Raw genomic sequence first — 60994 nt, forward strand, 5'->3', positions numbered from 1 at the left:
ATCTTCTGTAATTTAAAATTCGTCACCTTGATCGTTACTTTCGGTATAGAGCGAGTGCGCATCATTTTCTTGAAGAGTCATGTTTCCATCTTTAAAGGAAGCGTCTTCAGGGGCTTGTCTTGTAGGGGGAATATCATACTTCCTTTTCCTCGTATTGACAATATTAATGTCCGATGGTAGATGTTCCCTATCCATACTGAAAAAGCAACACGCGTTGATGTAGATGTCTGTGAGTTGTTCTAAGGACAAGTCAATGCTCGGGTCTTGATGGAAATCAACGTTAACTTGTCTTGGTCCATCAATGTCTACTGCTGCGGATAGATATGCTAAAGCGTCTGCATGTCGAACATCATTCCGAGGCCTTTGTATAATCTGGATGGTTTCAAACTGGTGAGCAAGTCTGTGAATTAGGTGTAGGTATGCTACCATTTTATCGTCTCGGGCTTCAAAAGAGCCTGAGAATTGCCCTGCCACCAACCGTGAGTCAGTGAAAATTTGTAATTTTCGAACTCCTAAGTCCAAAGCTGTGCGCATTGCGTACATGACAGCTTCATATTCTGCTACATTATTGGAGGCCTTGAACCCAAAACGGCGAAATCAATGGTTGACTTATCGGCTTGAAAAAAACATCCTAATCGAGGCGGTTGTTGTGTGAGCCATCCGTGTAAACAATCCATGAATCGGATGAAGGGTCAGTATGCTTTGGCAGGGCTTCCTCGCCCCCAACTATAGCCGTTTCACTATAGATACTGCTGTCTTGGTTGACTTCGGGGACAAAATCGTCGATAGGAAATCTGCCATTAGGGATGCAAGTGCATGACCCTTTTCTGAAATCGCGAGGTTCAAAATTGATGCTATAAGCACTTAAGTAGATGTCCCATTCAGCGAGTCTACTTGATTCACGGGCGCCGGAAAAACTTTGCGTAGAGGATATTCCGTGTACACTTTGATCAGTCTTCCTTGGAAATATGGCTTGAGGCGTCTGGCAGCATGAACCAAGGCTAGAGCAATTTTTTCAATTCTCGAATATCTGCTTTCCGCCCCCGTTAGTGTTTTACTAATGAAGAAGATTGGACGACCGTCTTCTCCATCGATGAAACGAGGCACTTTTTGCCAGATATCTGTAGCGGCCAAGTAAGCTCCAACAGGTTGCCCTGTATCTGGGCTGGCCAAGATTGGTGGTGCGACAAGGTAGTTCTTAATTGATTGAAAGGCATTTTCACAATCATCATTCCACTTTGCTGAGTCTTTTAACGTCTGAAAAAAGGATGACACCGGTCCGAAAGTATTTAGAGATGAAAGCGATTTAGTCTTTGCTAAACGCATACATTTTTGAATCTCCTTTTTTGTTTTGGAGGGGCATGGATTGAATGGATCGGATCTGTTACGGGTTAGCCGATGCCTCGGCGAGTCATCAAATACCCTAGAAATTTTCCCGATATCGGTCCGAAAGCACATTTCAAAGGATTTAGCCGCATGTTGAATTAAAATCCTGTCAAAAAAACCCGATTGTAAATTCGAGATGTGATCGCCATCAACGTGCTTGGATTTTACAACCATGTCATCAATGTAAGCTTCCATTGTCTTGCCCAACATATCTCGAATATGGTGTTGATCATCCTTTGATGCGTAGCCCTGCGTTTTTAAACCGAAAGGCATAACTTGGTAACAAAAATCCCTTTGGTCGATTGATGAATCACGGTTGCTTCTTGGTCTTTAACGACTAAGCGGGATCTGGTGGTATCGAATCGCATCCATAAATGATAAAGCGTGGGTAGCGGGGCGTGGCATCTACCAATTCGATATTAGTGGAAGAGGGTAGGGATGAATCGGGCAAGCTTTGTTAAGGTTAAATGAAATCAATGCACACTCTCATTTTACCATCTTTCTTGGAACACTTTGCAACCACGTTAGACAACCACACCGGATATGGCCGGTCATTATGAACTGAGTTGAGAGTAACCGATCAATTTCCTCTCGACTTTGAGTTTTCTATCACGGGGCCATGCGCTGGAAGCTTACGGCGGCTTGATGGTAGGATCCATGTCAAGTGTGTGGCATGCAACTTCCGGTCGATCCACGGCATCGCTTTCGACCGACCAAGCAAAGATCTTTTTGTTTTTCTCGAGGAGTGCTACCATTTCTTTTTGTTCATTTTTCGTCGGTTAAAGAAATGAAAGTTGTTTGTCGCCTAAATTCCCAATTTGAACTTCTAAGAAGGCGGTCGATAGTTGGCGGTCCTTCATTTTGTGAACTAGCGGTTATAAATCTTGTCGCGTGGCTAACTCGATTTAGACCCATGCTTAATTCTTGAAATTGTATTTCCCGCATATCCGACTGACGATATTCATCCAAGACTTTCTCGTGGCAATACGTGTGGGAAGCCATCTGGTCACCGCGCACCTTACAAATTTTGTCGAGAGATGGGAATTTTACTGCCTGGTGAAAGGTAGAGACTACTGCGCCCATGCTGTGGAGCCAGTCTCTTCCTAGGATTGCATTGTACGGGGACTTGCAATTCATCAGGAGGAATTCAATGTCAATAGACTTGTCCATGGCGTGGTAGTAGAGACTCTTCCTCTTTGGAGTTGTTCGCGGTTCCGTCAAACCCAATGATTGGAGTACTTTCTCAGAGTAATTAAATTTTTCGGCGACGGTGCATGTTCTTGTAGCAACTGCAAAAATGCCGGCGACAGAGCTTCCGATATCTATCATGATCGCGGTTGAACTTCGCCATAATCCAACGAAAGGAAATGGCGACAAACATCATAATGAGGATGATGGGCCTTGATTAGATCTCTATCACTAAAACATAGGGGACCAAGCTCGTGGTTTTACGAGCGAATTCCTTCAACAAAATCAATGTTATTGGCGTGATAAAATTCCGTAAGAAACCAAACTTTGCTCGTTGTTCACACTTTTGCCTTGTTAAATGAAACATCATTGATTTTGGCATGACCGGCTAGTATGACATTGTGGCCCGATCATTGCTACATTTTGTTTCACCGTTTTTGAAAGCACAAACTCATCTAATTGTCCCTTGTCGACTAGCCTCTGTATTTTTCCCTTGAGGGATCTGCACTCTCCTGTTTCATGGCCGAAATCATTGTGGAAGTGACACCAAAGATTTTTGTCACGTGTAGACTTAGTGTTTTCGGGCAAAGGGTAGTGGTGGAAAAAGTAAGTTCGCCCCCTTGATCTTTTCATATATCACATTGTACTTGGCATTTAATGGAGTGAGCTTCATTTCCTCCGCGGCTGTGTTAACCTTGTTGTATTCTAACTTCTGTTGTGGTCCTTCCGATATGTTTTGCTTCTGTTTGCCTTTACCTTCGTTTGAGTCTTTACTCCGGAAGTCTTTGTCTCTTGAGGCTTTTGATCTAACATCTTCCTCCACGTTAATGAACTGCGTGTTCGTGCAAACAAATCGGATTTTGATTGTGGGGGTCCGTACAAAGGGAGTTGTAAATTCGTTTTATCGAAATGGACTCCTTCCTTGAATGCATGAATGATCATTACGTCGGGGACATCGGTGACCTCTGCTTGCACTTGGCGGAAACGAATTCTGAACTTTGCTAATGCTTCATCCTTTTCTTTGCTTGGTGTTGAGCAAGATGTTGACATCCTTAGGGCGTGTCCAATTATGCTTAAACCGATCGTGAACTGGTTTGCTAATTCACGAAATGACGATAGATTGAGGGGTAAGCTGGAAAGCCAACGTAGAGCTTCTCCTTTTAACGTGAGGCGGAAAAAGTTTGCCGCGATGGGGTCATCTTTGCGCCATAGAATTACCCTGCTTTTAAACTCCATAACATGATCGTTTGGGTCTCCTCCTGCTTCGTTGAACGTAGGAAGGTCTGGTTGTTTGAATCCTTTCTGATGCTCTGCATTTTTGTATTTTTAGAAAATCTCCGGCGATATCTTCATTTCTTGCAAGGTCTTTCCATCGTGCTTCAGTGACACCCACATTAGTCATTGTTTTCTTGATGATGTCTTTGATTTGTTGTTCCGTGAATGGTGCACCTGTGGCTTCTAGACTTACGACTTGAGGAGTAACTTCACTACGTTGCATCTCACGGTGTTGTCGCCCCCACTTGTTGCTTGCTTCTATATTTGGTTTCCTTGGCTGCGAGACCTATGCCGATAAAACGGGCTAGGCTGTCGAACTGGGGACCCATTTCTTTGGTGTGGCCATATTCTGGGCTGACCGTCATTAACCTGTCTGTATCGGTTTGCTGCATTCAAGCCATGTCTAAGGTCATGTTGCAATTCGTCTCTGAGGTCTTGATCTTGGCGTTGACATTTAGCCTTATGGTGGATGTTGTCCACCTTTACGATCTGCTATGATCAACATTCAATGATCTTGTCATGTTATGACCACTTATCGCCTAGTGTTGTTGGTATTTTGAGATCCGGATCGTCTTCTTGAATGAGATGAATGTCCGTTTTGACCTTGGGTGACGATGCTTTCGGGGGACCGTTTCCAATGGGCCGGGATGTCACCGTAATTAAATTGTAGTCGGTTGGATACACTCCGATTTTCACCGGATCACGGGAGCTCTTGCGGTGTGGAAGATCACGAGATCGGCGTCATCCCTTTGTACTTGCTTCCCTTTGTCCAAAATTATTCGCAAAGTAGTTGCTATGCTCCTTCTCTTCTTACGAACCTCGGCGCGATGCTTCTAACCATGTCTTCATCTCCTATCTCCATGTTATCCGGATCTACTTCGTTTGCATTTGTAACATCTAGATCTTGAAGGTGAGTTCTTGGAGCCCGAGATGTCGGACGCCTAGATCACGGGTTGTCGCGGGCACTTGGGAGTTGAAAAGGCGATCTTGCGGATCTGTTGCGGCCGTTGTTCTATCACCTCGATTGATTAGTATTTCGGGATTTTAGATCTTGTTGTTGTTGTGTTCTTGCATTCTTGTTACTTCTGAGACCTTGTAGTTTTGCCATTAATGGTGCTTGGAAGAAGGAACGTGGAAGAGGCCCGTCGAATAAGGACCACGGACCGGCGCCAATTATGTTTGGGTGAGAACTCACGCAAAACACACTAATGATCTTGTTGGAGAGGGTTGATATGGAGTGAGAGATCAGATCACCAATGGTCGCCACGTATCCAAATTGTTCTCCGGAATCAAGTCTCAAAAATGCACGTAGTTCTTTGTTTGAAATGATTGTTGGATATTTATAGGAATCTTATTGCTAAAAATACCCTTTCCTTATTTGACGAGATATTTCCCTCTTTGTATGAAATCTTTCCTAAAGCTTCATATGGAAAAAAAATCCTTGACATATCTCCCACCTCGCTATATATAACTTGGGTGTCATATTAGTGGGCAAGTGTCATTGCTTCAATAGAGGGCATGCCCGAATGCCACATTAGTAGACAAAGCGGGTCGCCACAATGGCGGGCTAGCAAGCCCGCCTCATTAGTGGCCGGCTCTTATAGTGGTACCCAATGATTGTCGTTCGTAGGGGTACAAGTACAGTGGTACATACAAAGCCAATTCACACGTACAACTATATTATCATCTCATAGTCCTATTTTCAAGCGTTTTTATTTTTTTTGCTAAAAGGTAATTGTATATAGTCCTATTTTCAAGTGTTTTTCTTTTTTTTTTGCTAAAAGGTAATTGTATTGATAGCAAAAAGAAAATTACATATACATCATGTGAGAGCCTCGAGTGGGTTTCTCCAAAAGGTAGAGTGTGACTGTGTGAATTCTCTACCATAACAAGATTTTTGTGGCACTGGGTTTTTCTCATTAGTGACGCCAAATTGGCGCCAAAAGCCCAAAGTCAAAGGCCCAAAGTCTAATACAAAAATCCAAATTTGAAAATCTAAACTAAAACCCATAAGCCCACCCACGATTGGGCCCAAGCCCAAATCGAGATTTACTGTTCATCTTCTTCTTCCTCCAGCCACTCTCCTCCACCTCCAGCCACCACCGCCCATCTAACAAGACTCATGGTTTGACCCAAACCACACTATGAGTGGTTCGGCCCAACCTCAAACCCAACCAAGGGTCGTCTCCCTCACCAGCGCCATCAACTCTCTCCACCGATCAGCCACCACCGGATCAGCCACTCGCCAGCCCTCCCCACCTAATCGAAAATGCTCCCCTTCAAAACCCCTATAACATTAACCAAAGCAAGAACCTCAATTCTTAAATTCGAAATCCTTCAACCAAAACTAGATCTAGGAATTTCGACCTCCATTAAAGCTTGTTCAAAGCTTCAACCACACCCTCTCCAGCACCCAAACAACCACCAACAAATCAACAATCAAAGCTACAGCCTAACCTTACAACAAAACCAACAAAACAAATCATTCCAACAATCAAAAATCATGACGAATTTGGTTTGTTTGGGCGCCATTACTGCTCCTCCGGAGCTTCAACAGCCCCATCTCGCGACACCAACAAATCGCCGTCAATCAAAACAACAACAATCACAACAACAGTATTCAAGTTCAACTAATCTACAGGACGACTCTGGGCTCGCGCCTCCATTAACAAAGCTCCAGAGTTCGAACTGTTCCAACAGTTTCAATTCTCCAATTTCAGAGTTTCACAGAGTTTTTAACAACACGACGTGACGCCGAATAATAACTGGAGAAAACGCATAAATAAAACGGAAACATTGGACAGAAATAAATATCTCTGTATACACGTAAAACAACTGTAGGTTTAATAAAAACAAAATAGCTACTCACCTTAAGCGCGCTCCGACTATCAACCAGCTACCAGAAAAACCTTCATTTTCTTCTTTCAATAAAATCCCCCCTTTTTTTTTCTCTCCTCTCTATAAAACTCTCGCTTTGTTTTTTTGACCAACCCTATTCTGTTTCCTTTCTGTTTAAAAAAACAAAACCCCCGAAATAGGGAAGAAGGTTTATCCCATAAACCCACGTCTCTTATTTCCACTAACACTTATCCTATTTTATTTATCTATTATCTATTATTATTATTATTATTAGGAAAAAGAATAAAACACGGGGTGTTATAAGAAGGGAGAAGAAGAGAGGAGTTTAAGCGCATATATTTTTTCTCTCTGCGCAAAGAGTTATTGGGTGTAAAAACAAAACATCTTCTGGGCTGCTCCCAGTTCACACTATGGTGGAGGAGGTGCGGTGAAGATCTAGGAGTGTGAGCAGTAAGAGTTGAAAGGCTCCAATACTGTTTGGAGGGCAGAGTTGTCTGCTAATCAACTGAAAAACTAAGTATAATTTGTCTTTTTCTTTGGCGTTTTCTCAAGAATAAAGAATGTGACTCCAGCAGCTATGATGAAGCGCTTAAAGATAGGAAGTCATTGGTACACATATCGGTGGTTTGGGAATAACTACAAACTATTTGGCTGAATCGAAGGCTATAATCGAAGGAGTAAGAAAAGGCAATTGAACTGGCTATAAGTTCAAGATGGTTACTATTATGCTATCAAGGTCGTAATCTTATTCCCTGCCAATCTTACTAGTGGATTGACCACATGAACTCGGTCGATAATGCCCCAGAATCCCTATGCATCAGCTGTCAGTCACATACATACATCCACGTAGTCTTATTGTGGGCAGAAAGCATGGAAACATACATCCACATAGAAATTCAATTATAAGACACTCATAACTTACAAAATAACAACCAGAAGGAAGAATTGTACTTCCATTATTTCAAAGTAAAACATGTGAATTCATAACTGAGACAAAAGCTAGATTATTGAATAACACAAGACAATCTACTTTGGCACTGCAAAAGAAAACTCTCTAGGTTGACTTAACGTCTCTGCTGCTCAACAACATGGTCCCGGCCCTGCAAATTATATACAAAGTAAGGTACAATTTTGATGTGTTTGTACAAGTGAATGCTTACACGCTACCAGGTTGTAATATATAATGATTAGGAAATAAACAATAATGAAAGGAGTTGTGGGCAAGATTGGGCATCAACATCTCCGACTCATCATTGCCAAGTATATATAACCTGAGCTTCTAATGAAAGCATGTGGATTTCTATAGTTGAACAAAAACTATCCACTTTGCGCCCTTTTTTGAGGCGGTATATCATAGTTTTTCTTGATTGGTAAAGTGTATGATAGTGATGCAGGGCATGCTGGAACAACTTAAAATTTTCAATCGAATGAGTTGAACGGTCACAAATAACGTTACCTAGAACTCGATGAGCTTTCTTCGAATCAATTGAAATTCACAAAAAAATTACTTGAAAATTGAAAGGCATCCAAGACTTGTTGATTCCACTAATAGCATACCAAGATATGAGAGATAAACAAGATAAAACACTTCTCTAAACAAATTTTCATTAATCAATAAGCTAATTTTTGTGTTACTCTGAGCCATATATATAGGCTTCAAAACACTCCAAAACATAAATAGAAACATCCATAAAACCCCTAAATTGATACTACTATCTTAAAGAACTTAAAACTACTTAAAACACTTCAAAAACAACTTTGGAAACATCTAAAAACACCCTCGAATCCTAAATAATGAAAATACATAAAATAAGTAATTTCTAAAGTAAAAAAAAAAAAAATCCATATGTACTAATATTTTAAATTCCATAAATTTCATTGATCTTGACTTGCATCAGATAGTTATTGAAAGACATTTTACATTCGTTTCAATCTAACAAAGTTATTGTCTTTGGTAAAAAGACATTTTTCCCGATAATTATGCGCAATCAATCTCAAAATAAAAATTGACAATTTAAATAAATTATTTACGAGGTAAGATGATGAAAAAGGGCATTACAATATGATCCTCGTAAAGGATAGCCGCCACCGCGAAAAGGATAGCCGCCACCGCCACTACGGACACTGCCACCGCCACTGCCATTGCGAACAAGGGAACTGCCAACCGCACCACCATCGCCACTACGGACACTGCCACCGCCACCACCACCGCAGACACTGCCACCGCCACCGCCATGGCAGCATGGCATACAGATAAGTATAAAAAGTAAGAAGACACAAAACAACCAAAAATTTCGGTTGAAGAAACCCTGTCGAAAATTTGTCACATGTGAAGAAATCTTCATGGCCAAATATCAAAAAATTTAATGGCAAAATCTAAACACTCCTCAGTTATCACCACTTAAAGTTCCAAGGGACTTAAGTCAGAGGATATGGGACTTTGAAACATACCCTCTTGACACACAAGAGTGCAAAACGTGTACGCACTTCGTGAGACTTATCCGATCCTATTAAGTGCGGAAATGTGACACACTTGACTATAGAGAGCAATTGAAGCCTCAAGTACCTGTAAAACTATTGAGAACCCGACTTGTCCAATCGCTTAAATGACAAATCAGTTTAGAAATGTTGACACGCTTGACTCTAGAGAGCGGTACAGGTTCTAAAATATTAAATATTCCAAGTGGAAAGTGGAAACTAGCCAAAAAAAATTTAAGTCAATAATTTGCATCGGTCTAGGTGCGCATATAGTAGCCAATATTTCATAATTTTCAATTGTAAAATAAACCCCTCGACAACATTTTGTTTGGATCACATTCGTGTTTAATAATGTGAAATAATCATGGTTTCCAACTTTCTATGCTTTTGCATGTTTTGGTACTTAATTCATTAAATTTCAACAAAACCGATATTTTAGAATGCAAAAGAGGTCGAAATATTGTTTGTACTTAAAGACTATTTGTTATAGTCCAAGAGAAGCCCACCGAAGTTCAAAAGGTCCAAGTCAAACACTATGGTATTTTAATTGCAGTTGACCATGGAGACAACGGTCAAGATATGTTGACTTGGACGGGCGTGAAAATGTGTGTGTGTGTGTGGTGGGGTGGGGGGGGGGAGGGGAGTTTTATGTAGACTTTTAACCAGCCTCGGAGTTTTATGTAGACAAAGCAAACCCATATAGAATGAAGACTTCTGTTACTATTTGTTGATTTGACTTGGATAACAGGTTGATGTCTTGAAATAGATATATTGATACATAAGTCTCAAGTGTGTCTAGAAACATGTTAATATGTGGCTCGAAGGCCGTAAAGAGTCCCATCAAGTGTGCCTAGAAATCAACCGGGCTCCAATATGTACAAGCAAGGTTTTCGTACTATCTCTTTCAAGACCGCATTGAGGAGATAGTCAATCCAATATTCAGCCGCAAAGATGTTTAAATTCTCTAATATTTTCTTTTCAAAGCCATAGTACTCATTCTACGCTTGGCATAGGCGGGGACCATGGCCATGCCTTCACCACTCGACATTCTTTCATCCGGCTTTCTTCACCAATCATATTGGTTGTTTTGTGCATGCATGATCTTGATAAAATCAATGATGGATGGCACAAAGACAAGTCGTCATACCTTCATCCGAAAACGAAGTCCGATCGCTTTGCATTACTAGCCTTCAAGTCTCAAGTAGTTGATCCGTTGGGAGCTTTAAATTCTGGAATGACTTCGGTTCACCACTGTGATTGGAAAGGAATAACGTGCAGCCTTCAAGCCCGGATAATCTGGTTGATGCTTTGGACTGAATCTCAAAAACTTGAAGGTACTCTATCTCTTTACATAGGAAACCCCACCTTCCTTACAACACTCAATCTTAGTCATAACAACTTCCGTGGTGAAATCCCGCAAGAGATTGGTCGCTTGTCACGCCTACAATACCTCTTCCTCAATAACAATTCCTTCGATGGTGGAATCCCAAGAAATATCGGTCCAATGTTCGACTTAAAAGTCCCTCAATCTCATTGACAATAAGTTATCCGGGAACATTTCTCACGAGCTTGATCTCTATCAAAACCGAAAGGATTGGTCTTGCCTTGAATGACTTAAGTGGAAACATCCCATCATCCCTTGGCAACATATCAACTTTTATGTTTCTTTCACTTGCGGCAAACAATTTGTTGGGAAACATTCCGCATCGACCTATGCCGCAGTAGGAACTTAAGCTTCTTTCAACTTGCCAAAGAATGGTCTCAAGGTAAGGTTCCTTCATGCCTTTACAATCTCTCAAACTTGGCTCTTTTCTCGGTTGTTGAGAACCAACTAGAGGGAAGCCTTCCTCCCAATATTGGCCTTTACTCTTCCTAGCATCCAAGAGATGTACTTGGGAATAAACAAGTTCACGTGCCTTGTACCAGCTTCATTATCCAATGTTAGAATAGTTGTATGAACACAAAGAACTAAAGTAGAAACGTATGAAACAAAGAGCAATAAAGAAAACAAGGACAAAGAATGAATCGAAATAACCAAAGGCGCGGATTAGCTGTCCTTAAGGAAAGATTTCGCCCTTCCAATGGTGCGAGAAAGGCAACAAAGGGCGCTTCCTCACAGATTCAATGGTTAACAGCACGACTTTGCACTAGAACAAACTACCCTCTAGAACAAAGAATATAACTCTCTCCTCGGGCGGTCGAAGAAGAAGAGAAGAAGAAAAGGACCGGTTTGAGTTTTACGTTTCTCGAGTTGAGTTCGATCAAGTCTGTTCTCTCTATGGACTCACAGTCCTATTTATAGAGGTTAGGAGAAAGAGAGACCAACTCCTAATAGAACACTGAAACTTGCTGCTTAAGAAAAAGGCAAAACAAGTTTAGATTATTGGTCAAACCACTACCCACAACAGTAAGCCCAAGCCCAAGCCCGAACCCTACCCGATGTGGTGGATAACCAATGTAGGACTATCTACTATGCACTAAAGTGGCGAGAACACCATTTGTTCATCTCCTCCACTTTGCACACACACACTAGTATTTAGAAATACGCAAGATATTCCAACAATCCCCCACTATTTCAAAATACTAATAGTCCCCCACTATTTTGGAATAGGATATTACAAAAGAAATGGGTTAACGAAATGCCGAGAGAGAATCGAAAAAACAATGCATAAGATCTTCGGTGCTTTTTTACGGGCTTGAACCACCATATAGGGTAACATATCTTATAATACGTGAAAAAGTGGTGGATTAAAAATCTTTGAACCAACATTCCCTTGTAGTAAAATAGAGGACATGCACCCACATTGCTCTTTCATTATATGCCTTAGCGGTGTTATGCTTTTTGGCCCTTAAGCTTCTGTGTTATGTGAATGCTCTAGAGTACTTGCCTCGAATACTCATAAGAACCGACCAGTTCTACATTCACGTAGGTGGATATCCATCAAGTGTACATAGCAGTTTAAAATACACTATCTCATAAAAATAATGGACTATGGATTCCATTAAGAGTAAAATAACTCATCCTTTTTCTCATTGCTATTCAAGTTATACCAAGTATACAATAATGTTATCTAGTCATAGGGTGGGGGCGTCTCAAAAGAAAGACAATAGCATACCGGCGGCCGAGGTGACTTGTTTTTCCCTTTGAACCTAATTCATGGGATCTCTAATCACATAGGTGGGGTTGCCGTCAGTGTCGCCCTCTATCTAAGGCAAAAGTCTCATCCCCCTCGACGTATAACCACTTGCCTCCAAAGAAGTGGTGCGGTTAGACATGTGGCCAAACTAAGTCCAACCTAACATAATCTCTAGCAGTACAGCTTGATTAAGTTATATCTCAACTTACATGTATTCTTTTCCCATTGCACATAAGATAACATGTCTTAGCTATTGCAATGAGACAGGTTGCAAAGCATATACACATCGAGGTCAAGTTTAGAGCCAATGGGAAGATTTGCCAAGAGGTTGCTAACCCACTCGGCATCATCACATGCCTTTTTCTAAAAAGCGATTAGCTTGGATGATATCCAAGACACTCAATTTCCACCAAAGGTAAACACATAAACATTCTTTGGATCCAGGTTTATAACATATTACCCTTCTAACAATGATGGAAATCTACTAAATATCACCATAATCAATGGCTCTGCTATAAGTACTTGGATAATCGACAATATACATCAAAGTTCCTTATAAGGACACAATGGGTTATCACCAAGGTATGCCATTAATGTAGGCAATGTCATGTCTCACATACATTATCCATCAAGTACAATTGGCTACCAATGATATTGACTTATTTAGTATGAGAAAACACAATGAGATTATTTTTCATAAGATGGATATTTGCCACAAAAGGTGTTAACACATGCTTACTATCATAATATCCATACTTTTCAATGAAAAATATTTCTACTAAGTGCTATAACAATATAATGAGACCAACATGAGTTTTAATTCCTATATTCACCAGTCATTCAATTCTGTAGTGCCCGAAATTCTCCTATACCATCCGGCCGGTCTGGTTTAAGGTACGTTGTGGCCTTTAACCATATTCAAACGTCAACATCTTGACAACTGAATATAGCAGTTACAGAAATGAGTTTAACAACATAATAAACTATTATTTTCAATGACGGTTTATGATGTGTTTCAAATAGGAATTTCTCTGTCTCATACACATTCTCAATGCTAGCACTCATGATATTAAATCATCTAAACAAAGAGAGATTAACACATATGTCTTGCTTTGCTCTAAAGAAAGTACACATTTTTTTTATTATCAACAACGGTACTTTGACATCCATATGACACTAATATGTTGTTGAATTGCTCATGCCATTTATAGGCGCTTGAATCAACTCATACAAAGATTTAACTAAATTGTATACCTTCAGCTCATCACCTGGTACTACTTGGTATTGTAGTTCCGCACAACTACTCAACTAGAGTCTTTAGAATTCTGTAGAAGAAATTCTAGTTATATGAGCAAGGTTTCAAAATAGTATAAATCTTGTCTCTGATTGAAACCCCTTGGCTATTATTATTAGCATTGTATTTTGCAATACAACTATCACGTTTTAGTTTTCTCTTGAAGATCCAATTCAACTTATAGATCCCCCAATAAATCAAGAGTCCAATTTAGAGGAGTTGTATCCTTTAAAAAAAGACACTTCTCATAGACAGACAACTTCCTTATAGGTTAATGAATCTTCCTCAAGAAACATATAAACATCATCACCGTGAATGGTGGAAATACTCATTGATAGTCTTCCAAATTTCTTGTGCAGAAATAATGGGATTATCTTATGTAGTTCATTATGAACATTCAACCACTCTATGCCAATTTCTCAGAAAGTACAACCTCAAATAAAAATAGCATATAAGACATTCAATAATAGTGTGGTATCTACAAAATTGTTATCACTCATGACAACTGAAAACAAACATCACTATTATGAGTTTCACCAATGAATATCTACTAGATAATTCTAGGTCTCAAAAAGACTTCTTTTATATTCATTCACAATAGCCTTGGCAAGACACCCCCCACATTTTGAAACATTTTTGGATAGTCCCAAGACCTTTCCATACTTTGTAGTTCAGTGTCTTTCCAATTATCTTGTGAGATAAACTATGGTAAAACAGTGTTATGCATATGGGTCACCACCCCCCACAGTTCAATAGTTACTCAACCTAATCAAACTTACATGCAAAACACATTATACCGCTACAAACACTAAAAGAAACAACAACAATAAAATGCACTCTTATGACAAGAATATTTTTTACTCAAGTTTATGATTCTGGATCATATAAACATAGTCATATTATGTTCATGTTATCTATATGAAAGGAAATCCACAAAAGATTCTAATGAATCTTAAAGAATAGAAGAATCAGATGAAAAGGGTTTTACCCGAGATAATATCATTATCATCCTTCTTTTCATCATTCAACATTCCAACTATCATAGGGAGACAATCCACGCACTTGTACATCACCTTAGCTATTTATCCATAGTCATAGGAGGATAATGCCTAATAAGACAATCCACAAGCGTTACATCTCTTTGTCTAAAATAGTCACTGGAGGATATTGTCTAAGAAGACAATCCATAACCTTACATCTCCTTGGCTAAATTAGGTTTAGGAGGATATGATTGTTTCCCATATTGTTTCCTCTCGTGAACAAATGATACTCATTACTTAATAATATATGACATGGTTAAACTTCATGTCAATGTTAAATAATGCATTCATGCCAAACATGGTAAATATCATATCATAGGTTCAGGAAAAGTAAACTTTAATTGTACCCCTCACAACAAAAAGTATACGATATTTAAGCAAATCTAGCCACTGAATATGCAAAACAACTGAGGACTCCGCCTCCTCTTTTTACATGAGCTCAAGTAAGATAGAATACCCTATTAACAAGACCTCAAGTACTACCACAACATCTAATGGCTCAACCCATTAATGTCTTCAACTAGAAAAATTTACCAATAAACTATTATCAAGTTTAAAGTAAATCCATCCACGATGATTAATATCCAAAACTAGCATGCTACACCTGTTGACACCACGCCGATCAAAGAAACTAATGCGAGTCATGGAAGTAACTTCGCTATGAGAGATGCTTTCCTCTACTTGAATGCTCATAATTTACCTAATGTGTCAAAGATTGAATCCTTCAACGGTTCACATTTCAAGAGATGGAGAGAAAGGGTGTTCACAGCCCTAGATGTACTCAACTATGCAAAGTATCTCACTGATACAACACCCATGGAGGGTTCTAATGATTTGAAAGAAATCAAGTCGCTTTTCCTCAATGGGAATAAGGTATGTCGTCATGCTATTTTGAGTACCTTGTCGATAAGATTTTTGATATTTATTGTTCAAATAAGAATGCACATGATATATGGGAGAGTTTGAACAAGAAATACATAATAGAGGATCTTGGTACTTTCGAAATATGCTATTAGGAATTTTCTTAAGTTCCATATGAGAGAGGATAGAGATGTAACGTCTCAAATCCATGATTTTCATGTCTTTGATTAATGATTTGAAAACCGAGGGTATTAATTTACCCGAATCCTTTGTTCTTTGGATGTTTGATTGAGAAACTCCCCGAAGTCTTGGAAACACTATAAAAATAGTATGAAGCATAAAGCGTAGCGGAATGACTCTTGAGGATGTGATCATTCACATTCACATAGAGGAAAATAACAAGACTTCGGGATGAGGTGTTGTCTAAGAATTTCATTCTAAAGCCAATATCATTGAAGGTAATCCCAAAGAAATCTAACAAAACCTCTAAGAAGCGAAGTCCAACAAAAATAAGAATTTCAAGGTCAAAGGCACTTCTTTTTAAAAGGAGTGGTACTTGAATGGAAATTGTTATGTTTGTGTAAACCCGACATAGGGCTTTTCGGTCTGCAGACATAAGAAAGACACGATGATCCTCCCAATGCTAATCTAGTTGAGGGAGATGATATTGTTCTTCTTTGTTGTGTCACAAGTGTTCATAGCCAACGGGAAGAGGAACTGGGTACTAGATTCGGTGCCACCCGCCACATCTGTGGTGATGTTGAAGCCTTCTCGGACTACATACTAGTGAAAGATGAAAAGGTCTATATGGGTGACTCTAGGTCCGTTCTGTTGAGGAACAGTGAGGTTCTTCTGTTAACTTCGGGGAAAACCCTTTCACTTAGTAATGTTCTTCATGTTCCCGAGATTAAATTGAATCTGATTTCGTGTCCCTCTTGGGAAAAGTGTGGTCAAGGTGACTTTTTGAGTGACAAGTTTGTTCTCGACAAAGAATGAGGGTTTTGTTGGTAAAGGTTATTGTAATAACAGTGGGTCTTTTCATGTTGAATGTACTTGACAACATTATTATTAATAAGAATGAATCTGCTTACCTTATTTGCTTGACTCTTTTAATATATGGCATGGTAGACTAGGACATGTGAATGTTCAATATGAAAAGGATGAAAGCATGTGGTTTATTGTCTAATATTTCTGATTTTTCTAATGATAAATGTGAGATATGTCTTTGAGACTAAAGCCACGAAGAAACCTCAGAGAACCGTGTCTAGAGATAAAACCGGATTACTAACTCTTATTCATAATGGATTTGGGTGAATTCGTAGTACCATGTCTAGAGGGGAAGTTTTATTATATTACATTCATAGATGACTTCTCTAGGTACACCATGGTATATTTACTTAGACGAAGCATGAGGCAGGTGAGATGTTTCTCAAGTACAAAGTTTGTTCAAAACCCGGCTTTTTAACCTGCAAGATTAAGAGACTTCGGTCCGATAGGGGTGGAGAATATAAGTCTAACCCCTTCCGGGACTTTTGTGACAAGAGTGGCATTATTCATGAGACTACTCCACCATACTCTCACGAGTCTAATGGAGTAGCCGAACGGAAAAAAAGCAGAACACTTAAAGAGATGATGAATGCTATGCTTGTAAAGTTACGGAGCTTCCACTGAACTTGTGGGGAAGCAATCCTATCCGCTTGCCATATACGAATAGGATACCCAACAAGAAAACAGGGAATAAGACACCATATGAGTTATGGAAAGGTCATGTACCTACCCCTCGACATACTTAAAAATGTGGGGTGTCTTGCTAAGGTTCTTGTGAACGAACCTAAAAAGAGAAAAAAAATGGGACCTAGAACTGTTGATTGTATGTTCATTGGTTATGCTCATAATAGTCTTTGCATATAGATTTTTAGTAGTAAAATCTGATAATAACCTTGTCGATGCTAACACTATTATAGAGAGTAAAAATGCTGATTTCTTTGAGAATTTGTTTCCTTTGAAAATTGGCATTGAGAGGTTGGTAGCTCCTAGTGAACAACAATCAACAGATCCTGAATTTTCTGAACAAGAAATTCGGAAGAGTAAAAGAGACAGAAAATCCACCAATTTTGGTGATGACTTTTACACTTTTCTTCTTGATGATGATCCTGTGACGTATAATGAGGCAATCAGTTCTCGAGATGCACCTTTCTGGAAGGATGCTATACACTCAGAGCTAGATTCGATTATAGCTAATCACACATGGGAGATAGTTGAGCTACCTCCGGGCTTAAACCTATAATGCTACAAGTGGATCTTCAAAAAGAAATTGAAACTAGATGGTTCCATTGAGAAATACAAGGCTAGACTTGTAGTCAAGGGGTTCTCCCAGAAGAAAGGCATTGACTATTTTGATATTTATGCTCCTGTAACTAGGATTTCTTCTATAAGAGTTCTAATGGCTCTAGCTGCTATTCATAATTTATTTATTCATCAAATGGATGTAAAACTGCATTTTTGAATGGTGATCTTGATGAAGAAATATATATGATGCAGCTGACTGGTATCTGATAGTACCGGGAATGAGCATAAAGTATGCAAGTTAGTTAAGTCTTTATATGGGTTGAAACAAGCCCAAAACAATGGCATGAAAAGTTTGACAGATGTCATGATGTCTAATGGATATCACATAAATGATCTTTGATAAATGTATTTACTTCAAATCTTTTGATGTGAATTCATATGTGATTATCTGTCTATATGTGGATGACATGTTAATCATGAGTCCTAGCCTTGATGTTGTGAGAAACACCAAGATGTTTTATCCTCCCAATTTGAAATGAAGGATTTGGGAGAAGGCTGATGTGATTCTTGGAATCAAGATCATCGAGAAACAAATGATGGCTATCTGCTTTCACAAGAGCATTATGTTGAGAAGTTTTTGAAGAAGTTTAACTTTTATGATAGTAAGCCTGTGTCGACACCTTATGAGGCAAATAGTGAACTTCAGAAAAATGCTCAACATGGTGTACTTCAGTCTAGATATGCCCAAATTATTGGTAGTCTCATGTACTTGATGAATTGCACTAGACCTGACATTGCTTATGCAGTTAGCAGGCTAAGCAGATACACTCATTGTCCTAGCGAGAACATTGGAGTCGCGTTAGAGAGATTAGCCAAGTACTTGAGAGGAACAATGAATTACGGCATAAGGTTTAGACAAACTCCACCTGTGATAGAGGGTTATTGTGATGCAAACTGGATATCTGATTCTCATGATATCAAGTCCACTAGTGGTTATATTTTCACCCTAGGTGGAGGTCTTTGCTTTGGAAATCTTCTAAGCATACCTTGATAGCTCGTTCAACCATGGAGTCCGAGCTTATTGCTTTAGATAAAGCAAGTGCTGAGGCTGAGTGGCTTAGAAACCTCTTGGCAGATCTTCCTATTAGTACAAAACCACCTCCAGCTGTACCTATGCATTGTATTTGTCGGGGCCTTGATAGCAAAGGCAAAGAGCAAATTGTATAATGGGAAAAGCGGGCATATTAAATGAGACTACTGATCTATAAAGCATTTCTTTGGAATCTGGAGTTATGGCTCTAGATTATGTGAGGTCGAGTTAAATTTGGCGATCCTCGACACAAAGCCACTTAACGGGGAGACAAGTGGTTGATACGTCGAGGGGGATGGGACTTTTGCCTTAGATAGAGGGCGACACTGACGGCAACCCCACCTATGTGATTGGAGATTGTTAGAATAGTTGTATGAACACAACAACTAAAGTAGAAACGAAGGAACAAGTAGATGAAGCGGCGATGCAATGAATTGACAAGGGCGAGTAGTAACGAGAATACCATTTGTTAAGGAAAGATTTAGCCCCTTCAATGGTGCGAGAAAGGCAAAGGATGCGTCTTCCTCACGGGATTCAATGGTTAACAGACAGCCCGACTTTGCACTAGAAACAGACTACCCTCTAGAACAACAATATAACTCTCTCTCGGCCGGGGGAAGAAGAGAAGAAGAAAAGGATTTGGTTTGAGTTTTTCTGTTTCTCTCGAGTTGAGTTTCGATCAAGTCTATTTTCTCTATGGACTCACAGTCCTATTTATAGAGGTTAGGAGAAAGAGAGACCAACTCCTAATAGAACACTGAAACTTGCTGCTTAAGAAAAAGGCAAAACAAGTTTAGGCTATTGGTCAAACCACTACCCACCTGAGATGTTTCCCAAGCCCAAGCCCGAACCCTACCCGATGTGGTGGATAACCAATGTGGGACTATCTACTATGCACTAAAGTGGAGAGAACACCATTTGTTCATCTCCTCCACTTTGCACACACACACACTAGTATTTAGAAATACACAAGAGATTCCAACATCCAACGCTACAACACTGGAATCTATCGCACTTTACAAAAATGGTTTCACCGGTCCAGTTCAATGGATTTAGGAAAATTGAAAAGTCTTAGCAACCTCTATTTGTATGCGAAAATCAACTAGGAAGCGAGGGGGCAATGATTTGGAATTCATAACTTCTCTAACCAATTGTAGCAATTTAGAAGGGGTAGGATTTTCCAAAAATTGCTTAAAGGTCCATTACGAGAATCAATGTCTAATTTGTCCGAAACCTCACCAATTTTGATGTAGGAGATAATCAAATATATGGTAGTATTCCAAAGAGGGAATTGAAAACTTCTTGCTGAACATAGAAAGAATCCATCTATCGACAACTATCTTACCGGCACCATCCCTGCAGTTATAGGAAAGCTCGGCAAACTACAATATATATATCTACAAGGGAATATGTTTTCGGGCCAAATTCCGAAACTTCTCTTGGTATTTTGAGTGAATTAACAGGAACTCCAATTAGGTGATAACAATTTCGGTGGAAGCATACCACCTTCTCTTGCAATGTGTCAAAAGTTAGTCCTATTAAATCTTTCTCATAATAACCTCAATGGTACAATACCCAAAGAAGTTATTGGTCCGTCCTCCCTCACGGTTTCTTTAAATCTGGATCAAAATGCCCTTATCGGTCCTCTACCCGTGACAGTAAGTAGGTAACGACCGATCTTGAAACGGCGCAGTTTTCGAAACAGTTGTCCGGTGACCTTCCAAAATCACTGGGTAATTGTTTGACTTTGAAGAGCCTTTACATGGATGGAAATTTCTTTCAAGGAAGTGTTCGAAGTCATTAAGCTCTTTAAGAGGCCTTGAATATTTTGATCTTTCTCGTAACAATTTGTCGGGGAGATTCCTGAATTCTTAGGGGATTCCCTCTCCTCAAAACTGAATTTATCATTTAACCAGTTTGAAGGTCGTCACCGGGCAATGGGGTTTTAGAAATACAAGTTTGTTTTAAACTGATGGAAATAAAAACTTGTGTGGTGGTATTGTAGATTTGAATCTGCCTCCATGCACCCAAAAAGCCAAAGAAGAAGTCTTTTCCCATCAAAGTGGTTGTATGTGTGATTGTTGGGAGTGTATGTTTTCTTTTTATTCTTGTGTTTTGTCCTTTCCGTGTTGCCGAAGAAAAACTGTCCCAAAAGCGAAATCTCCATCAACATTGTTCAGTGAAACGGTTTAAGAGGCTCACTTATGCGAGCTCCTTAGAGCCACAAATGGATTCTCTCCTGAGAATTTGATTGGCGTTAGGAGTTATGGATCGGTGTTTAAAGGAATTCTTGAAGAACTTCGACAAAGTAGTTGCGGTGAAGGTCTTCAATCTTCAACAAAAGGAGCTTCAAATGAGTTTCCTAACGAATGCAATGCCATGAGAAATCTTAAGCCATCGAAATCTTCTTAGGATCATAACATCTTGCTCAAGTATTGATTTTCATGGAAATAACTTCAAAGCTCTTGTTTTAGACTTTATGCCTAATGGGAGTTTAGAGGAGTTGCTACACCCGTGAGCAGATAGAAAAGAGCCTAAGTTTAGAAATTTAAACTTCAATCGAAAGTGTCTAACTATAGCCATAGATGTTGCTTCGCACTTGAATATCTTCATCACAATTTCCAACCCACAATTGTTCATTGTGATCTAAAGCCAAGCAATATTTTCCTCGATGATGACATGACTGCTTTCGTGTAGCTGATTTTGGAATAGCAAAGATTTACTCGGCCACTTTGTGTAATTCGAAGATAATCTAGCCAAAGATCATTGCATTCAAAGGATCAATTGGTTATGTTGCTCCGTGTAAATGGGAACTTTAATTTTCATTGATTGATAAGCCTTGAACTATATTATCGTATCGAATTGGTTTTCTCGCAAGCTCATAACGTAATTGATGAACAAAAATAAATGAGTATTTATCGGACTTGATTTCATTGTTTATACTCACATTGATAATTAATATGCGAGTATGGTATGGGTGGTCCATCATCAACGCAGGGAGATGTGTACAAACTATGGAATATTGTTGCTAGAGATGTTTACAAGGAAAAAACCAACAGGCGACATGTTTGTAGACGGACTTAGCCTCGCACAAGTAATGCGCCCGGGCTTTTGCCTAATCAAGTTGTCGAAATTGTCGATCCAAATGTGCTTGTTGAAGAAAATGATAAATTACCCGACATTGCGAGCGATTAGTACATGTGACGGACTTCGAGGACTGTTTGATTTCAACGATAAGACTTCGAGTCACATGCTCTGCTGACTCACCTGCGAAACGCATGAACATGAAAGAAGTCATCGATGAATTGCATCGGATCCGGGATTATAATCAAGGCCGGTGTCGAGCCATTGAGTGACAAGTTGGTCGATTCTTTGTCAAATTACTTTTCCTGTTCTTGTTCATGTTGGTCGAATAGTTCCTTGTATGTGTAGCTAAATAAATTCCCATTTCTTGTTGTAGCCATGGTTTAATGCCATGAAACAAATAAAGTAATAAGCTTAATCAGCACGCTGTTGGTCTAATACTTGAACTATTGTAACAGTGAGCTGATAAGAAGCCATATCAACTAATGGGTTTGCTCTAAGTTGAATAATGTTCTAGATGTACTTATTACGTTAATTCACTCTTAGTTGAATTCATTATCTCTTGATAGTTTAAGAGTGGAACAAATCTGTACTCTAATATATTGCTTCACCATTATTTGATAGTAGGAATATTGATTTAAATAAGTGTTTGTTAGATTAGGTATTAGTGTTTATGCATTAATATTTAGTTTAGAAAATTTGTGTTTATCACCTACTTATATTATTCCAAATAAACTTTGGGGGCATCGGGGGTAAAAGTAAAGCCAATAGTATGCAAGACAGTTCAAACAATAAGCTAATAAGCTACTTAACTACTGCCATAAACGAACAAAATGTCTAGTGCATAAGCATAATGTAAATGCAGAAGTAAGTGAGCAACAAAGCTCAATAAGTATGCAAGCAACGAAGGTCAAGGTTCTTCGTGTTGGCTGGCTGCTATGATCGTTTTGTGGCTCTCATGTAACATTATAGAGGTTGAATAGCATGAGAAGGTGCAAGAATTTCTTTTCCTCGGCAGTTAAGTTGTCTCGAGGGGTGGCAGCGCCTGTTTGGCGCTTATTTTTTGGATTTTACAATATCATTACCTTGATCGATTCCAAGAGGACTTACGGGCTGCAAACAGAGTGTATAAGGTTGAGAACTTGGTCAATATGGTATTTTTACAAATGTGGCTATGGGAGCACTTCCCAATATATGCACCTGAGCTTGCCTTGTTTCCTCGAACACTAAGGAGTGGCTCGACTGGCATTGATGACCAGAAGGTAAAGAAGGCTTGTGTTGATACCTATCCTTGCTCTTTGAAATGGGTCTCAGTAAAAAAGACATTTGAGGGTAACACTGTCTATATTGATGACTTAGAATATGTTGTCTTCAAGCCATATTTGCGTTGGCGGACAGGGGTGAGAGATATAATTACTTTGAGTGAAGTGCCTGGTGAAATGGCATGCCTAGGCTCTTTAGGCAATGTGACTTTTGATGACGATGTGCACATATTGTGTGCTCTTCCTGGCTATCTCCCTACGCCAGTGAAGGATGGGTTAGAGTATTTTGCATATCTATTGAATTAAGTCAGAGAACAGGCGTGTGAATTCCCTTAGTCAATTAATCAGCCAGCAGGCGAGGAATCTAATTCCATAGGGATTGAATACTACAACAAAACAACACTTTTGTGACGGCTAGGAGGTGTCAGAATTATTTTTTGTGACGCCTACAAGGCGTCGGAATTTAGGCGTTTGTGTTGGTGTCAGAAATATTTGTGACGCCAATATGCCGTCACAATTGACATATTTACTGACACCTGTACGCCGTCACTAAATATGCATTACTAATGCCTGTACGCCGTCACTAAATGTGCATTACTAACGCCTCTACGCCGTCACTAAATTTGCATTACTGCCCAAAAACTGGCGCTATAACTTGGCGCCAAAACAAATTAACGCCTTAGTACAGTCAATAATTATAAATTTACCTTTTTTTTTTAAAAATGCTTCGCCGACGCGACAAATTATTATTTATTTTAAAAAATATTTGTTTTTGGTTTCCATCCTAATATTTATATTTTTTCATCAGTTCATCACAACAATGTCAGAAAACTCAGAACTAGTAGCCATATTTCTTCCCAAACGATCCTCAGGTAAGTGGTATTCCCACCAGCAATTTATTTAACTTAACAAACAACAGTCAAACTTGATCAAATAGAATAATCCAGAACTCTATCACACTTCTCTTCTTTCCTGCTTTTAAATATGTGTATACACAACTTTAGAAGAGAAACTAGACAGATCAGACGCATCTAATGAACTACTCACCTATTCTATCACAAAACAAGGCCAAGTTGGCTTTCCAACTCCAATGAGTTGAGAACTTAATTCACCTTGTTTTGACCCTCTTGACCACACTTCTCCTTGACCCGACTCTTCCTCGTGATTTTGCGATAGACTCCAAATCGGTTGGTGAGGCTTGAATACATACTTCCATCTTCCAATATAATTTACAAGCTGGATTCAAGATAATCAGATTCATGTCTTTTGCAGAGTGAAGTAAGCTTGCATATGTTAGGTCCCAAACTCCTACAAAGAGAGACTCGTCATCCGGACTCAATGATATCCCGAAATCTCCCCAAAGAAATCAATTTCTTGCAGCCGCTTGTAATCCAAGGTGGGGTTGTAAATATGGACAAAATCTGATGGTTCTGCCACCGCCATGAACTTCCCATCAGAGGAGAAGCGAATTGATCTAATTGCACCCAAGTTGCCCTTAAGAACTGCAACAGGTGATGCAAGATATCTAGCATCCCATACTCGGCACGTCCTGTCTCGATTTCATGTGGCAAGAATGTGGCCATTTGGATGCCATGCAGTAGCAAATGAGTAATCCAAATGACCTACTAATGAAGTGACGACCTGGGCATTAGAGGGAAAGAAACAAAGAGATCAAAGGTTATAATACGAGGTAAGATATAACAATTCACCAATTTCCCGATATAATCAGCAATATATTGGAAAGTCAGGGTCCAATCAATAGGACAACATCAACATTGTGGGCCTTGATTAAAAATAAATAAATATTAATGTACCTTTCCACTTTGTGAATCCACAAGCGCTCAGTCCAGGTGATCTCCTACAACCGCAGCAAGTCTACCATCCGGACTCATAGATGTATGTTGCCAGGTAGGTAATCAGTCAGAATGAAGTAATTACATGATACCATACAAGCATATAACCACAAAAGGAATATCACAAGCCGTAGGTACAATAGTTTAAGGATCAAAACTAAGAATTAATCCAAAACAGTTCATATCCCAATAAAAAATAAATTTTAAAAAAACAAAAACAAAAACAATAAAAAATAATAATATTGATGTATCAATGCAGCTATTATATATAAAAAAAAACATACCTCAAGCCATTAAATATGTCAATGGCATTTGTGATTGAATTATCATCGTAGGTTGTCTTGGTACAGAAGCTAACGCCTTTCCTATCCAAATTCTACAGCATTTTTAAGCGAATTATATTTTTACCTCAAATCAATATATAGAGAAGAATATTGGAAAAGACACCCAATGGCAAGCAGATCATCAGACTCACCTTACATGTAACTTCTCCTTGAAAACCTCCAAAGAACCCGACAAATTGTTTTTTTGCTAGTGTGTTGATCCGAGTTTGCGTAAAACCTTCTAACGGACTTCACGGTGTTTCTACATAAACAAAGCGTTTGACAATAAACATGCAAAAGCATTATTAAAAGGTTACGAGGATGTATATCAACTATATTATTTTCAAAGTGAAATATAACGAAGAAAGGAATAATAGCAGAGTACTATCCTAGCATCTTGCTTTCTTATACATAGATTTGTTACTAGAAATTAAAATATAAACAAAGATATTAAGGAAAAATGGCAACTATAAGAAGAATTTATGTCTAAGACAAGTGACATTATGCATTTTCCTAAAAATAAATAGCACGTCAACGTTCTCCATAAAGGTTTGAGATCAAACCTCATTAGGTGCGACATGTCCAGAAAAGTTGAGAACCTCTGACAACTTGCATGACAATGAAGACCAGTGAATAAGTGAATAGTTGGACATGAGATAGACATCATGCTTTGAAGTAGCCCAAACCAAATTCCTGAGCTGCAAACATTTAACCGAAGTTGTTATTCAAGTATCACTAGACAAATACGAGCTCATGGCATGCAGCCAAAGAGAAAATGGTGACAAAATAAAATAAGTGTAAAAGGCATAACAGTAGACTACAGCCTCGCAACATGTTCAAAATTGTCAGCATTAAAGACTACAGCCTCAAAACATGTTAAAAGTTGTCAACACTATAGATTAAAAGATAGCATAGAAACGCTTAGATTTCTGATTGGACAAGACTACTTGAGCCAGGGCCCAGAAATCACAGTTATGCAATCAATCGACGATCAATTCTAATGAGAGTTGTTATACGCTTATCCTAGCTTTGGAATAAAAGTTATGAATGGAAGTGCTCCCCTCGGATCATAGAGCATACATATCCATGTAATTCCTTGGATTTTCATTTTCTAATTTAAACAAGTCTCAAAATCCCTGTACAATTTTCAGCAATTTCTCCTTCTAGATAACTGTAGTTTTCTTAGTACATATGTTTGAAGTCATTTTTTCTTCCCTTACTTCCATATTTATAAGCAAACAACTAACTAGAGCAATGCCAAGTGTAAACAAGGAATAGAAGAAAAATAAGGTGCTGCTACAAAAACATGCTTCAAAGAAAAGCTCAAATCTGGTTCTATTAGTGAAAATTACTACAGGAAAAAGATGCAAGCGAAAACAGGGCATATAAGTATATAACCACTTTAAAAAACCAACTAACTACTAACCTGAAAGTGAAGAATAGTGGGCTTCACCAATCGTGTGTTGTGCCAAAACTCATAAACATTACCACCCTTCTCCATTTGCGTACATTCCTGAAAATGAAAATTCCATAAGAGTCAATATTATACATTACAAGCAAACACTAAAAGATGATGCAATAACAAACCTTATCAACGACTTCCCCAGACGAAGGACCATCCTCGTAATTCTTATACTGTTCAATCCTAGTTTGTCTATATTTCTCCCTCGTTATATTCAATCTCTCCCATGGAATACCCTGTATATCCTTTCCTCTCCTTGCTTGTGTAGCAGACGTATCCGTCACATTCAGTAACTGCTCAATACCCAAACATATTCAGTAAAAACAAATATATAACAAAATTTGTCCAAAAATTTAAAAATCTGAGGATAAAAACTAACACTATCCTCGTCTCCCTCTCCATTGTTGTTATTGCTGTTGTTTTCTCCTTGTCTAACATAATAATCCTCGTCCATTTCATCATCAACATTCATCATCTCACCTTCTAAATCCTAACTAACCGATCCACAAACAAATAAAAAAAGAATCTTTTTTTTTCCTGTTATCTCAATGTTTACATCAAAACAGTATTAAACAATACTAGGAAGGAATAAATTTAACAAAGAAAAAGAGAGAGAGAGAGAGAGAGAGAGAGAGAGAGAGAGAGAGAGAGAGAGAGAGAGAGAGAGAGAGAGAGAGAGAGAGAGAGAGAGAGAGAGAGAGAGAGAGAGAGAGATTGAATAACTACTTTTTCAAAAACCAAAGTACGGTGTTGTGGGTGTTGTGAACCTGAAGGAGACGACCGGGACGCGCCACAACGTTGTGAACTTGAAGCCATTATATTAAAAACAACCTAATAATTTAAGAAAATGAAGTTCATCAAAAACTAATATAGCACAAACTTGTCACATGATAAGAGATATTGGCACAACATATAATTAATCAACCAAAAACAAAAAAAAAATAATAGAAAAATAGAGGTCATGAAGTGTACATTACCAATAACAGAAAATAAAGTGCATATTACAAGTTTACAACTACTATCATTTGTGAACTTTCTGCATCAGGGGTAGCAAATTAGGTTGGTCATCAAAAATAGATTGGACTTCAGTTGGCACTTCTAGATCATCTACGTTACTACTCAATCGAGGAGGAGGATGTATGACCACCCACCAATAAGGATTTTTCAAATCATTTGAATAGAACACTTGACTAGCCTCGGAAGCAATAATGACTGGCTCATCAAGTTGATGGACACTCTTGAGCCTATTAAAGTTGACCATCACCAAATTAGAATCGGGACAAAGTTTACAACCTAGCACATCTGGAATCATTCACAGCATTACACAAAGTAGGCCAGTGGAAGAGAACATAGGAAATAATTTTTAGAAGTGACATGGTCTAACGTCTGAACTCGAACAACTAAGACTTGATACTAGCTGAATTTTTGAAATTGAACCACAAGGTAAATGTCTTAATCCATAGAATCCTACACTTTAGAGTCCAATCTTGTTTGAGCTATCACATAACTAATTAGAATAAGGTATAGAATGAAATTTTAATCCTATCACGTGTTTCTGATTTAATAGTACGTATTTCTGCTGTAACCAGATGAAGAGGCACTCTCCATGACAATTGAAACACAAAAGAACAGAACCAACAAAACAATTCAGTGGTCCATTCAACATTTGTAAAAGGCATAACACATCCTTCATGTCTAGTACAATGTTCAACTTGGTAAAAGTCTAAAAGATGATGATAGCTAACCATCAAGAGCACACCTTCACTAAGTTAATTACTATTAAAAGACCACTTTGCCTTTTTGGTAAACTGTCAAGAGAAAAGACAAATATTCTATAACAGATTGATTCACAGATTATGTGAAGCAGGTCCTATAGTTGTAAAAGATATTCCATTTAATGAAATAGTTCAATTAAATTAATTTAGTGCCACAGGTCAAATAAACAAAAGAAGCAATGTGAAAAGTCATACAAGATGTATCTTTCGCCGCTTGGTTTTCAAGGCTTGCGTACCTTCTCCATCAAATTTGACGCCTGAAACAATCGACAGTCTCATATTTAACCACAAATTTCATGTCTTGCCTACCTCTCCATCAAATCTACAACATTTATAAGTGTTTTTCCAAACCTATCGCCTTCAACGTCTTTGGTTTCGGTACTAGTAGAAAGAATCTTCGAGACTTACTTCAATCGCGCGTTTCTATAGTTTGTTCAGCCTTCAATTCTAGGATTTCTGTATAATTTTTGGAGGCAGACCTGGTTTAGTGGTGGGTAGACCTGGTGTAGAGAATCTAAACATCTTTGCCGCTGAATATTCGGAGTGACTATTTCCTCTGTCTGGTCTTGAAAGAGATAGTATGAAAACCTTGTGCATATTGGAGCCAGTTGATTTCTAGGCACACTTGATCAGACTCTTACAGCAACTCGAGCCACATATTAACATGTTTCTAGACACACTTGAGACTTATGTATCAATATATCTGTTTCAAGACATCAACCTGGTATCCAAGTCAAATCAACAAATAGTAACAAAAGTTTTCATTCTTTATGGGTTTGCTTTGTCTTTCCAATCCCCATCCCCATCCCCATCCCCACCCCCACCCCCCACACACACCCTTTCACCCCTGTCCAAGTCAACACATCTTGGCCGTTATCTCCATGGTCAACTGCAATTAAAATACCATAGTGTTTGACTTGGACCTTTTTGAACTTCTGGTGGGCTTCTGTTGGACTATAACAAATCGTCTTTAAGTACAAACAATATTTCGACCACTTTTGCATTTTAAAATATCGGTTTTGTTGAAATTTAATGAATTAAGTAAAACATGCAAAAGCATAGAAAGTTGGAAACTATGATTATTTCACATTATTAAACACGTAACTGATTTTTTCACATTATTGGCTACTATATGTCTGCACCTCGACCGATGCAAATTATTGACTTTATTTTTTTTTTGCTAGTTTCCACTTTCCACTTGGAATATTTAATATTTTAGACACAGCCGCTCTCTAGAATCAAGCGTGTCAATATTTCCCAAACTGACCGTCATTTAAACGATTGGACAAGTCGGTTCTCAATAGCTTTACACAGGTACTTGAGGCTCCAATTGCTCTCTATAGTCAAGTGTGTCACATTTCCCGCACTTAATAGGAGCGGATAAGTCTCCTGAGGTCTGTACACGTTTTGCACTCTTGCATGTCAAGAGGGTATGTTTCAAAGTTTTTCATATCCTCTGACTTAAGTCCCTTGGAACTTTAAGTGGTGATAATTAACTGAGGAGTGTTTAGATTTTGCCATTAATTTTTTTGATATTTGGCCATGAAGATTTCTTCACATGTGACAAATTTTCGACAGGGTTTCTTCAACCGAACTTTTTGGTTGTTTTGTGTCTTTTTACTTTTTATACTTATATGTATGCCATGTTGCCATGGTGGTGGCGGTGGCAGTGGTAGTGCCCACGGTGGTGGTGGTGGTGGCAGTGCTCGTAGTGGCGATGGCGGTGCGGTTGGCAGTTCCCTTGTTGGCGGTGGCTACGGCGGTGGCTATGGCGGTGGCCATGGTGGCGGCTATCCTTTTCAAGGATCATATTGTAATGCCCTTTTCCATCATCTTACCTCGTAAATAATTTATTTAAATTGTTAATTTTTATTTTGAGATTGATTGCGCATAATTATCGAGAAAAATGTCTTTTTACCAAAGACAATAACTTTGTTAGATTGAAACGAATGTAAAATGTCTTTCAGTAACTATCTGATGCAATTCAAGATCAATGAAATTTATGGAATTCAAAATATTAGTCCATATGGATTTTTTTTTTTACTTTAGAAATTACTTATTTTATGTATTTTCGTTATTTAGGATTTGAGGGTGTTTTTAGATGTTTCCAAAGTTGTTTTTGAAGTGTTTTAAGTAGTTTTAAGTCCTTTAAGGTAGTAGTATCAATTTAGGGGTTTTTTGGATGTTTCTATTTATGTTTTGGAGTGTTTTGAAGCCTATATATATATATGGCTCAGAGTAACACAAAAATTTGTTTATTGATTAATGAAAATTTGTTTAGAGAAGTGTTTTATCTTGTTTATCTCTCGTATCTTGGTATTCTATTGTGGAATCAACAAGTCTTGGATGCCTTTCAATTTTCAAGTAAATTTTTTGTGAATTTCAATTGATTTGAAGGAAGTTCATCGAGTTCCAGATAACGTTATTTGTGACCGTTCAACTCATTCGATTGAAAATTTTAAGTTTCTCAAGCAAACCCTGCATCACTATCATACACTTTACCAATCAAGAAAAACTATGACACCTGCCTCAAAAGGGTCTACAAAGTGGATACTTGGCAATGATGAGTCAGAGATGTTGATGCCCAATCTTGCCCACAACTCCTTGCATTATTGTTTATTTCCTAATACGTATATATTACAACTGGCTGCGTGTGAGCATTCACTTGTACAAACACATCAAAATTGTACCTTACTTTGTATATAATTTGCAGGGCCGGGACGACCATGTTGCTGAGTAGCAGAGACTTTAAGTCGATCTTGAAAGTTTTCTTTTGCAGTGCCAAAGTAGATTGTCTTGTGTTATTCAATAATCTAGCTTTTGCCTCAGTTATGAATTCACATGTTTTACTTTGAAATAATGGAAGTACAATTCTTCCTTCTGGTTGTTATTTTGTAAGTTCTGATTGTCTTATAACTGAATTTCTACGTGGATGTATGTTTCCATGCTTTCTGCCCACAATAAGATTACGTGGATTTATATGTAATGCGGATCGACAACTGATGCATAGGGATTCTGGGGCATTATCGACCGAGTTCATGTGGTCAATCCACTAATAAGATTGGCAGGGAATAAGATTACGACCTTGATAGCATAATAGTAACCATCTTGAACTTAGGATCTTAAAAGCTAGGTATTCTCACTCCATGCTTATCTAATATATATGGAACCCAACCTATCTTAGAGGAATCTAATTTCACCAATAACAACCTACTTCTTTGTAGATAGAATCACAGAATCACTAAGTAGCTAGGAGTGCGAAAAAGTGTTTTCTTTATATTCCAGCAATAAAGCCAATTCACACATACAACTATATTATCAAAAGATGGCAAGCTCATAGTCCAATTTTCAAGCGTTTTTCTTTTTTTGCTAAAAGGTAATTGTATTGATAGCAAAAAGAAAATTACATATACATCATGTGAGAGCCTTGAGTGGGTTTCTCCAAAAGGTAGAGTGTGACTGTGTGAGTTCTCTACGCAAGAAATCTTCCACCAAGCGCCGTATTCAATCCCTATGGAATTAGATTCCTCGCCTGTTGGCTGATTAATTGACTAAGGGGATTCACACGCCTGCTCGCTGACTTAATTCAATAGATATGCAAAATACTCTAACCCATCCTTCACTGGCATAGGGAGATAGCCAGGAAGAGCACACAATATGTGCACATCGCCATCAAAAGTCACATTGCCTAAAGAGTCTAGGCATGCCATTTCACCGGCACTTCACTCAAAGTAATTATATCTCTCACCCCGTCCGTCCAACGCAAATATGGCTTGAAGACAGCATACTCTAAGTCATCAATATAGACAGTGTTACCCTCAAATGTCATTTTTACTGAGACCCATTTCAAAGAGCAAGGATAGGTAGCAGCACAAGCCTTCTTTACCTTCTGGTCATCAATGCCAGTCGAGCCACTCCTTAGTGTTCGAGGAAACAAGGCAAGCTCATATGCATATATTGGGAAGTGCTCCCATAGCCACATTTGTAAAAATACGACCAAGTTCTCAACCTTAGGGCATCACCAATGGGGCCTGGATACAGGCCTCTATCTCCAAATTTAACAGACTTTAGCAAAAAACTGTTTCCAACGCAGCCCCTAAATGGGCCTCCAATTTAACCATCCTGGATATTTGTCTTCATTTCTACAGATGTTTATAAAGAACCTGAAGCCCAAAACTTTGCACATTACTTCACTTAAGTTAGCACGTGACTTCACTTTTTGATTTTTCAGTCTTGTTTCACATGTTATAAAGGAGCAGTCATCTTCTCCGTTGGAACACCCATGATATAGAGTTTTAGGTCCTCCTTATTGCCCTCCAAAATGCTGATGTGGCCCTCCAAAATGCTGACGTGGCCCTGGGTTTTAAAGGCCTGCATTGGTGATGCCCTTGTACACTCTGCTTGCAGCCCGTAAGTCCGCTTGGAATCGATCAAGGTAATGATATTGTAAAATCCAAAAAATAAGCGCCAACAGGCGCTGCCACCCCTCGAGACAACTTAACTGCCCGAGGAAAAAGAAATTCTTGCACCTTCTCATGCTATTCAACCTCTATAATGTTACATGAGAGCCACAAAATGATCATAGCAGCCAGCCAACACGAAGAACCTTGACCTTCGTTGCTTGCATACTTATTGAGCTTTGTTGCTCACTTACTTCTGCATTTACATTATGCTTATGCACTAGACGTTTTGTTCGTTTATGGCAGTAGTTAAGTAGCTTATTAGCTTATTGTTTGAACTGTCTTGCATACTATTCGACATACTTCACCCCCTGATGCCCCCAAAGTTTATTTGGAATACTATAAGTAGGTGATAAACACAAATTTTCTAAACTAAATATTAATGCATAAACACTAATACCTAATCTAACAAACACTTAATTAAATCAATATTCCTACTATCAAATAATGGTGAAGCAATATATTAGAGTACAGATTTGTTCCACTCTTAAACTATCAAGAGATAATGAATTCAACTAAGAGTGAATTAATGTAATAAGTACATCTAGAACATGATTCAACTTAGAGCAAACTCATTAGTTGATCTGACTTCTTATCAGCTCACTGTTACAATAGTTCTAGTATTAGACCAACAAATAAGGTTTGATTAAGCTTATTACTTTATTTGTTTCATGGCATCAAACCACGGCTACAACAAGAAATGGCCATTATTTAGCTACACATACAAGGAACTATTCGACCAACATGAACAAGAACAGGAAAAGTAATTTGACAAAGAATCGACCAACTTGTCACTCAATGGCTCGACACCGGCCTTGATTATAATCCCGAATCCGATGCAATTCACTGATGACTTCTTTCATGTTCATGCGTTCTGCAGGTGAGTCAGTAGAGCATGTGACTCCGAGTCTTATCGTTGAAATCAAACAGTCCTCGAGTCTGTCACATGTACTAATCGCTTCTGCAATTATTGACCGATGCAAATTATTGACTTTAATTTTTTTTTTTGCTACTTTCCACTTTCCACTTGGAATATTTAATATTTTAGACACAGCCGCTCTCTAGAGTCAAGCGTGTCAACATTTTCCAAACTGACCGTCATTTAAACGATTGGACAAGTCGGTTCTCAATAGCTTTACACAGGTACTTGAGGCTTCAATTGCTCTCTATAGTCAAGTGTGTACACGTTTTGCACTCTTGCGTGTCAAGAGGGTATGTTTCAAAGTCTTCCATATCCTCTGACTTAAGTCCCTTGGAACTTTAAGTGGTGATAACTGAGGAGTGTTTAGATTTTGCCATTAAATTTTTTGATATTTGGCAATGAAGATTTCTTCACATGTGACAAATTTTTGACAGAGTTTCTTCAACCGAACTTTTTGGTTGTTTTGTGTCTTCTTACTTTTTATACTTATCTGTATGCCATGCTGCCATGGCGGTGGTGGTGGCGGTGGCAGTGTCCGTAGTGGTAGTGGCGGTGGCAGTGGCAGTGGTGGTGGCGGTGGTGGTGGCGGCTTTCCTTATCAAGGACCATATTGTAATGCCCTTTTCCATCATCTTACCTCGTAAATAATTTATTTAAATTGTCAATTTTTATTTTGAGATTGATTGTGCATAATTATCGAGAAAAATGTCTTTTTACCAAAGACAATAACTTTGTTAGATTGAAACGAATGTAAAATGTCTTTCAGTAACTATCTGATGCAAGCCAGGATCAATGAAATTTATGGAATTCAAAATATTAGTCCATATGGATTTTTTTTTTACTTTAGAAATTACTTATTTTATGTATTTTTGTTATTTAGGATTCGAAGGTGTTTTTAGATGTTTCCAAAGATGTTTTTGAAGTGTTTTAAGTAGTTTTAAGTCCTTTAAGAGAACTGGTGGTGGTAGTTCGGGATAAGAGAACGCCTGACTTGACGCATGCTTTGATGGTGGAAGAGACGGCTCTTCTTTGTCCAAGGTTGCAGTACTGGGGATGGTTTGTTTAGGGCAGAATCAGATTCCGATATCTGATGTCTTCTATGAGGTGATGAACAACGTTACCCACAATAAACGGATCAATCCTACACAAAGATCGATCATTCACACTAGACAAGACTTCAACACCCTCCAAATACTATCCCAACGCTTCTCATTAATCTTACAATTTAACAAGCATATAAAGTAAAGATAATAATGCAAAAGAGAACCAACCACAAGACAAAGATATATCGTGGTTCGGCAATTTGCCTACTTCCACATTGGCGAGATCCAAGCTTTACTAGATGTCAAGAGTAACAGATTACAAGAGCTCTCAATTCACTCACAAAGAATGAACACTCAACTCACTAAGAATTTCTCTCTTACAATCTCTCTCTTTCTCTCTTTTTGGTTAGGTTAGGTTTCTACAGAAAAAACCTATATTTATACTATTTCAGAAAAAATTCCGAAACAGTGAATTTCGTGCTGAAATCGGTAGAAGCTGGTCGCCATCATCTGAGGCAGGTGTGCTCAAAACACTGGAGGTAGAGCGCGGGTCCCGCCCATCTGAGCCGCAGGTGCGCTCAAAACATAAAAGAGAAAAAAAAATTCCCTTTTTCTCTACATGATGATATTGACAAGAACGAACTGCTTATTCCCAAACTCGATCCAGCTAAGAAGCTAACTGTGGGAGGGGTAAAGGTCGAATACATGTCGATTGATTGCTGAATACATCGATACACTAATGTAAAGTTAGTGTCGCGATAGACCCAAGACAAAGTTTTAAAAGTACTTCAATTTCCATGAGGCATCGGTTATCTTTGATTTTGTTTTTCGGACAGACATGGCCATTTACATCATAAACTATGAAGTACATCAGTACATGATATTTTAATGCAATTAATTGGTTTCTTTACTTAACTTCAAATTATTATGCCATATAGCATACTTGTATGAAGGGTTACATAATAGATATTCAACCAGGTAGCGTTGGCTTTGGGACATCAAGTTGAAGTCGTCCTTATCCGTCATCACTCGACCAAGCGTAATAAAGGTTATGACAATCCCTTTCTCCAACTACACAAAGCTTGCAAAAGTTCGCGAAAGCACAATGAATCAGTCTTTGCGAAGCTGCTATAACATCAACCTCATATTCTGAAACATTGGGAGCAGCAACCGAGAGAGCTTCATTTCGAAAGAGAAGAAGCGTGCTCGCATCCATGTTGCGGAAGAATTGATCATTTTATTATTTTCTCTGTTTTAGTAAAGAGTGGTTCTCTCATTGATCATCCCGGTGTTCCCAAAACAGGCAGAAAGAATGTGCGGGAGAGAGACAGAGATGAAGCAAAGAGGAAAAGTGATAAGAATACATCCAAACGTGCAAAGCTAGCTTGCAAAAGTTCATGAAAGCACAATGAATTAGTCTTTGCATGAATCTGCTATAACATCAACCTCATATTCTGAAACATTGGGAGCAAAGAACCGAGAGTGCTTCATTTCTGAAAGAGAAGAAGCGTACTCACGGCTTCCATGTTGCGGAAGAAAGAAACACCAAACGAAGAGGGTTCGTAATAGCGAAGCGAAAGCGATTTACATCGACATTGCCCCTGATGGGAGAAGACACAAAGTATAGAGAAGCTTATCCAAATCAGTGGTAGACAAATGCATTACGATGGTGTTTTATAGGTGAATTCTCTGTTGTTGCATGTCCCATATATGTTAGCTACAGAGGCACGATAATGCTATTGTTCTTTGGGACATCCAAGTTGAAGCCGCCCTTATCCGTCATCACCGACCAAGCAGAATAAAGGTTATGACAATCCCTTTCTCCAACTACATCATCTCGGATACGGGTGTTGGACATCGCAGATATGCATTTGCTATCCAATGAAAGTCATATGTAGACCATCATTGTACTTTTGAAAATAGGGTGGAATCAAGAGATTATAAGGACAAGAGGGGATCCCAAAGTAGATAACAGAGATTTCAAGGGTGAAACTAGGGACATGTATGCCGAAGTCAAGGGTTGAGCCTCAAAGTGGTAAAGGCGTGAGAATAGAAAGTAGAGGGATGATAGTAAAGAAGTAAAACATGACAGGGAGTCTCATATGGAATTTAAAAGGCGATGTTAAGATCGATAAGGATGCTTATAATGCTGGAAATAGTCCTTTGAACCGGAAGGATCCTAGGGAACAACATAGAGGGAAACGATATCCCCGAAGCAAAGAAACCGATGGTATCGATACATGGCGAACTCCCGGCACTACTCAAGGAACAAGTGAGATTGGTAGGGATTCTTCAACAATCAAGAATGGGGTTATCTAGAAGCACATGCGGACGAGGAGAACGAATTTGTCGCCAAAAGTGATGATAAGTTGAAAGATAAGGACAGAAAAACAAAGGTGAGAAACACGAGATTGGGAGAAAGGGACAAGGACAGAATTGATCGGCAAAGCAACCTTCCATTAGGTAATAGTAGTAGTGAACACAGAGAAATAACTAGGGAAGAAAGAGAATCGAGAGGTGGGAGAGAGATAGAAAGGACGCTCGAAAAGAGAAAGAGCGACCAAAGGAGAGGGAGAAGGATCATATTAAGAAGGAAACATTGAATGGGATAGAAAGAAAGGGTTTACACAATGAGAAGGAATCGGCAGATGGATCTATTAGAACACCTGAAGTTGGAAAATCCTGCAAAGGGGAAACGTAGGAGGCAAAAGAACATGATGGCCGGAAAGCCGGTGATAGGAGTCTAAAGATAGGAAAAAGGAAAGAGACGAGAATCGGCGGAGACGATATGAAAACGTGGTAAGTGTTATGACAAGGAGTCGATGAAGGATTGATGGAGGGCGATAGAGGTACGTAAAAAAAAGAGAAGGTTTCAGCGGTGTTCAACAACGTAAGAGGATGCTTCAAACAAAGGGGCTCTCAAGTTAATTGGTAGCCTCGATTTCGGTCTCGCCAAGGGATAACGAGGAGTGTCCGAAAGCCTTAATTAGAATCGAATAAAATGTTCGTGAGGAACTAATTATCGAGAGAATGGAGACTCAAGATGTTCTCAAAGAGCCGCGTTTGGTTGAAAAAGTTTTTTCTTCAAAGTTAGAAGTGAAGGAATTCCGGATGACACAGTTGAAGCCGCCCGCCTGCCCGGTCCGCCAGAGTTTTGTTGAGGACTGCAAGTTTCAGGAGATACTTCACAAATCTGTAGAGTTTCTCCCAAGTCCGTGGAAGCAAGCCGGATTTTTTATGAAACTATTGCTGCCTATCGGTGAGCTTTATGAAACTATTACAGCTACATGGAGGGAGACAAACAAAGGTGCGGATAGTCAGGCGCGAGACATGGAGCAAAGATTGCAAAATGGAGAAAGTAAATGGTGGGACAACAAACCTCCTTTTGTGAGAGATATGGAGAACCACTTTACTACTTACTTCCGTTTCATAAGTTATATGTAAGATGTAATAGGTGGGTACAATAACCGATGATACTCATTCTATACGAGTTCTTAACACTTCTTATTCTTTTTTCCTTGTAACTTTATTCTTTTAATCAATTACCTTTAAGCTTAAAAAAAAGGTGAGCTTTAAGCAAGCCCTAGAATCTGGATTCTCGGTTGGCCACCATCCATAAAGATTTGATGTCAGCCTCCATCGAACCCACAGAAGCCCTTTGCAAGCTATGGCTAAATGCATTTAAGAAAAGAAACAATTGTATTAAGGAAGAGTTGATAGGCCCCGCGCTAACACGTAAGCTTTTGCCCTTATGTACCTAAGTGGTGATGCCTTCTTTTCGCTCATAACGGCGGTTGCACTCTCCACTCTCCATGTATTCCTCTTCCCCACCCTAACCACGGAAGGAAGTTAGGTTTAACCAAGTGGCCTTTACGGATGTCAGCCTCCACACTGAACCCACAGAAGCCCCTTGCAAGCTATGGCTAACGCATTTAAGAAAAGAAACAAGAAATCTCCCCGCCAAGCTCCGTGATTCAATCCCTATGGAATTAGATTCCTCCTATTGGGCGATTAATTGACTAAGGGGATTCGCATGCTTGCTCGCTGACTTAATTCAATAGATATGAAAAATACTCTAACCCATCCTTCAATCGCATAGGGAGATAGCCGGGAAGAGCACAATAATATGTGCACATCGTCATCAAAAGTCACATTGCCTAAAGAGTCTAGGCATGCCATTTCACCGTGCACTTCACTCAAAGTAATTATATCTCTCACCCCCGTCCGCCAACGCAAATATTGCTTGAAGACAGCATACTCTAAGTCATCAATATAGACAAAGGTTACCCTCAAATGTCTTCTTTACTAAGACCCATTTCAAAGAGCAAGGATAGGTAGCAAAGACAAGCCTTCTTTACCTTCTAGTCATCAATGCCGGTCGAGCCACTCCTTAGTGTTCGAGGAAACAAGGCAAGCTCAAAGCATATATTGGGAAGTGCTCCCATAGCCACATTTGTAAAATACCATATTGACCAAGTTCTCAACCTTATACACTCGTTTTGCAGCCCGTAAGTCCGCTTGGAATCGATCAAGGTAATGATATTGTAAAATCCAAAAAATAAGCCAACAGGTACCCACCCTCGAGACAACTTAACTGCCCGAGGAAAAAGAAATTCTTGCACCTTCTCATGCTATTCAACCTCTATAATGTTACATGAGAGCTACAAAACGATCATAGCAGCCAGCCAACACGAAGAACCTTGACCTTCGTTGCTTGCATACTTATTGAGCTTTGTTGCTCACTTACTTCTGCATTTACATTATGCTTATGCACTAGACGTTTTGTTCGTTTATGGCAGTAGTTAAGTAGCTTATTAGCTTATTGTTTGAACTGTCTTGCATACTATTCGGCACACTTTTCCCCTGATGCCCCCAAAGTTTATTTGGAATAATATAAGTAGGTGATAAACACAAATTTTCTAAACTAAATATTAATGCATAAACACTAATACCTAATCTAACAAACACTTAATTAAATCAATATTCCTACTATCAAATAATGGTGAAGCAATATATTAGAGTACAGATTTGTTCCACTCTTAAACTATCAAGAGATAATGAATTCAACTAAGAGTGAATTAACGTAATAAGTACATCTAGAACATGATTCAACTTAGAGCAAACTCATTAGTTGATCTAGCTTCTTATCAGCTCACTGTTACAATAGTTCTAGTATTAGACCAACAACGTGCTGATTAAGCTTATTACTTTGATCTAAGGAGCTCAAGTGAGCCTCTTAAACTGTTCACTGAACAATGTTGATGGAGATTTCGGCTTTTGGGACAGTTTTCTTCGGCAACAAAAACACAGTAACAAAAGAAAACATACACTCCCAACAATCACACAGACAACCACTTTGATAGGAAAAGACTTCTTCTTTGGCTTTTGGGTGCATGGAGGCAGATTCAAATCTACAATACCACCACACAAGTTTTATTTCCATCAAGCTTAAAACAAACTTGTATTTCTAAAAACCCCATTGCCCGGTACCTGACCTTCAAACTGGTTAAATGATAAATTCAGCTTGAGGAGAGGGAATCCCCCTAAGAATTCAGGAATCTCCCCTGACAAATTGTTACGAGAAAGATCAAAATATTCAAGGCCTCTTAAAGAGCTTAATGACTTCGGAACACTTCCTTGAAAGAAATTTCCATCCATGTAAAGGCTCTTCAAAGTCAAACAATTACCCAGTGATTTTGGAAGGTCACCGGACAATCTGTTTCCAGAAACTGACAGCTTTTCAAGATGGGTCAGGTTACCTACTTCTGCTGGTAGAGGACCAGTAAGGGCATTTTGATCCAAATTTAAAGAAACTGTGAGGGAGGACAGACCAATAACTTCTTTGGGTATTGTACCATTGAGGTTATTATGAGAAAGATTTAATAGGACTAACTTTTGACACATTGCAAGAGAAGGTGGTATGCTTCCACTGAAATTGTTATCACCTAATTGGAGTTCTGTTAATTCACTCAAAATACCAAGAGAAGCTGGAATTTGGCCTGAAAACATATTCCCTTGTAGATATATATATTGTAGTTTGCCGAGCTTTCCTATAACTGCAGGGATGGTGCCGGTAAGATAGTTGTCAGATAGATGGATTCTTTCTATGTTCAGCAAGTTTTCAATTCCTACTGGAATACTACCATATATTTGATTATCTCCTACATCAAAATTGGTGAGGGTTCTGGACAAATTAGACATTGATTCTGGTAATGGACCTTTAAGCAAATTTTTGGAAAATGCTACCCCTTCTAAATTGCTACAATTGGTTAGAGAAGTTATGAATTCCAAATCATTGCCCCCCTCGCTTCCTAGTTGATTTTCGTGCAAATAGAGGTTGCGAAGACTTTTCAATTTTCCTAAATCCATTGGAACTGGACCAGTGAAACCATTTTTGTAAAGTGCGATAGTTTCCAGTGTTGTAGCGTTGGATAATGAAACTGGTACAAGGCCTGTGAACTTGTTTATTCCCAAGTACATCTTTTGGATGCTAGGAAGAGTAAGGCCAATATTGGGAGGAAGGCTTCCCTCTAGTTGGTTCTCAACAACTGAGAAAAGACCCAAGTTTGAGAGGTTGTAAAGGCATGAAGGAACCTTACCTGTGAGACCATTGCTGGAAAGTTGAAAGAAGCTTAAGTTCCTACTGCGGCATAGGTCGTCTGGAATGTTTCCCAGCAAATTGTTTTCCGCAAGTGAAAGAAACATAAGAGTTGATATGTTGCCAAGGGATGATGGGATGTTTCCACTTAAGTCATTCAAAGCAAGACCCAATCCTTTCAGTTTTGATAGAGATCCAAGCTCAGCAGAAATGTTCCCAGATAACTTATTGTCAATGAGATTGAGGACTTTTAAGTCAGAACATTGACTGATATTTACTGGGATTCCACCGTCGAAGGAATTGTTATTGAGTAAGAGGTATTGTAGACGTGACAAGCGACCAATCTCTTGCGGGGATTTCACCACGGAAGTTGTTATGACTAAGATTGAGTGTTGTAAGGAAGGTGAGGTTTCCTATGTAAAGAGATAGAGTACCTTCAAGTTTTTGAGATTCCAGGTCCAAACTGTCAACTGTATCACGGGCTTGAAGGCTGCACGTTATTCCTTTCCAATCACAGTGGTGAACTGAGTCATTCCAGGAATTTAAAGCTCCCAACGGATCAACTACTTGAGACTTGAAGGCTAGTAATGCAAAACGATCAGACTCGTTTCTGGATGAAGGTATGACGACTTGTGCTGTGCCATCCATCATTGATTTTATCAAGATCATGCATGCACAAAACAACCAATATGATTGACTGAAGAAAGCCAGATGAAAGAATGTCAGTGGTGAAGGCATGGCCATGGTCCCTGTCTTATGCCAAACGTAGAATGAGTACTATGGCACTGAAAAGAATATATTAGAGAATTTAAACATCTTTGCCGCTGAATATTCGGAGTGACTATCTCCTCTGTCTGGTCTTGAAAGAGATAGTATGAAAACCTTGTGCATATTGGATCAGACTCTTACAGCAACTCGAGCCACATATTAACATGTTTCTAGACACACTTGAGACTTATGTATCAATATATCTGTTTCAAGACATTAACCTGTTATCCAAGTCAAATCAACAAATAGTAACAAAAGTCTTCATTCTATATGGTTTTGCTTTGTCTTGCCAATCCCCATCCCCCATCCCCCATCCCCCACACCCCACACACACACTTTCACCCCTGTCCAAGTCAACACATCTTCACCGTTATCTCCATGGTCAACTGCAATTAAAATACCATAGTGTTTGACTTGGACCTTTTTGAACTTCTGGTGGGCTTCTCTTGGACTATAACAAATGGTCTTTAAGTACAAACAATATTTCGACCTCTTTTGCATTCTAAAATATCAGTTTTGTTGAAATTTAATGAATTAAGTACCAAAACATGCAAAAGCATAGAAAGTTGGAAACTATGATTATTTCACATTATTGGCTACTATATGTATGCACCTCGACCGATGCAAATTATTGACTTAAATTTTTTTTGCTAGTTTCCACTTTCCACTTGGAATATTTAATATGTTAGACACAGCCGCTCTCTAGAGTCAAGCGTGTCAACATTTCCCAAACTGACCGTCATTTAAACAATTGGACAAGTCGGTTCTCAATAGCTTTACACAGGTACTTGAGGCTTCAATTGCTCTCTATAGTCAAGTGTGTCACATTTCCCGCACTTAATAGGAGCGGATAAGTCTCCTGAAGTCTGTACACGTTTTGCACTCTTGCGTGTCAAGAGGGTATGTTTCAAAGTCTTCCATATCCTCTGACTTAAGTCTCTTGGAACTTTAAGTGGTGATAACTGATAACTGAGGAGTGTTTAGATTTTGCCATTAAATTTTTTGATATTTGGCCATGAAGATTTCTTCACATGTGACAAATTTTCGACAGGGTTTCTTCAACCGAACTTTTTGGTTGTTTTGTGTCTTCTTACTTTTTATACTTATCTGTATGCGATGCTGCCATGGCGGTGGTGGTGGCAGTGTCCGCAGTGGTGGTGGCGGTGGCAGTGCCCGTAGTGGCGATGGCGGTGCGGTTGGCAGTTCCCTTGCTGAAAGTGTCTTTTGCAATCACGATGGCGGCTATCCTTGTCGAGGACCAATTTGTAATCCCCTTTTCCATCATCTTACCTCGTAAATAATTTATTTAACTTGTCAATTTTTATTTTGAGATTGATTGCGCATAATTATAGAGAAAAATGTCTTTTTACCAAAGACAATAACTTTGTTAGATTGAAACGAATGTAAAATGTCTTTCAGTAACTATCTGATGCAAGTCAAGATCAATGAAATTTATGGAATTCAAAATATTAGTCCATATGGATTTTTTTTTTTTTTTAGAAATTACTTATTTTATGTAATTAAAATACCATAGTGTTTGACTTGGACCTTTTTGAACTTTTGGTGGGGGCTTCTCTTGGACTATAACAAATGGTCTTTAAGTACAAACAATATTTCGACCTCTTTTGCATTCTAAAATATCGGTTTTGTTGAAATTTAATGAATTAAGTACCAAAACATGCAAAAGCATAGAAAGTTGGAAACCATGATTATTTCACATTATTAAACACGTAACTGATCCAAACAAAATGTTGTCGAGGGGTTTATTTTACAATTTAAAATTATGAAATATTGGCTACTATATGTCTGCACCTAGACCGATGCAAATTATTGACTTTAAATTTTTTGGCTAGTTTCCACTTTCCACTTGGAATATTTAATATTTTAGACACAGCCGCTCTCTAGAGTCAAGCGTGTCAACATTTCCCAAACTGATTGTCATTTAAACGATTGGACAAGTCGGTTCTCAATAGTTTTACACAGGTACTTGAGGCTTCAATTGCTCTCTATAGTCAAGTGTGTCACATTTCCCGCACTTAATAGGATCGGATAAGTCTCCTGAAGTCTGTACACGTTTTGCACTCTTGCGTGTCAAGAGGGTATGTTTCAAAGTCCCATATCCTCTAACTTAAGTCCCTTGGAAATTTGAGTGCTGATAACTGAGGAGTGTTTAGATTTCGCCATTAAATTTTTTGATATTTGGCCATGAAGATTTCACATGTGACAAATTTTCGACAGGGTTTCTTCAACCGAACTTTTTGGTTGTTTTGTGTCTTCTTACTTTTTATACTTATCTGTATACCATGCTACCATGACGTTGGCAGTGGTGGCGATGGTAGTTCCTTTTATGGCGGTGGTGGCGGTGGTGGCCATCCTATTCGAGGACCATATTGTAATGCCCTTTTCCATCATCTTACCTTGTAAATAATTTATTTAAATTGTCAATTTTTATTTTGAGATTGATTGCGCATAATTATCGAGAAAAATGTCTTTTTACCAAAGACAATAACTTTGTTAGATTGAAACGAATGTAAAATGTCTTTCAGTAACTATCTGATGCAAGTCAAGATCAATGAAATTTATGGAATTCAAAATATTAGTCCATATGGATTTTTTTTTTTTTACTTTAGAAATTACTTATTTTATGTATTTTCGTTATTTAGGATTCGAGGGTGTTTTTAGATGTTTCCAAAGTTGTTTTTGAAGTGTTTTAAGTAGTTTTAAGTCCTTTAAGGTAGTAGTATCAATTTAGGGTTTTTTTTTTTATGTTTCTATTTATGTTTTGGAGTGTTTTGAAGCCTATATATATGGCTCAGAGTAACACAAAAATTAGCTTATTGATTAATGAAAATTTGTTTAGAGAAGTGTTTTATCTTGTTTATCTCTCATATCTTCATATTCTATTAGTGGAATCAATATGTCTTGGATGCCTTTCAATTTTCAAGTAATTTTTTTGTGAATTTCAATTGATTCGAAAGAAGTTCATCGAGTTCCAGGTAACGTTATTTGTGACCGTTCAACTCATTCAATTGAAAATTTTAAGTTTTTCCAGTATGCCCTGCATCACTATCATACACTTTACCAATCAAGAAAAACTATGATACCTGCCTCAAAAGGGTCTGCAAAGTGGATAGTTTTTGTTCAACTATAGAAATCCACATGCTTTCATTAGAAGCTCAGGTTATATATACTTGGCAATGATGAGTCAGAGATGTTGATGCCCAATCTTGCCCACAACTCCTTGCATTATTGTTTATTTCCTAATACGTATATATTACAAACCGGTGGCTGTGTGAGCATTCACTTGTACAAACACATCAAAATTGTACCTTACTTTGTATATAATTTGCAAGGCGGGACCATGTTGTTGAGCAAGAGACTTTAAGTCGACCTTGAGAGTTTTCTTTTGCGAAGTGCCAAAGTAGATTGTCTTGTGTTATTCAATAATCTAACTTTTGCCTCGCTTATGACTTCACATGCTTTACTTTGAAATAATGGAAGTACAATTTTTCCTTCCTCGGTTTGTTATTTTGTATGTTCCGATTGTCTTATAACTGAATTTCTACGTGGATGTATGTTTCCATGGTTTACGCCTACAATAAGACTACGTGGATGTATGTATATGCGGATCGACAAATGATGCATAGGGATTCTGGGGCATTATCGACCGAGTTCATGTGGTCAATCCAATAATAAGATTGGCAGGGAATAAGATTACGACCTTGATAGCATAATAGTAACCATCTTGAACTTAGGATCTTAAAAGCTAGGTATTCTCACTCCATGCTTATCTAATATATATGGAACCCAACCTATCTTAGAGGAATCTAATTTCACCAATAACAACTTCTTTGTAGATAGAATCACAGAATCACTAAGTAGTTAGGAGTCTTGAAAAAAGTGTTTTCTTTATATTCTAGCAATAAAGCCAATTCACACGTGCAACTATATTATCATCTCATAGTCCTATTTTCAAGCGTTTTTATTTTTTTTGCTAAAAGGTAATTGTATATAGTCCTATTTTCAAGTGTTTATCTTTTTTTGCTAAAAGGTAATTGTATTGATAGCAAAAAGAAAATTACATATACATCATGTGAGAGGCTCGAGTGGGTCTTCTCCAAAAGGTAGAGTGTGACTGTGTGAGTTCTCTACGTGAAATCTCCCGCCAAGCGCCGTATTCAATCCCTATGGAATTAGATTCCTCGCCTGCTAGCTGATTAATTGACTAAGGGGATTCACACGCCTGCTCGCTGACTTAATTCAATAGATATGCAAAATACTCTAACCCATCCTTCACTGGCATAGGGAGATAGCCAGGAAGAACACACAATATGTGCACATCGTCATCAAAAGTCACATTGCCTAAAGAGTCTAGGCATGCCAGTTCACCAGGCACTTCACTCAAAGTAATTATATCTCTCACCCCGTCCGCCAACGCAAAATATGGCTTGAAGACAAAGATACTCTAAGTCATCAATATAGACAAGTGTTACCCCTCAAATGTCTTTTTATTGAGACCCATTTCAAAGAGCAAGGATAGGTAGCAAGCCAAGCCTTCTTTACCTTCGGTCATCAATGCCCCGGTCGAGCCACTCCTTAGTGTTCGAGGAAACAAGGCAAGCTCAGGTGCATATATTGGGAAGTGCTCCCATAGCCACATTTATAAAAATACCATATTGACCAAGTTCTCAACCTTAGGGCATCACCAATGGGGCCTGGATACAGGCCTCTATCTCCAAATTTAACGGACTTTAGCAAAAAAAATGTTTCCAACGCAGCCCCTAAATGGGCCTCCAATTTAACCATCCTGGATATTTGTCTTCATTTCTATAGATGTTTATAAAGAACCTGAAGCCCAAAACTTTGCACATGACTTCACTTAAGTCAGCATGTGACTTCACTTTTTGATTTTTCAGTCTTGTTTCACATGTTATAAAGGAGCAGTCATCTTCTCACCCATGATATAGAGTTTTAGGTCCTCCTTATTGCCCTCCAAAACGCTGACGTGGCCCTCCAAAATGCTGACGTGGCCCTGGGTTTTAAAGGCCTGTATTGGTGATGCCCTTATACACTCTGTTTGCAGCCCGTAAGTCCGCTTGGAATCGATCAAGGTAATGATATTGTAAAATCCGAAAAATAAGCGCCAACAGGCGCTGCCACCCCTCGAGACAACTTAACTGCCTGAGGAAAAAGAAATTCTTGCACCTTCTCATGCTATTCAACCTCTATAATGTTACATGAGAGCCACAAAACGATCATAACAGCTAGCCAACACGAAGAACCTTGACCTTCGTTGCTTGCATACTTATTGAGCTTTGTTGCTCACTTACTTCTGCATTTACATTATGCTTATGCACTAGATGTTCGTTTATGGCAGTAGTTAAGTAGCTTATTAGCTTATTGTTTGAACTGTCTTGCATACTATTCGGCATACTTTACCCCCTGATGCCCCCAAAGTTTATTTGGAATAATATAAGTAGGTGATAAACACAAATTTTCTAAACTAAATATTAATGCATAAACACTAATACCTAATCTAACAAACACTTAATTAAATCAATATTCCTACTATCAAATAATGGTGAAGCAATATATTAGAGTACAGATTTGTTCCACTCTTAAACTATCAAGAGATAATGAATTCAACTAAGAGTGAATTAACGTAATAAGTACTATACATCTAGAACATGATTCAACTTAGAGCAAACTCATTAGTTGATCTAGCTTCTTATCAGCTCACTGTTACAATAGTTCTAGTATTAGACCAACAACGTGCTGATTAAGCTTATTACTTTATTTGTTTCATGGCATCAAACCACGGCTACAACAAGAAATGGCCATTATTTAGCTACACATACAAGGAACTATTCGACCAACATGAACAAGAACAGGAAAAGTAATTTGACAAAGAATCGACCAACTTGTCACTCAATGACTTGACACCGGCCTTGATTATAATCCCGGATCCGATGCAATTCACTGATGACTTCTTTCATGTTCATGCGTTCTGCAGGTGAGTCAGCAGAGCATGTGACTCCGAGTCTTATCATTGAAATCAAACAGTCCTCGAGTCTGTCACATGTACTAATCGCTTCTGCAATGTCAGGTAATTTATCATTTTCTTCAACAAGCACATTTGGATCGACAATTTCGACAACTTGATTAGGCAAAGCCAATTCGGCGTACTTGTGCAGGCTAAGTCCGTCTACAAACATGTCGTCTGTTGGTTTTTTCCTTGTAAACATCTCTAGCAACAATATTCCATAGCTGTAGACATCTCCCTGCGTCGACACTAGACCACCCATACCATACTCTGCATATTAATTATCAATGTGAGTATAAACAATGAAATCAAGTCTGATAAATACTCATTTATTTTTGTCCATCAATTAAGTTATGATAACGCTTGCGAGAAAACCAATTCTGATACAATAATATAGTTCAAGGCTTATCAATGAATGAAAATTAAAGTTCCCATTTACCTGGAGCAACATAACCAATTGATCCTTTGAGTACGACAGTGCTGGCTAGATTATCTTCAGAATTATACAAAGTGGCCGAGTAAATCTTTGCTATTCCAAAATCAGCTACACGAGCAGTCATGTCATCATCGAGGAAAATATTGCTTGGCTTTAGATCACAATGAACAATTGTGGGTTGGAAATTGTGATGAAGATATTCAAGTGCAGAAGCAACATCTATGGCTATAGTTAGACACTCAATGAAGTTTAAATTTCTAAACTTAGGCTCTTTTCTATCTGCTCCTGGGTGTAGCAACTCCTCTAAACTCCCATTAGGCATAAAGTCTAAAACAAGAGCTTTGAAGTTATTTCCATGAAAATCAATACTTGAGCAAGATGTTATGATCCTAAGAAGATTTCGATGGCGAAGATTTCTCATGGCATTGCATTCAGTTAGGAAACTCGCTGAAGCTCCTTTTTGTTGAAGATTGAAGACCTTCACTGCGACTGCTTTGTCGAGTTCTTCAAGAATTCCTTTAAACACCGATCCATAACTCCCAACGCCAATCAAATTCTCAGGAGAGAATCCATTTGTCGCTCTAAGGAGCTCTGCATAAGTGAGCCTCTTAAACTGTTCACTGAACAATGTTGATGGAGATTTCGGCTTTTGGGACAGTTTTCTTCGGCAACACAGAAGGACAAAACACAGTAACAAAAGAAAACATACACTCCCAACAATCACACAGACAACCACTTTGATAGGAAAAGACTTCTTCTTTGTCTTTTGGGTGCATGGAGGCAGATTCAAATCTACAATACCACCACACAAGTTTTTATTTCCATCAAGCGAAAACAAACTTGTATTTCTAAAAACCCCATTTCCCGGTACCTGACCTTCAAACTGGTTAAATGATAAATTCAGCTTGAGGAGAGGGAATCCCCCTAAGAATTCAGGAATCTCCCCTGACAAATTGTTACGAGAAAGATCAAAATATTCAAGGCCTCTTAAAGAGCTTAATGACTTCGGAACACTTCCTTGAAAGAAATTTCCATCCATGTAAAGGCTCTTCAAAGTCAAACAATTACCCAGGGATTTTGGAAGGTCACCGGACAATCTGTTTCCAGAAACTGACAGCGTTTCAAGATCGGTCAGGTTACCTACTTCTGCTGGTAGAGGACCAGTAAGGGCATTTTGATCCAAATTTAAAGAAACTGTGAGGGAGGACAGACCAATAACTTCTTTGGGTATTGTACCATTGAGGTTATTATGAGAAAGATTTAATAGGACTAACTTTTGACACATTGCAAGAGAAGGTGGTATGCTTCCACTGAAATTGTTATCACCTAATTGGAGTTCTGTTAATTCACTCAAAATACCAAGAGAAGCTGGAATTTGGCCTGAAAACATATTCCCTTGTAGATATATATATTGTAGTTTGCCGAGCTTTCCTATAACTGCAGGGATGGTGCCGGTAAGATAGTTGTCAGATAGATGGATTCTTTCTATGTTCAGCAAGTTTTCAATTCCTACTGGAATACTACCATATATTTGATTATATCCTACATCAAAATTGGTGAGGTTTCTGGACAAATTAGACATTGATTCTGGTAATGGACCTTTAAGCAAATTTTTGGAAAATGCTACCCCTTTTAAATTGCTACAATTGGTTAGAGAAGTTATGAATTCCAAATCATTGCCCCCCTCGCTTCCTAGTTGATTTTCGTGCAAATAGAGGTTGCGAAGACTTTTCAATTTTCCTAAATCCATTGGAACTGGACCAGTGAAACCATTTTTGTAAAGTGCGATAGTTTCCAGTGTTGTAGCGTTGGATAATGAAACTGGTACAAGGCCTGTGAACTTGTTTATTCCCAAGTACATCTTTTGGATGCTAGGAAGAGTAAGGCCAATATTGGGAGGAAGGCTTCCCTCTAGTTGGTTCTCAACAACTGAGAAAAGACCCAAGTTTGAGAGGTTGTAAAGGCATGAAGGAACCTTACCTGTGAGACCATTGCTGGAAAGTTGAAAGAAGCTTAAGTTCCTACTGCGGCATAGGTCGTCTGGAATGTTTCCCAGCAAATTGTTTTCCGCAAGTGAAAGAAACATAAGAGTTGATATGTTGCCAAGGGATGATGGGATGTTTCCACTTAAGTCATTCGAAGCAAGACCCAATTTTTTCAGTTTTGATAGAGATCCAAGCTCAGCAGAAATGTTCCCAGATAACTTATTGTCAATGAGATTGAGGACTTTTAAGTCAGAACATTGACTGATATTTACTGGGATTCCACCGTCGAAGGAATTGTTATTGAGGAAGAGGTATTGTAGACGTGACAAGCGACCAATCTCTTGCGGGATTTCACCACGGAAGTTGTTATGACTAAGATTGAGTGTTGTAAGGAAGGTGAGGTTTCCTATGTAAAGAGATAGAGTACCTTCAAGTTTTTGAGATTCCAGGTCCAAACTGTCAACTGTATCACGGGCTTGAAGGCTGCACGTTATTCCTTTCCAATCACAGTGGTGAACTGAGTCATTCCAGGAATTTAAAGCTCCCAACGGATCAACTACTTGAGACTTGAAGGCTAGTAATGCAAAACGATCAGACTCGTTTCTGGATGAAGGTATGACGACTTGTGCTGTGCCATCCATCATTGATTTTATCAAGATCATGCATGCACAAAACAACCAAATGAACCAATATGATTGACTGAAGAAAGCCAGATGAAAGAATGTCAGTGGTGAAGGCATGGCCATGGTCCCTGCCTTATGCCAAACGTAGAATGAGTACTATGGCACTTAAAAGAATATATTAGAGAATTTAAACATCTTTGCCGCTGAATATTCGGAGTGACTATCTCCTCTGTCTGGTCTTGAAAGAGATAGTATGAAAACCTTGTACATATTGGAGCCAGTTGATTTCTAGGCACACTTGATCAGACTCTTACAGCAACTCGAGCCACATATTAACATGTTTCTAGACACACTTGAGACTTATGTATCAATATATCTGTTTCAAGACATCAACCTGTTATCCAAGCCACATTCTATATGGGTTTGCTTTGTCTTGCCGACTCCCCTTTCACCCCTGTCCAAGTCAACACATCTTGACCGTTATCTCCATGGTCAACTGCAATTAAAATACCATAGTGTTTGACTTGGACCTTTTTGAACTTCTGGTGGGCTTCTCTTGGACTATAACAAATGGTCTTTAAGTACAAACAATATTTCGACCTCTTTTGCATTCTAAAATATCGGTTTTGTTGAAATTTAATGAATTAAGTACCAAAACACGCAAAAGCATAGAAAGTTGGAAACCATGATTATTTCACATTATTAAATACGTAACTGATCCAAACAAAATGTTGTCGAGGGGTTTATTTTACAATTTAAAATTATGAAATATTGGCTACTATATGTCTGCACCTAGACCGATGCAAATTATTAACTTTAATTTTTTTTTGCTAGTTTCCACTTTCCACTTGGAATATTTAATATTTTAGACACAACCGCTCTCTAGAGTCAAGCGTGTCAACATTTTCCAAACTGACTGCCATTTAAACAATTGGACAAGTCGGTTCTCAATAGTTTTACACAGGTACCTGAGGATTCAATTCCTCTCTATAGTCAAGTGTGTCACATTTCCCGCACTTAATAGGAGCGGATAAGTCTCCTGAAGTCTGTACACGTTTTGCACTCTTGGATGTCAAGAGGGTATGTTTCAAAGTTTTCCATATCCTCTGACTTAAGTCCCTTGGAACTTTAAGTGGTGATAATTAACTGAGGAGTGTTTAGATTTTGCCATTAAATTTTTTGATATTTGGCCATGAAGATTTCTTCACATGTGACAAATTTTCAGCAGGGTTTCTTCAACCGAATTTTTTGGTTGTTTTGTGTCTTTTTACTTTTTATACTTATCTGTATGCCATGCTGCCATGGCGGTGGTGGTGGCGGTGGCAGTGTCCGTATTGACAATGCTAGTGCGTTTGGCAGTTTCTGTTACTATGGCGGTGGCGGTGGCGATGGCGGCGGCCTTCCTTGTGGAGGACCAATTTGTAATCCCCTTTTCCATCATCTTACCTCGTAAATAATTTATTTAAATTGTCAATTTTTATTTTGAGATTGATTGCGCATAATTATCGAGAAAAATGCCTTTTTACCAAAGACAATAACTTTGTTAGATTGAAACGAATGTAAAATGTCTTTCAATAACTATCTGATGCAAGTCAAGTTCAATGAAATTTATGGAGAATTCAAAATATTAGTCCATATGGATTTTTTTTTTACTTTAGAAATTACTTATTATATGTATTTTCGTTATTTAGGATTCGAGGGTGTTTTTAGATGTTTCCAAAGTTGTTTTTGAAGTGTTTTAAGTAGTTTTAAGTCCTTTAAGAGTTTAAGGTAGTAGTATCAATTTATGGGTTTTTTTGGATGTTTCTATTTATGTTTTGGAGTGTTTTGAAGGCTATAACATGGCTCAGAGTAACACAAAAAATAACTTATTGATTAATGAAAATTTGTTTAGAGAAGTGTTTTATCTTGTTTATCTCTCATATCTTGGTATTCTATTAGTGGAATCAACAAGTCTTGGATGCCTTCCAATTTTCAAGTAAATTTTTTGTGAATTTCAATTGATTCGAAGGAAGTTCATCGAGTTCTAGGTAACGTTATTTGTGACCGTTCAACTCATTCAATTGAAAATTTTAAGTTTTTCCAGCATGCCCTGCATCACTACCATACACTTTACCACTCAAGAAAAACTATGATACCTGCCTCAAAAGGGTCTGCAAAGTGGATAGTTTTTGTTCAGCTATAGAAATCCACATGCTTTCATTAGAAGCTCAGGTTATATATACTTGGCAATGATGAGTCAGAGATGTCGATGCTCAATCTTGCCCACAACTCCTTGCATTATTGTTTATTTCCTAATACGTATATATTACAACTGGCTGTGTGGGAGCATTCACTTGTACAAACACATCAAAATTGTACCTTACTTTGTATATAATTTGCAGGGCCGGGGGAACCATGATGCTGAGCAGCAGAGACTTTAAGTCGACCTTGAGAGTTTTCTTTTGCAGTGCCAAAGTAGATTGTCTTGTGTTATTCAATAATCTAGCTTTTGCCTAAGTTATGAATTCACATGTTTTACTTTGAAATAATGGAAGTACAATTCTTCCTTATGGTTGTTATTTTGTAAGTTCTGATTGTCTTATAACTGAATTTCTACGTGGATGTATGTTTCCATGCTTTCTGCCCACAATAAGACTACGTGGATGTATGTACGTTATTGACAGTTGATGCATAGGGATTATTCTGGGGCATTATCGACCGAGTTCATGTGGTCAATCCACTAATAAGATTGGCAGGGAATAAGATTACGACCTTGATAGCATAATAGTAACCATCTTGAACTTAGGATCTTAAAAGCTAGGTATTCTCACTCCATGCTTATCTAATATATATGGAACCCAACCTATCTTAGAGGAATCTAATTTCACCAATAACAACTTCTTTGTAGATAGAATCACAGAATCACTAAGTAGCTAGGAGTGCGAAAAAGTGTTTTCTTTATATTCTAGCAATAAAGCCAATTCACACGTACAACTATATTATCAAAAGATGGCAAGCTCATAATCCTAGTTCATGTGGTCAATCCACTAGTAAGATTGGCAGGGAATAAGATTACGACCTTGATAGCATAATAGTAACCATCTTGAACTTATAGCCAGTTCAATTGCCTTTTCTTACTCCTTCGATTATAGCCTTCGATTCAGCCAAATAGTTTGTAGTTATTCCCAAACCACCGATATGTGTACCGATGACTTCCTATCTTCAAACGCTTCATCATAGCTGCTGGAGTTGTTACTGTTACTGAGAAGCACGCCAAAGAAAAGACAAATTATACATAGTTTTTCAGCTGATTAGCAAACAACTCTGCCCTCCAAACAGTATTGGAGCCTTTCAACTCTTACTGCTCACACTCCTAGATCTTCACCGCACCTCCTCCACCATAGTGTGAACTGGGAGCAGCCCAGATGATGTTTTGTTTTTACACGAATAAATAACTTTTTTGTGAGAAAAAAATATATGCGCTTAAACTCCTCTCTTCTTCTCCCTTCTTCTCATCTCCCCCTTTCCTTCTGGTTTCTCCACCTCTTTTACTTTTTCTTTCTTTCTGGCTTTATATCCTTTCTCCCTCTTCTTAGTGTCACGCCCCGAGACCCCACACACACATCCCGAGGACGAGGAGTGAATCTCGAGGCCGACACCATCCCGATTCTAACGAAATTTCGGCAGAGTTTCCTTTGTTTAATCGACGTTCGTAAACCCTAAAACCTGTCATAAACCTGTCATAACCTGGAAATCCTAAACTACAACCTTCCAACAACCATATATATACAAACCAGCCTTCTAAACAACATCAAATCCCATCCACCAACTATGTAAGTGTAACTGCTACTTAAATACATCAAATATTATATCAAAATGAGCGGAGCTCTATATATATACAACCAAAATGGCTAAACTATCTCTATACATCCAAAAGTATGCGCTTGACTCTGTCCTCGTCAAGCATAAGGAAATCCTCCCAAATCACCATAACCGTCATCACTAGGGTTAGGGAAAACCTCCTCCGCAACTGGCTCGTCTGAAATGTTAAGTAGGATGAGCAAACAACTATGCCCAGTAGAAACGCACATAACCAATACTAGACTACTTATAACAAAACATTTAAAACATGCAGGTTTTTATAATAATATCCAAATATCGTGACTATACAATAAATCACTAGCTAGCATAAATCATATCGGCATGCTTCTTTAATATTCAAAATATAGTTTTCACAGTCATCATACAAACTATTGTGGCATCCGTGATCCTATTAGAATGGTGAGGGTGCGGTACTTCGGTACCCGATCCCCAATACGGCAATCTCGTTCAAGACTTTCCAAAGTGTGAACCATGCACCGTTGTTTTCCTGATTTTACGGGCAGGGAGTCTGAAATGCCGTTGTTGTGTTCAGACACACAAAAAATCCAAAGCTTTTAGGCTCAAAGGGGGGCTCAGGACCACGACCCCATACGGGTCGCCACCTAATTTACGGTGGTCAACCGCTCGACGATCGCAGACTGCTTTCGGGATCCCACACACATCCAGAGTGGACTAAACTCTAACTCCTCGCCTAAACCTCATCGAGGTAGCATGTAACCCCACACAAGCTAATCACCATACAAATATGACACGCATGAAAGCATGGTTATCTAGAAAAGTAGAAAAGGAATTCCCGACTACATCCAATGATGCATCCCTTTAAAGGTGGCCCACCACCTCGAAAGGTGTACACCACGTTTGAATCCTAGAGCGAACCCGTCTCCGGATTTCAACAACAGTTCCTTTCTTTATAGAATTCACAATTCCTTTTCTAAATCCCCTCGTGATAAGCATAGTAATATCTATATATATACTCAGATTACCGATTGTTTTCCAAATACTATAGATACATATTTAGATTTTCTTTAAATCTGTTGGTCAGATGTGTGAGTTCCTGGATTTCCCCATCGATCACATACAACCTATGACTCCCAAACGGGCCAGTCATAGTAAATGATAACCGATGATTCCCAAACGGCGAATCATCGTAAATAACAACAAACTCTATCCCGGGGACAATCCAGAACCTCACACATATTTACAAACAACCGGGTAATCCTCACCCGCATACAAAATCCATCTCTCTGTCTCCTTACTGAGACAAGAGACGTGAACCCTTCCCAAAACCAGTTTTTCTCTTTTAACAAAGAAAACAAATCTCCGCTACCCCGATTTTACCAAAAAAACTCATTTCACACTAAAGCTATCTATATATATACAGTTTATATCGAGGAAATACAGTGCAAAACATGAATATCATATATACATGCATGGTTGATACGCAACTATCTATTTCCTATTTTAAACAATTCAAATCATGCATGAAAATAAGCAGACCATATATTGGTATGTAGGTTCCTACCTTAGCAAGCTCCTTCTCCTCAAGCCCACTTAACCAAATCGAGCCCACTTAACCAAATCGAGCCCGCTTAACCGAATCAACTCGAATTCACTCCTATACAGCATATACATATACGTCGGTTGTTAGAATTGATCGAACAACGAGGAATTCTTAACTAGTGTAAGCCGAGAAGAAATCTCGGCGTTAAGAATTGAGTTTCGATAAATTTTTTATCTAACTACATCAATTATCGAGAGCTAGTGCCACTTCGCATCACTCTTTCGACAGGCTCTCAGAATTCGTTTCTACGACCACTGTAGGACCGCACGTCAATGCCAATCATATCTATCGATCCCCCTAACTATTATGATTTTTCCCTACTCAAATTACAACCAATTCCACTCTTCAATTCACATTAAATCTAACAATAATATCGGGGTGTTCCTTATCCCTCACTCATTACGCATTCAAGTCTTAAGCAGTTATAAATCGACATGAATCTCTCGAAATCGGAATGAATAACCTAAAAAAAAATTCTTACCAAGTCGGCAAAATCGCTCCTTAGCTTGCTTCTCCACAATTTAAGCAGCTCTCCGTCTCCAAACCCTCATCACGACATTAAACCCACCCCATTTCAATTATACTTCCTCAATACAACCAACTACATAAAAATCGAGTTCAAATTATTTACTGTAAGCGAAATTCACTAACCTTTCACTGAAACACGACGCACTCCAAGAATTTTTGGCTCCACCACTATTTCCCTCCACTTTAACTCCTCCAAACTGCCACTGCCGACCTTCAACACCCCCAACACAATCAATTTCAGCATTACAACCTCAAGAAATCGAAATTGAAGCTAACTATTTATTTGAAACGAATTCAAACTCACCTCTCGCGAAAATACGCCGCCAATTCCAAACGTTTTTGAATCCCCACACTTGCTTTGAGTGTTGTTAGGGATTAGTTGTTCGAATTCTTAGGTTGAATCGGTTGGAGAGGAATTCACTCCACCGTCCGCCGATTTGGCTTCTAATGCTCGAATTTCCAAGAGATTTAGAATTCTCTCACTTCATTCTAGTGTTTCTAGGTTTGAGGGCTTAAGAATTTATGGTTGGATCGATGGAAATTGAGAGAATTTTGATTTCTCTCTCATAGGGTTTTGAAAGGTCTTGAATTGGGGAAGAAGAGGTGCGATTTGATTTCAGCGATTTTGTTTTTTTTCTATTTGGGGGCGATATATTTAGGCCCAAGCCCAATATATCCTAATTATACTTAACGTCCTACTTAGACTCCTAACCACTAACGAATTTGACGTCGCGTCGTAATTATTTTTCCGGCTCATCCTGCTAAATTTAATCTTCTATATTCTATCTCACCGCATGCTATAATGATGACCCAATCATGCGTGTAGCCGTTAACTCGTGCAACTTCAAGACGCTAAAACCGCTAACCGCCATTTTTGGTCAAATTTTCGTATAAGATTTGCTCATCTAACGGGGCTTAGGAGTCGGAGTTAAGTTTCAGTAAGTTACGTACGTTTGAAATATAAACCCAACGACCAATTTACATAAATGACCCTAGATTTATTATGAAATTTACAAAAATACCCTTAATAATAATTCAGGACTTTACACTTAGATCGTTTTCTCTCTTCTAGTTTTTTGGATGACTAGCTCTTCTAGTGGTTTTATCAGAGATGAATCGGAAGAAGAAGAAGCAAATCATCTATATAAAGAGATGGAATCTATGTAGAAAATAAATAAATTTCCAAAAGAGATTTGTCTAGATCCAATCACTGTTTTTGATAGATGAGATTGCGATTGCTCTTTAATTGGTAAGCTATATGCACCTAGGAAGTTTGAGGAAGAAGACATTCAGCAGGAACTTATCAAGATCTGGGATATCAAATCTAAGGTAATCACCACTTTTCTTTCTAAAGGGTTGTTTAAATTTCAATTTGCTGATAAAGACGATCTGATATTTGTGGTTGAGAATGGGCCATGTTCTGTACATGGTTTCATTATGTCTTTAAAACAATGGTTACCAAATACTCCTACTTATAATTATCGTTTCCAAGAGTTTAGGATTTGCATCCAGATTTTTGGGTTACCTCTTGAAAGATCAAACTAGGATATGATAATATTTATAAGATTGGTTCTGCTTGTGGTTTGGTGGTGGCTATTGATTCGGTTGGTGGATCTGATGATGGTCAATTTTTTGCTACAGTTCAAGTTCTGTTTCCTATTAAGAGGAGGATGATTAGTGAATCTGTTATCAAAATTAGGAAACACAAGTCCATTAAGATTTATTTTAAGTATGAGAGACTTCCAGTTTTTTGCTACTGTTGTGGCCTGATTGGTCATCGTTATAGAGAATGCAATGATTTCATTCATCATCCTATGTTCTTCTCGCAAAACCAAGGGTTACACAACTATCCTACTGATAAGAGCCCAAAACTGTAGTTTTAACCCCTTAATAACATTACATATAGACCAATTCTGTTTATAATAAATAAGAGTTAGTACTGTTTACGTACTTTTGTGTATTTCAGGTCTTGGAATCAATTATGTGAAGAAATATGTCACTTTTCCAAGAGAAAGGAGCACAGGTTGGTTGCTAAGAAGTTCTATGGTTAAAGCCCAAGTTTATGTGCAAGCAACACACATTTATGTGCCAGTGTACGATTAACTGCGTAAGAGATTAGATGTTTAAGAAAACATAGGCACATACTTACATAGTGTTAACTCATGTACACTTCATGGCTAGACTTCATTTCTAATGGAGAAGTGTTAATACATATAATCTGAGATACTAAACATACGAGAAAGAACTCAACTTAGGAATTCACGCAATCCATTACCATTCATTTTGTTAATAGTATATACATCTACGGTATCAATTCTACCTTCACAAAGAGATCATGTATGTGTATGCCACGGGTTTACACAATATACTGCATACACATATTTTCTGGTACAAACCACACACACATATAGGGAGGGATAGAGCCACATTCTAGCCACATCGTAAATGAATCTAAGCAATATAGTGGACTTAAAAGTTGAATTAAAGGTTGAATTTTTATATATATGATCTCCCCACTATGGAGAACATGCTCACAAAAATTCAACTCATTCAAAGAAATCTAACGTTAGAACATGCTCACAAAACTTTTGGACCGTTAGATGAAAAGCTAAAAAATGAACACTAATTTTTACAAGGTTAGACATATCCAAATATTATAATTTTTTGTGAGAATGATCTTCATGGTGGAGAGATCATATCCACAAAATACCAGACCTTAATATATATATATATATATATATATATATATATATATATATATATATATATATATATATATATATATATATATATATATAATCTCACGAAGGGTTTTGAAATTTATAGATACTAGGCCTTAATTCATTTATAGATATACATATATGGCTCCGCTCTTAGACAGACGTCCATTTACGGAATTTACTTAAAAACCAAAATTTCAAAATATGATCTCGCGAAGGGTTTTGAAGTCGGATCCTCAAAACTCTCTCACTCGCTCTCTCTCTCTCCTATTCTCTCTCCAAACATAGAGTGACCTGATGTCTCCCTGTCTCCCCCTCTATACTATCTCGCTCTCATGGGGTTCTTCTTTTCTCTATTTCTCATCCTAAAATTTCAATTAAAAACGAGGTTGCAAATTCGCGTGTGAAGAATGGTGGAGAGATTGAAGAGAAACAAAAAGAAAGTCATGTGAAGAAGGAGAAGAACAGAAGATTGTTTCAGAATTTATCTCCTGGTTTTTGGTTGCTTTCGACGATTACTGCAGATTCATATAATTTATCCCCAAAGAATGCTCCTTCTACAAATGAAGTAACCTCAAAACTGTTTCTTACAACCATTTTGTCTTTAGGTTTGACTTCCAAGATTGGAAGGTACAATTATTTCATTGTAAGTAATTTCGTTATTGTTTAATGCAAGACCTGATATTTTTCTGTTTAGAGTTAATGAAGGATTTTGTTGTAGTTGGAGAGGAGCTAATGCCTCCTAGGGGATATGCAAGCTAATGCCTTATAATTGTATTGTTTCTGA

General features: G+C 38.3%; 3 protein-coding genes and 4 long non-coding RNA genes across 7 annotated transcripts; 2 read left to right on the top strand and 5 right to left on the bottom strand.

Annotated features, from left to right (window-relative positions):
- Positions 1 to 7587: 7587 nt before the first annotated feature.
- LOC147490464 (uncharacterized) lies at positions 7588 to 9209 on the bottom strand. The gene is made up of 2 exons (XR_015200134.1): positions 8768 to 9209; positions 7588 to 7808 (listed from the first exon to the last, which is right to left on the bottom strand). It is a non-coding gene; the product is annotated as an uncharacterized LOC147490464 (long non-coding RNA).
- A 14857-nt stretch (positions 9210 to 24066) lies between these two features.
- LOC147490465 (uncharacterized) lies at positions 24067 to 25602 on the bottom strand. The gene is made up of 4 exons (XR_015200133.1): positions 25572 to 25602; positions 25381 to 25472; positions 25058 to 25118; positions 24067 to 24884 (listed from the first exon to the last, which is right to left on the bottom strand). It is a non-coding gene; the product is annotated as an uncharacterized LOC147490465 (long non-coding RNA).
- Positions 25603 to 25976: 374 nt separating this feature from the next.
- LOC147490466 (uncharacterized) lies at positions 25977 to 29314 on the bottom strand. The gene is made up of 7 exons (XM_086565321.1): positions 29008 to 29314; positions 28852 to 28913; positions 27608 to 27712; positions 27261 to 27375; positions 27007 to 27174; positions 26846 to 26932; positions 25977 to 26117 (listed from the first exon to the last, which is right to left on the bottom strand). Exons 4-7 carry the CDS (start codon positions 27354 to 27356, stop codon positions 25977 to 25979), a joined length of 492 nt encoding a protein of 163 aa, XP_086421447.1. The 5' UTR covers positions 27357 to 27375; positions 27608 to 27712; positions 28852 to 28913; positions 29008 to 29314.
- Positions 29315 to 29829: 515 nt separating this feature from the next.
- LOC147490467 (uncharacterized) lies at positions 29830 to 31635 on the top strand. The gene is made up of 2 exons (XR_015200132.1): positions 29830 to 30469; positions 31370 to 31635. It is a non-coding gene; the product is annotated as an uncharacterized LOC147490467 (long non-coding RNA).
- An 8894-nt stretch (positions 31636 to 40529) lies between these two features.
- LOC147490468 (uncharacterized) lies at positions 40530 to 42579 on the bottom strand. The gene is made up of 2 exons (XM_086565335.1): positions 42000 to 42579; positions 40530 to 41956 (listed from the first exon to the last, which is right to left on the bottom strand). The coding sequence occupies exons 1-2, from the start codon at positions 42421 to 42423 to the stop codon at positions 40530 to 40532; spliced, it is 1851 nt and encodes a 616-aa protein (XP_086421461.1). The 5' UTR covers positions 42424 to 42579.
- Positions 42580 to 48081: 5502 nt separating this feature from the next.
- Positions 48082 to 51863, bottom strand: LOC147490469 (uncharacterized). Its single transcript, XM_086566597.1, has 2 exons — positions 48930 to 51863; positions 48082 to 48760 (listed from the first exon to the last, which is right to left on the bottom strand). The coding sequence occupies exons 1-2, from the start codon at positions 51655 to 51657 to the stop codon at positions 48372 to 48374; spliced, it is 3117 nt and encodes a 1038-aa protein (XP_086422723.1). The 5' UTR covers positions 51658 to 51863; the 3' UTR covers positions 48082 to 48371.
- Positions 51864 to 52620: 757 nt separating this feature from the next.
- LOC147490470 (uncharacterized) lies at positions 52621 to 54204 on the top strand. Its single transcript, XR_015198673.1, has 2 exons — positions 52621 to 52955; positions 53919 to 54204. It is a non-coding gene; the product is annotated as an uncharacterized LOC147490470 (long non-coding RNA).
- Positions 54205 to 60994: the final 6790 nt, after the last annotated feature.

Source organism: Coptis chinensis, chromosome 6, assembly GCF_015680905.1.
Source record: "Coptis chinensis isolate HL-2020 chromosome 6, ASM1568090v1, whole genome shotgun sequence".
Lineage (NCBI taxonomy): Eukaryota > Viridiplantae > Streptophyta > Magnoliopsida > Ranunculales > Ranunculaceae > Coptis > Coptis chinensis.

Coding starts and splice junctions, on each gene's coding strand:
- LOC147490466 (XM_086565321.1), bottom strand. CDS start 27,356: ATGATGAATGTTGATGATGAAATGGACGAGGATTATTATGTTAGACAA. Junction 26,933..27,006: donor CTGGGGAAGTCGTTGATAAG/GTTTGTTATTGC, acceptor TTTCATTTTCAG/GAATGTACGCAAATGGAGAA. Junction 26,118..26,845: donor CCACTATTCTTCACTTTCAG/GTTAGTAGTTAG, acceptor AAATGTTTGCAG/CTCAGGAATTTGGTTTGGGC.
- LOC147490469 (XM_086566597.1), bottom strand. CDS start 51,657: ATGGCCATGCCTTCACCACTGACATTCTTTCATCTGGCTTTCTTCAGT. Junction 48,761..48,929: donor AATTGGTTATGTTGCTCCAG/GTAAATGGGAAC, acceptor ATTAATATGCAG/AGTATGGTATGGGTGGTCTA.
- LOC147490468 (XM_086565335.1), bottom strand. CDS start 42,423: ATGGCCATGCCTTCACCACTGACATTCTTTCATCTGGCTTTCTTCAGT. Junction 41,957..41,999: donor GTCGCTTGTCACGTCTACAA/TACCTCTTACTC, acceptor GTGGAATCCCAG/TAAATATCAGTCAATGTTCT.